The sequence below is a fragment of the Balaenoptera acutorostrata genome, chromosome 13, assembly GCF_949987535.1.
Source record: "Balaenoptera acutorostrata chromosome 13, mBalAcu1.1, whole genome shotgun sequence".
NCBI lineage: Eukaryota > Metazoa > Chordata > Mammalia > Artiodactyla > Balaenopteridae > Balaenoptera > Balaenoptera acutorostrata.
Window position 1 is genome coordinate 20981903 of NC_080076.1, and position 72089 is coordinate 21053991.

At 38.8% G+C, this 72089-nt stretch overlaps 1 protein-coding gene across 1 annotated transcript; it reads right to left on the bottom strand.

The window, feature by feature from the left end:
* Window positions 1-36633: 36633 nt before the first annotated feature.
* On the bottom strand, window positions 36634-55354 carry LOC130704658 (carbohydrate sulfotransferase 9-like). The gene is made up of 2 exons (XM_057527101.1): window positions 55232-55354; window positions 36634-36717 (listed from the first exon to the last, which is right to left on the bottom strand). Exons 1-2 carry the CDS (start codon window positions 55352-55354, stop codon window positions 36634-36636), a joined length of 207 nt encoding a protein of 68 aa, XP_057383084.1.
* Between the last annotated feature and the right edge of the window lie 16735 nt (window positions 55355-72089).

Below are 72089 nucleotides of genomic sequence, written 5' to 3' on the forward strand. Positions count from 1 at the left end.
GACTATAATCTCTTCAAATATTTTCTCTGGTCCTTTCTCTCTCTCTTCTCCTTCTGGGACCCCTATAATGCGAATGTTGTTGCGTTTAATGTTGTCCCAGAGGTCTCTTATGCTGTCTTCATTTCTTTTCATTCTTTTTTCTTTAGTCTGTTCCGCAGCAGTGAATTCCACCATTCTGTCTTCCAGGTCACTTATCCGTTCTTCTGCCTCAGTTATTCTGCTATTGATTCCTTCTAGTGTAGTTTTCATTTCAGTTATTGTATTGGTCATCTCTGTTTGTTTGTTCTTTAATTCTTCTAGGTCTTTGTTAATCATTTCTTGCATCTTCTCAATCTTTGCCTCCATTCTTATTCCGAGGTCCTGGATCATCTTCACTATCATTATTCTGAATTCTTTTTCTGGAAGGTTGCCTATCTCCACTTCATTTAGTTGTTTTTCTGGGGTTTTTTCTTGTTCCTTCATCTGGTACATAGCCCTCTGCCTTTTCATCTTCTCTTTCTTTCTGTAACTGTGGTTTTTGGTCCACAGGCTGCAGGATTGTAGTTTTTCTTGCTTCTGTTGTCTGCCCTCTGGTGGTTGAGGCTATCTAAGAGGCTTGATGGGAGGCTCTGGTGGTGGGTAGAGCTGACTCCCTATGACCATTTTCTTAATTGTTTTGGGTTTGTTTTTGTAGGTCCTTTTCTTCTCTTGTGTTTCCCACTTAGAGAAGTTCCTTTAGCATTTGTTGTAGAGCTGGTTTGGTGATGCTGAATTCTCTTAGCTTTTGCTTGTCTGTAAAGCTTTTGATTTCTCCATCAAATCTAAATGAGATCCTTGCTGGGTAGAGTAATCTTGGTTGTAGGTTCTTCCCTTTCATCACTTTAAGTATTTCATGCCACTCCCTTCTGGCTTGCAGAGTTTCTGCTGAGAAATCAGCTGTTAACCTTATGGGAGTTCCCTTGTATGTTATTTGTCATTTTTCCCTTGCTGCTTTCAGTAATTTTTCTTTGTCTTTAATTTTTGCCACTTTGATTACTATGTGTCTCGGCGTGTTTCTCCTTGGGTTTATTCTGTATGGGACTCTCTGCGCTTCCTGGACTTGGGTGGCTATTTCCTTTCCCATGTTAGGGAAGTTTTCGACTATAATCTCTTCAAATATTTTCTCTGGTCCTTTCTCTCTCTCTTCTCCTTCTGGGACCCCTATAATGCGAATGTTGTTGTGTTTAATGTTGTCCCAGAGGTCTCTTAGGCTGTCTTCATTTCTTTTTATTCTTTTATCTTTATTCTGTTCCATGGCAGTGAATTCCACCATTCTGTCTTCCAGATCACTTATCCGTTCTTCTGCCTCAGTTATTCTGCTATTGATTCCTTCTAGTGTAGTTTTCATTTCAGTTATTGTATTGGTCATCTCTGTTTGTTTGTTCTTTAATTCTTCTAGGTCTTTGTTAATCATGTCTTGCATCTTCTCAATCTTTGCCTCCATTCTTATTCCGAGGTCCTGGATCATCTTCACTATCATTATTCTGAATTCTTTTTCTGGAAGGTTGCCTATCTCCACTTCATTTAGTTGTTTTTCTGGGGTTTTTTCTTGTTCCTTCATCTGGTACATAGCCCTCTGCCTTTTCATCTTCTGTGTCTTTCTGTAACTGTGGTTTTTTTCCCCCCCAAATTATTTATCTAGAGCTGTCAGTAGATGGTCCTCTTGGGGAGTGTTGGCCAAATAGCTTAAGCCACTTCAGTACTGACCACTTTACCTACAGCTAGGCGCTCTCCTTGTTAGTAAAGATGGCGGGACTGAAGGCATCCCCTGGGCCTCCCTTTCCTGGCCCTTTTTCTGCTGAATGACTGGCCATATCTTTCCTGAACTCTCTACTGCTGACTCACCAGCTTCCAGATAACTACCAGCCCTAACTCAGTGGTGAGGGGTTTAGAAGGCCCCTCCCCCTACCCATATAAGAGGGGGTTGGGAGGCATTCAAAAGCCCACTCACCTTCTTAGGAGGGAGTTAATTGCCCTCGACAGTGTTGAAGTGCCCCCCAAGGCCATCTCCTCTCTCCAAGTCCTCTTTCCTTTCTCAATGACAGAAGCTGGGAAGCCCCGTTAGCCTTTTTGGATCCCGAGGGAACCCGGGACTCGCCTTAGTCTTGGGCCTTCTTTGAACTCCACATGGGAGAATTTTGAGGTTTTGTTCTCAGCAGTGCACTAACTCTGCTTTAATCCCTGTTCTTTTCAGTCACCAGCTGGGGGTAGAGAAACATCTCTCTCAGGGCCTCCCCTTTTTCTGTTAACAAGTGTTCACATGGGCCCTCAGCCTTAAATGAGTTCATGGTGTGTCCGAGTTGATAGGCTATTTCACTGAAATGATAGTCTCACGCAGCAACTTCATTTCAAAGCTGCGTACGTTCTTGTATTCAATTTCGCCCTTCTGGAACAGCTGGGAAACTGCCCCTCCCTTTGTAGTATTTGACTTACATTTTCTACACATTTTCTCTTAACATTGTGTGTATTGGAAACAGCCGTAATGCTTTATCTAAGACTTTCTAAGACTGTCACTAACACTGAAAACTAAGCCTTGGTTTTCTGGTGGGCAAGATGGAAAAAATAAAAAATTAGTCCCATTTACTTTAAATGGTATTTGTGAGAAACCAGTAGGATGATAGTTGTAAAACCTCTAAAATTTTTAACTGTTCCACAAGTTTGCGATATCCATAGTCTGAATCTAAGTAAAGACAAACCCTACACAGCCATGGCTTTCCCAGGGCAACACATATTTGATGCTGGGGGCAAACCAAACCAAACCCACAAAAGCCCTTTAGGCTCAAGATTATAAAGTGAAGTTTAATTAAAATGAGCCTTTCTTGGTGAAATGGTAGTCATCTGGATGGGATGCTTTGTAGCTGTGCATGAGGTAGGGATGATTTATCTTGAAGAGATGAGGCTGATTTATATCTCTGAGGTCTGAGGTAAATGTGTTTGAAGCAAGAGACTTGGGTGCTTTTATGTTCTGAGAACCTTGGTGTGATTTAAATTTGATACTTTTGAAGTCCACCTGGTGTTTCCGTTGGCAAATATTTTGCTGCTTTGATCCTCTCTCCAGATGCCTCTCGAAGGAGTTCATTCATACTCTTTTTTTCTCTAGTTATTCTTCTGTTTTATCTCCTCTACTTAAAAGAACAAACAAACAAACCTCCCCTGTCTCCAAACGTGTGCTTATATTCTCGTATGCCGGGTGTCCTGTGGATTGGACACTTGCCCAGCCGCCAGCTGTTGAGTCTGAACCGCAGACAATGGCAACATTGGGCTGACTTCTGGGGACTCAGCTCCTCTGCTGTTGTTTACCAGCTTCAAATTCCGTCTGGTTTTGCTAGTGGGAACCTTGACACCATCTGCAAAGATTGAAATAAAGCAATTTTGGTCTGAAGCAAAGGAAAGTAGCAAGTGGAAGCCCAACTGGGAAATGTCATGTTTGCTGCTTCAAAAGGAAAACTGGACGGGGATGTGTGTTGATATATGTTCCTGTGTTTGGTGGACTTCCTGAGAAGACACATGGAGAGGTGTAACCTTTGAGTGCACCGCCTTTTCCTTCTCCAGTAGGGGAAACCCAGACTGAAGGAAATCTACAGAATGCCTGATCCCCAAGATGGGTTTTGATGATTAATTGACAGTAGGTTGTGTTTCTACATATTAAGTCCACCTCCCCCCAGAGTACAGTGGGGGGCCAGTGTGTTTTGTTGGTGTCTGTGGCATATGAAAATCATGACCCTGTGCTTTTCTTAGTACCCAAAGGGTTCACTTATGTATGATGTAAACCTACACAAATACCCATAGTCCCACCCCAGGGTCAAGGGATAACAATAATATAGTAGTAACTAAAATTCATCCAGTGCTGACTAAGTGTCCTGGGCTGCTCTGAATACTTTAAATAGTAACTCACTTAATTCCTACAACCACCCTAGAGGGTATTACTATTATCCCAATTTTACAGATGAAGAGACTGTAGCACAGAGAAGATAAGTAATGACTAATAAATGATAGAGCTGGGATTTGAAAGTAGGCTGTCTCGCTTCAGTAGTAGGTTAGGACTGGCCTCTGTGCTCACGGGGGTCACTCTGTACTTGACTAGGTATATTTTAGGATTAGTCCTCATTTAGGACTACGTGCTGCCACTCTCCTTCTGCTGCGCTAGATCTCTACTCATCCATCCTCTATCCTGTGCCGGCTCGGAGAGGCTTGCCCTCTTTGGATTGCATCCTGGGCCTCCTGGACTTCAATTTCCATTCCGGTTTGGCTGTGGGCCCCTCTCTCTCCCCCAGTGGCTGCACCCTTGCTGGGGGTGGCCCCAATTCTCCTCAGATCTGGTAACACCACTGTCTCTACATTTACTCAGGCAGAGGGGGGACCAGAACTTTCAGCCTCTGTACTCCTGGTGCCTCACCATCACAGGGAGGTTCTCTGAGCCCTGCCCTCTGTTTTGTAAAAAGCCCTCCATTAAAATTTAACGCCGAGTCTGTTGGGTCTTTCTGCAGGAGTTCTAACACATACAGGCTTCCTCAGAGAGTTCATCTGTTGTCCCCTGCTTGAGTCTCCAGTACTCAAAAACACTTGATATTTTTAGAATAATTTTGCGAAAGATAAATGAAAAAAAGTTAAAATTTAGGGTAGGGCCAGGCAGGCCTATCATCTTGGCTTAGAATAGACAATAATAATAATCCCATACTTGTAAGAAGTCGTCTTCTTTTCCAAGTGCTTTTAGATGCATTTGTTAATAACAACCTCTACAAGTGCTGCGTTCCATGCACCCTACGAAGGAGTTCATCTAAATTATTTTATTTAATTCTCAGAACAGTCTTAGGAGGTAGGTTTCCTCATTCTTCTCATGTTGCGGATGAAGAAACTGAAGTTGAGAGAGATGAAGCAGCCGGATCAAGGCTGTGCAGTTAGTAAGTCGTGCGTGTGGGATTTACATCCAGGCAGCTGGCCCCGGGGTCCGTACTTTTAAGCAACATACTTATGCTTCCTGCATCGGACTGTGCTCTTGGAGCAACTTGGGAAGTAGGCCAGACTGGTGTAATTTTCTCACCTTTATTGCAGTTGAGTAGACTGGAGCAGAGTGGGCTGAAGTGACCTGTCTAAGCTTACAGAGCTACTTAGTGTATACGTATAAACGGCAGGACTGGTGGTTACTGGGAGACCTTGCTGCAGAAATCAAGCAGCCTTGGAGGCAGCTTTGTTTGTGCAAAGAGCCTTAGGCTTGAGGTTAAGAGACAGGGGTTGAAATCCTGACTGAGACTCCCTAGTTACTTCACCTCGAGTAATTCTTACTCTGAGGCTTTGTGTCTTCATTCATAAAATGGGAGAAATTAATTCCTCCTTCACAGGGTGTACGAGGATGATATAAAGTAATCAAATGAAAGTGTTGATCACAGTAGTTGTTTAATATGTGTTTTAAAAAATGTCCACCGACATCATCAAAGTGTAGATCCGTGAATTGAGGGATAGAAAGGGAAGCAAAGGATGTTTGGCTCCTGACACCCTAGCTGGTTCCTCATAAGTGTAATAACTTCCAGGGAAGCCTGCCTTGGGTGAGCAGGGCTTCATGCAGCCCTGAGCATAGACTGAACATCTGCTCTACGTTATTGAAGAATTCAGGTTGTATATCAATGTGAGGGCTTTATTTTTGTGGTAGGCTTTATAGTAAACACTAATTATAATTCTAACAATATGTGGCCAGGGAAAACCTTGAGGTAAAGCTTTCGTTGGTAGTACATTAGGTACACTCCTGTGAGGACGGTGATTTTACAAGCAGAATACCTCTATCTGTTACAGTGATGCCTTGATCTGAGTGGTTTTAGGGTCTGTTCTTAAGTGAATTTGGAATGTGAGGAGTCATCCTGGCAGAAAGTAATTTCTCACCCCTCTGAAATGTTGACCTCTGTACCATTTCTCTGAATGTACTATTTCTGGTTTGAAAATGGTTCTTTGTGTACTTTTTTCCTCTCCACACTGAGAGCTTATATATATACACACACACACACACACACACACACACACACACACACACACATACATATATATATATATATATATATATATTTTTTTTTTTTTTTACAAAGCACTGTATTCTCGACAACTGTGTATGAATGTCTTATGAATGAATTCAGTGAATTTCTTTCTGATCTCTGCCGTGGGGTGGGGAGCATCTACCATTCCTTCAAAACACTGAACATCTTCTGTGTGACAAGGACTCAGCTGGGCCTAGGGGTATAGAGATGTATCTTTGGGCTCTGGTACCTGACAAAGGTGCAAATAATCACAGCACATTAGATCAAGTCCTGTAAGAAGTTGTGTACAAGGTACAGTGATTTCCTTGGCAGTTACATTGGAAACAAATGTGTTCACAGAACATACTAGTAAATGATCCACATGGGCTATTTTCCTTGACAAGAGCCAGAGCCAGAGTAAATGAATACAGTAAAGCCTCCCACAGCCAGAATGCTTGGTGAACGGAGTGTTTTGGTTTCTGGGCTTTTCCAGTCAGCTGAGAGTTGTAAAAATGCAACGTGAAGCTTGTCATCACTGAAAATATCCTACAGGTCCGCTAGATGGCGCTCTGTCTCTAGGAAAGCAGAGCTTTCAAGTCAAATGACTCAAATTTGAATTCTTGGCATTCTGGCAGTCATCACACTTCCCTCATTTTTTAGGGAAGTTGAATGTTGAATGAAAAATTTAGTTGTTAAAGGTTCAGTTGAAAATGAAGGATCATCAGAAGTTCACTCAGAACACATGAACTGAAATTCCCAAAGGAGGTTTTAACACATTTTTTACAATGTTTAACTTATTTTCAGAAAAATAAGAAAATAAAAACCAAGAATACAGGAGCGTCAGTAACTAAGCAAATAGTTTCGCTATATGGACTTGCAAACATCAGATGAGGCAGTGTGGCTTGCAATTGCCTTTGCTTGATTTTACTCTTTGATTAAATTTTTCTAAATTAAAAGGAATACAAGCTTATTGTAAAAATATAGACAATGCATTCTACAAGTATAAAATAAAAGTGAGTCCTTCTTCACCTCCTACCTCCAGGTATAGCCCACCCACTTCTTTTGCTATACATTTACAATTCTCTTTATAGTGAGAGAATAAACATACAAATGGAGAACGGCCAGACTGTATATAAAAATAAAGCTCTGACCTACAATCCGCACTAATCAGCCAGGAAGCCAACCTGCTGTCTGCAAGTCACACTTGTAGGAAGTCAGACCATTACCTCTAGCAATCAGGCCAGAAAGTGAAACAATAACTTCTACACAATCAGCCCTAAACAGCCAGGACTTGATTAATTAGTGACAGAGCCCTTAATTTCTGTCCCAGATTACAATTTAGGACCAAACAGAGAAAGTCAAATAGGTACCTCCTAAACAATCACATGGGATTCCTTCCTCCTTATAAAATTTATTTATTTATTTATTTTTGGCTGCATCGGACTTCATTGCTACGCATGGGCTTTCTCTAGTTGCGGGGAGCGGGAGCTACTCTTCGTTGCGGTGCGCGGGCTTCTCATTGTAGTGGCTTCTCTTGTTGCAGAGCACGAGCTCTAGGCACACGGGCTTCAGTAGCTGTGACACGTGGGCTCAGTAGTTGTGGCGCATGGGCTTAGTTGCTCTGCAGCATGTGGGATCTTCCCGGACCAGGCCTTGAACCCGTGTCCCCTGTATTGGCAAGTGAATTATTAACCCCTGCGCCACCAGGGAAACCCCCTTCCTTCTTAGTTGACCTACCTACAGCTTCCCCATGCTAAGTGTCTGCAGTCAGGGTACACCTGTATCTTTCTCTTGTTTCTGCTGTAAAGCTTTCCCACCCCTCTGCCTGCCTGAGTTTCTGCCAAACACCTGGGATGGTGCCTGACTCTTTTGCAATGGCAAGTGCTGAAAAAACAGCCTTATCTTGTTCTCATTTGATTGGTCTTCATTTATTTTCACAACAGATACAGATTCATTCGTTTAACATCACTTATTTGAGGGCGTGCTGTTCGAGAGGCTGGGGATACAGGCAGGCACCGTTTCTCCCCACATGATGCTTACCTTTTAGTGGAGGGGGAAAAAAGTAAATGTGTTTATAAAAGACTGTTAGCGAGTGCTATGTGCTCTGAAGAAAAGTAGAACAGGGTCAAAGGATGGAGAGTGACGGAAGGTGCTGTCTAAGTGACGTGGAGGGGAAAGTCCTCCCTGGGGAGCTGACACTTCAGTGGAGTCCCGGATAAACAAAGGAAGTGATCACGTGGCTACACTGTGAGAGTGGCGGATGCAGAGGCCCTGCATTGACAGCATGCTTGTGTTGTTGTGCGAAAACCAAGAAGGGCTGGGGAGGGTCAAGGTTGAGTTTTCAAACCGTTTTGACTGTGACACACAGTAAGATGCACATTTTACTTCCTGACCCAATGTACAGCACACACTGTTATGGGTTGAATTGTGTCTCCTCACCCACAAAAGGTATGTTGAAATCTTAACCCCCAGTAACCTCAGAATATGACCTTATTTGGGAGTAGGGTCATTGCAGATGTAATAAGTTAAGATGAAGTTATGCTGGGTGGGCCCTGCATCACAATGACTGGTGTCCTTATGAGAAGGGAAGAGACACAGAGACATAGGTGCATATGGGGAGAGTGTCATGTTATGATGGAGCCCGAGATTGAAGTGCTGCAGCTACAAGCCAAGAAATTCCAGGGATTTCCAGCAACTACCAGCGGCTAGAAGAGGCAATGAAGGAGTCCCGATTCCCGTACAGGTTTCAGAGGAGCGTGGCCCTGATGACACCTTGGTCTTTTACTTTTGGATTCTAGAATAGTGACACAATACATGTTTGTTGCTTCACGTTACCCAATTTATGGTGTTTTGTCATGGCAGCCCTAGGACACTAATGCAGACACACACAGACGCAGCAGTGCAAGTGATATTAAACTCTCCTTGCCCTTACTCCCTATAGTTTGCTGACCATTCTGTTCTCTGCCATGATGTCACATGCTGGTGAGGACCCCGGGATGATTTCCTGGCAGCTCCCCGCACCCTAATACCCTGCATTCTGTGATTGAAAAACACTGAGCAAATGTGAGCGTTGGGATAAGAGGCCATGGAAAGAGCCAGGGGCCAGATCACAAAGGCCGTGGGAAAGGCTCTGCAGCTTTTTCCTTTGGGAGCTGGGAAAACCACTGGTAGGGATGTTTTCTTTTCTTCTTCCTTTTTTGAGGATGTGTGTGTGTGAGACACAATCTGATTGGTCTTTTAAGAGGACCTTGCTGACTGTGCCCTCTGGAGAAGAAAGCATGGGAGAGAAGAGTGGAAGCAGGGGGCGCAGTTAGGAGCAGGTCGCAGTAACCCAGCCCGGGGGGTAACGGGGGGTAAGACCAGGTTAGTAGACAAGGCACCGGGAATGCATGGTTCCATGTGAAACCTCCAGGGGCAATTAAGACGTTTGATTTCACTTATTTTACTGTATGTTCCATTGCCTACTATCCGTCCGAGCATGTTGAATCCCAGGAACGGAACAGACCAGGTCTTTCTTGACCACCTTGTACTGTCTGAGGCCTCTCTACACCAAGACTCTGGCGTATACTCTGGGTTGTTTCTTTACCCAAGGATCAGGCACGCTTGTAAGACTACTGTGGCATGAGAGGCTGAACCAATAGCTAAGGCCAGATTTCCCTGTGAGCCACACAAGGGAGGACTCTGCAGTGCTTGGATCTTCATTAGAAAAATGGCGCCCACGTGTGCTCTCTTCGGTCCTGGTCTCCCTCCTCGGGTTCATCCCGTCCTCATTTTCAAAATGCTCGTTCAGCCCTTCTAACCAGCAATCCAGCTCTCTTCTTAGGGGTATTCTCCTACATGGGAGTTGATTCTGAGGCTCCATTACTTTGATTTTCCAAGAAATTCTGGTGGCTTCCTCAGTGAGTGGCTCTCCTGGGCTCGATCTCAAAGCCTGTGGAGGGGGTGGACTCCAGTCTTGCAAGTGAGGGGGAATCGATTTATTCTCTAATTATATAGTTTAGTCTTTCTGTCAGTGGAGCTAGGAGGTTGTGGTTCTCTTAATCATGAGAAAGAGAAAAACAGACCATGACCTCTGGGAACTGGCCTTGGTGTTCTCCTGCTTAACATAAGCAATTCCGTGGAACATCAACATCAGACAGGACTACTCTGGGAGTGTGATGGGTCAATATGGAAATGGGACTATTGAGCACAGACAATAGGCATCACTGTGTAAGCCACAAAGATGACCCAACATCCCCCTGTCCTGGATAATATGAGTGAGTGCCACTTTTTTGTTTTCTTTTTCTTTTTCTTTATCATTTACAGCTTTAGCCTTCCTCTATTCCTCTTTCCTTCTAGGTAGGATTTATTAAACTACCAAAATATAGGATTACCTCTACCTTTTTTTTAAAAACCTTATTCTTCATTTTTTAAATTGAGGTATAGTTGCTGAACAATATTGTATAAGTTACAGGTGTACAATATAGAGATTCACAACTTTTAAATGTTATACTCCACTTATTGGCACTGTAAAATATCAGCTGTATTCCCCGTGTTGGACAATATATCCTTGTAGCTTATTTTGTATCTAATAGTTTGTGCCTCTTAATGCCCTACTCCTATATTTCCCTTTTCTTCTTCCCTCTCCCCACTGGTAACCACTAGTTCTCTATATCTGTGAGTCTGCTTCTTTTTGTTATAGTCACTAGTTTGTTGTATTTTTTAGATTCCGCATGTAAGCAGTATCATACAGTATTTGTCTTTCTCTGTCTTATTTCACTTAGCATAGTGCTCTCCAAGTTCATCCATGTTGCTGCAAATGGCAAAATTTCATCCTTTTTTATGGCTGAGTAGTATTCCGTTATATATATATATATATATATATATATATACATATTTTATATATGTATATATATATACACACACACACACACGCAAACACACACACACACACAACAATATATATATTTTATATATATATATACACACACACACACACACACACACACACACACACACAACATCTTCTTTATCCATTCATCTGTTGATGGGCACTTAGGTTGCTTCCATATCTTGGTGATTGTAAATAACGCTGCTGTGAACATTGGGATGCATGTATCTTTTCGAATTAGTGTTTTGTTTTTGTTTTTTTCGAATATATACCCAGGAGTGGAATTGCTGAGTCATAGGGTAGTTCTACCTTTAGTTTTTTGAGAAACCTCCATACTGTTTTTCCCAGGGGCTGCACCAATTTACATTCCCACCAACAGTTTTCTTTTCTCCACATCCTTGTCAGCATTTGTTGTTTGTGTTCATTTTGATCATAGCCGATCTGACAGATGTGATTACCTTTACTTTCTGACAGCATCCAGTCTGGAGTTAAGCTAGCTTCTCTGAATCCTCCAGTGAATCCTGAACATGAGCCCAAATTCTACATTAGGTCATTTCTAACAGCCTCTTATGCAGATGTCCCATGGTTCCCTGTGGTGTACTGTCTTCTTTGTTTCAACAAGAAATCACCCAGCTTGTTCAGCTATAGGTCTGTTCCAGAGGTCTTTCACTGGAGGACATTGACACTAAGCTACCTTTGAAAAAAGCCAACTCAGCAAAGACAACATATACATTTTCTTACCATAAATCTTCTAACCATTTCTCTTGAAGGGATTTAGTTTGCCTCCAGTGTTTTGCTATTAAAAATATTGTCGTAGTTCTGTTTCTGGTCAAAATGAAGTAATGGGGAGAATTGGATTCACCCTCCAACCTGTAACAACTGAAAAACTGGACAAAGTATATGTAACAATGGCTTTCAAGACATTGGGCGTCAGGCAACAAAAGACAGTGATCCCTGGAGGATGGGAAACAAATGAGGTGAACTTAACGATTGCAGCAGCTTATGCCTAAGGAAAGTTACCAGGTCTCAGTGCAGGAATGCGGAAGCCAGGGAAAACTTGAGTAACTTGAAAACTTGATTATCAAATTGGAAAGCCCTTTAGTAATCTCCCAGAGTAATTTTCCTGAGTCTGGGGAAAGCAATGTGGCCAGAGTTTGCAGAGCAGAATAAAGGAGAAGAGAGCTGCACAAAGAGCAATCCTGAGATGACAGGAGTGTGTCCTTTGAGTACTCGGTTGAGTACTGATCAGTGCATGCTTGTGGGGAAACCCACTGAGGCAGGGGAAAGAACCACTGCAAAGTGTTAGAGGGAACAGTGTCTAGAGTTCATGTTGGTTCCAGAATAGTGCTTGTTCCCAACTGCCAGAGTGGAGAATGTGATATTTCACAGGGCACTGGATAGAATTCTACGAAGGGTCTTACCTCAGTATTGGGAAAAAATTAGCCCTAGATTAAGTGCAGGTCTGATTCTCACAAATAAAACTTGAAAGTAAGATTCAACAGCATCAAATTCTTCCCAAGTAACTTAACCATGTGTGAGAGCAAATTTCAAGAATACATATAGGACTAGAAAAATATCTGGCATCAAATAAGGTAAAATGTACTATGTCTGGCACCCAAGCAAAAAGTTTTAGGCATACAAAGAAGTAGAAAAATATAGCCCATAATGAAGAGAAAAATCAGTCTAATGAAACTAACTCAGAAATGATACATGATAGAATCAGTAGGCAAGGGCATTAAAAGTTATTAAAACAGTATTCCAAATGTTCAGGAAACTAACATGTTAAGTAGAGACATGGAAGATATGAAAAAGACAAAAATAAAACTTCTAGAGATAAAAGCTACAGTGTTTGAGTTAAAAAAATTCACTCACATGTATGAAAAACCTATAGCTACTATCATATTTAATGGTGAAAGATGGAATGTCCAATCCCCTTCCGCCCCACATCAGAAACAAGGCAAAAATGGCCACTCTCATCACTTTTACTTATCTTTGTATTGGAGGTTCTAGCCAGTGCAGTAATGAAAAGAGAAGAAATGAAAGGGATTCTGTTTGGAAGGAAGGAAGTAAAACTCTTTATTTGCAGATGACAGTGATTATCAAACTGGAAAGCCCTTTAGAATCATCAAAAAAGTTTCTAGAACTAAGTGAGTTTAGCCAAATCTGTGGGATACATGACCAATATAAAAATTAATTGTACTTCTATATGTTAGCAACTAAGAATGAGAATCATTATGTTGTACACCTGAAACTAATAAAATGTTTTGTCAATTATAGCTCAACAAAAAATAGTGGTAGTAATGTAAAACATGGGAAATTGATCTTAAAAGAACAGTATTGTTTATAATATCAAAAATATGAAATACTTGGGGATAAATTTGGCAAAATTTGTTTAAGACTTGTGCACTGAAAACTACAAAACATTCCTGAGTGAAATTTAAAAAGACCTGAAATAAATGGGGAGATATACCATATTCATGGGTTGGAAAACTCAACTCAATTTTTAAGGTGCTGATTCTTTCCAAATTGATCACAGATTTAGTGCAGTCCCAATCTAAATATCAACAGACGCTTTAAAAACTAGACATGGTAACTCTAAAATTCATGTGGAAATCAGAGAACCTAGACTAGCCAAGACAACTTTGGGGGAAAAAAAAAGAACAAAGATTGAAGACTTATATTACCTAACTAAAGCAGTGTGGTATCAGTGTCAAGAATAAGGAGTAGAACAGTAGAACAGAAGAGTCTAGAAATAGACCCACACATATATGGTCAATTTTTAGCAACAATGCAAAAGCAATTCAGTGGAGAAAAGACATTTTCAACAAATTGGATATTTATAAGTAAAAGTTGAACTCACATCCTATACAGAAGTTAACTTTAAATGCATTACAGATTCAAAGTAAAACCTAAAACTATAAAACCTCTAGAAGAAATTTTAGGAGAAAAACCTTGGTAACTTCAAAGATAGGGAAAGATTTCCTAGATATGACACTGAAAGCACAATCCTTAAGAGAAAAAGATGGTGAATTAGATTTCATCAACATGTAGAACTTCTACTGTTTGAAAGACCTTTAAGAGAACAACAACAAAAATTTCATAAACTGATAGAAAATACATAACAAATCATGTCTGATAAAGGAATTATATCCTCAATAGATAAGGAACTTTTAAAACTTAAGAAAACAACTATCTAATTAAAGAAATGGATAAAAGATTTGAACAGATGCTTCACCAAGGAAGATATATGGATGGCAATAAAGGACAAGAAGATATAGTCAACACTATGTGTCATCAGAGAAATGAAATATAAAACCACATCGAACTACCACTAAACAACTATTAAAATGCTAAAACTTAAAAAGATTGATAATACCATGTATTTTTAAGGCAGCAGGCCAACTGGAAATCTTATACATTGCTGGTAGAAATAAAAAATGGTACAACCACTTTGGAAAAAGAGTTTTGGAATTTTAAAAAGTTAAACACGTATCTACCATATGACCCAGATATTTCATTCCTAGATATTTCCCCAAGAGTAATGAAAGAATGGGTCTCTACAGAGAATTGTAGATGGATATTCACAGCAGCTTAATTTGTAATATCCTCAAACTGGAAACAACCCAGGTGTCCATCAACAGGTAAGTAGATAAACAACTCATTGATACAAACAACAATATAGATGAATCTCAAAATAATTAGGCTGAGTGATGTAATATAGACCAAAAAAAGTACATATCATAGGACTCCACTGATAACTAAAGTGATAGAAAATAGGTCAGTGGTTGCCTGGTTGGGAGAGCAGGAGGGTTGAGAGGAAGAAATTACTGCTAGGCATAAGGGTACTTTTGGGCGTAATGGATGTGTTCGTTATCTTGATTGTGGTGATAATTCCAGGAGTGTATACCTATGTTAAAACTTACCAAACTGTGCATTTTAAACACATGCAGTTGATTTTATGTCAATTATGTTTCAGTAAATCTGTTAAAATAATGTGACAAAAATGATATGTCTGTCTGTGAGCTGCTCTAAAATATTTCTTATTGGAGAGAGCAAGTAGGTGGGACTTGAGAAAAATTAAGATTGGCCATTAGTTGATAATAGCTGAGGGATGGATACATGGGGATTCATTAGCCTATTCTGTCCACTTTAATATTTGAAATTTCCCATAATAAAATATGCAAAATATTGTGATTAATGCTTTGTACATAATACATTTGTGCCTTTTTTTGAAAACAAGTATTTTATCTAGAATAGGGACCAAAAGTGGAATGTTGGATGTGTGATTTTGCACACACGTTATTTTCACGAGAACGATCAACTTGTGTTTTTAAAAGTTTCTTTTGTATTTCTTTTGAGAAGAAGGGAACATGGTCTCTTGTGATTTTTTGCTTTTGAGTCTTTATTTGAAAGAGAGATAAAATTCAAGGAAACTTGATGCTGAAAAGCTATGGCATCTCAAGTTAATGACCCTAAATATCTGAAATTAACTAAAATGAGTCAGAAGAGCATTCTGAAGCTTTTTATTCTTGTTGTCAGAAGTCTTTATGCAGGCAGCTTTGGAAGCAGAATTTGTGTATTTTGTTCACTGTTACTTCCATTTCTGTTCTTAAAAATGCCACTTATTTGGAAAATTTGGTTATTCAAGTGTTGATAGTGTTTGATTGTGTGTCCAAATAGCATCTAACATTTATTGCATGCTTTGTGTTCTAAGCACTTGACATGGGTATATTTAATCTCTGAAAATTTGTGGCATATACTATTATTACTCTGTTTACAGCTAAATAAACTGAGGCCCCTAGAATTTAACTAACTCACCCAAAGTTATGCAGCTAGGAAGTCAGAGCTGGAATGCAACCCACGGAATCTGGCTCCAGGGTCCATTGTCTCTAATCACTGTATTTAACTTCCTCAGTACTTAATTCTCAATGAGCAAAAGCAAGGATACAGAACTTTGGAATCCCCTCTTGTTGCTTTGTTACTGTGTATGCACTGATAGTATATTTTCCCCAGTTAAACATTTTTTCCCCCTCAAAGTTTTACACACAACAAACATTGCTAAGGAAAGAGTTTTCTGTTGTTTGATGACGGTGAAATGAAATGGTAGTCACTTTGGGTCCAGATTTTTGTCTAGACAATGGGGTTTATCAGGGTAATGCCTTTGTATGGCTTAGGAAAAGATGAATTAGGGAAAGGCACCGTCTCGGGTTGGACAATCCCCCGATGAGCCCCATGGCTTTCAGTCTTTGTGAGTTTTTGTCCTGGGGAGGGTGGCAGAGAAGCAACCTTTTGCTGGGACACATCCCTTGGGCAGGACAACACATTGGCCAGCAGATTTCTGGCTGGAATTCAATCTTCAAAAACCTCCCAGCTGGGGGTTTTAGTGCAATGTACAAATTCCACAACCTTTAGACTCCTCTAAGGAGCTTATGGCAAGCTTTCTAGCTCAACAACCATTTTAATTATAACTTTTGGTGGCAGAAATGCCAATTGTTTTTCTTTTTGTTTTTTTAATACATGTTTATTGGAGTATAATTGCTTCACATTACTGTGTTAGTTTCTGGTGTACAACAAAGTGAATCAGCCACATGCATACACATATCCCCATATCCCCTCCCTCTTGAGCCTCCCTCCCACCCTCCCTATCTCACCACTCTAGGTCGTGGCAATGCACCGGGCTGACCTCCCTGTGCTATGCGGCTGCTTCCCACTAGCTAACTGCTTTACATTCAGTAGTGTATATATGTCGATGCTGCTCTCACTTTGCCCCAGCTTCCCCCTCCCCACCCCGGGTCCTCAAGTCCATTTTCTATGTCTGTGTCTTTATTCCTGCCCTGCCACTAGGTTCATCAGTACCTTTTTTTTTTTTGGATTACATACATATGTGTTAGCATATGGTATTTTTCTCTTTCTGACTTACTTCACTCTAGACTCTACAATCTTCCCTTCTTTTGTGTTGATAGAGGCTCTGATTTTGACCAGACACATAGGATGAAGATCTGAGCATCTCTTGTAGTTAGATGTGGCCATGCAACCAGTGGGGTCTCGTAGAACTGTTTTGTGATGGCGTTGAAGAAATTTCTTAAAAGACTGTTGGTGCATGTCCTTTGCCTTTCTTCCCCTTTTTTCTTGATCCCCCTGCTTGCAACATTGATATGATACTATGTTCACTATGTTGCACTCCGAGGATAAGAGTCATGTTCCAGAGATCAGCAGAAAACAAACATCCTGGTACCTGAGGATGTTAAGCCACCATACAAGCCCTGGGTTCCCTACATTTATGCAAGAGAAACAAGGTTCTTTTTAGTTTAACCCATTTTTTTCTGTACTAACTTCTACATACTACTTTATATTTTTGAAAGTAAATTTATACCAGTTATTTGCTCTTATCAGAATTGATCTCGCTTTTCTTTCTCCAGTCTCACCGTGTTTCTGTGACATGGCCAAGGTGATCATATTCTAAACTCTCAATTAAGCAATTACAAGGCTGAGGTTTGTTGCTGCACATTCATTCATATTGCTGGCTGCTCTGGTTATTTAAATCAACTCTGTAGCAATCTGTGACAACTGATTATTACAATTGCCGAGGTACAAAGTCAGCTTCTTCATGGTTGATCTGTGTTGCCATAGCATGCATGCATTCATCCAATAAACACTTCAATCACAACAATTAAGCTTAATTCTAAAAGTTTATCTATTGCATAGACAGTGTAACTTAAGTGTACTTTTATTTTACACAAATGCTTGTTCCTTTCCGTTCATATCTTTCTGCCAATTATCTTTTCACATGTGTTTATGAAGTCAGCTTATAAGCACCCACATTGTAATTAGTGATACATGGAAACAGTTGATGTATCTGTTTTCCCCTAGCTTTACTGAACTCTAAGGCCTCCAACCTCTATCTTGACTACTAAGGGAAATATTGTGGATTTGGGGGAATAGATACATTCAGAGTGAAAGCAAAAGTGCCGTGGAAGGCAGAAATACTGTGGGCAAAGAGACCCATTGGGCAAGACCAATTTCCTTATGGCCAAATCATTCACTCCTTCCCCAAAGCCATCAACATCTCTTAGCTGGTTTAATGCTACAGCCTCCTTACTGATTCCTCTTTTGCTCCTTTCCAGTCCAGTTTATACTGAACAATCAAGGAATCCATGTGTCCTATGCAATATTTATTGGTTGTTTCTTCAAGAGTCTGATGAAGAGATTAGCTAAAAACCCAAACTAAAAATGCTAGCTACTCTTATGACAACTCTTGGTGCAGGGACTTCTGTTGCTGACTGTGACATATGCTAGTGTTTCAGTTCTAGTTTCTCTCCCACAAATGACTGTGGCTTGTCCTGTGCAGTTTGTGCATCACAACGGCACCACCTCTAAGGAGGAGCCATGCGCACCCTAGACATTATGGATACATGACAAATTAAAACTGTGAGAAAAATATCTTGTTCTAACAGCATCAATTTGCTATAATTTCCCTACGGATAGACATAAAGTGTCTTGTGTCGCAAAAGTGTCACCTTTCTTAACGACACAAAGTCACCATACGGGCAAGTAGTGGCCTTGTGATCACTTGAGTATTGCATTCTAGGCATATGGATAGCATCTGGTAAAAATGTCTCCTCATTTAAAACAAAACCACCAGATTACAAATAAAATCTCAGGGCACTATGTACAATTGATATTACATCAACACAACTCAGTTTGTCTCTTAACCTCACTGTATTCATTCCAATACTATTTGTTACTATTATTTTTAATAAAAGAGGAATATCCACTTTAAATATCAAAACACATGTACATCAGATGTCAATTCCACAAGGAAGAAACACAGTTGTAGCTTTAAACTAATCAATATCTTGTCCCTGTGATTGTTCTGTAACATTTGTCAGCAGTGAAACTTGGGCGGCAGGGGGTAGATAAAGTTGGAATAAGAAATTTCTAAAATCTCTCTATTGGGAAGTAATATCATTGATGTAGGTTCTCATCTTTCTTAATCTAGAGCCTCTCTGGGTTTCTTTTTCTGGTCACAGCTTGGGAGGTGCAGGCTGACTTCTTACTGTATACTCAGCTGTAAAACCAACTGCCTTCACTTTACTTCTCTTCATCACTTATAGGCTGAAGCCTTTTGGGGGATAAATTCTTCCATTTACTGTTAACTTCACTTTGGAAATTTGAGGGGAGTTTCATACTTCTTGCTTGTGAGTAGAGAAGGGAGCAACATTTCCTAATTAAAACCTGAAATGCAAACCACTACTTTAAAATAAAATCCATTTTTGATAACATTTTATAATCCATATTGGAGTTGTACTCAGTTGTCTTGGAAGACACTGAACCAACACATGACCACAGAGTTGAAAGGAAAAAAAAAGTCCATCAGGGCTTCCCTGGTGGCGCAGTGGTTGAGAATCTGCCTGCCAAAGCAGGGGACACGGGTTCGAGTCCTGGTCTGGGAAGATCCCACATACCGCGGAGCAACTAGGCCCGTAAGCCACAATTACTGAGCCTGCGCGTCTGGAACTTGTGCTCCGCAACAAGAGAAGCAGCGATAGTGAGAGGCCTCCGCACCGCGATGAAGAGTGGCCGCCACTTGCCGCAGCTGGAGAAGGCCCTCGCACAGTAACGAAGACCCAACACAGCCATAAATAAATAAATAAATAAAAATTAAAAAAAAAATAATTAAAAAAAAAAAAAGTCCATCGATCTTATGTGGTTCTAAAGAAAATTCCCATCGAGTTAGCATAGGGTTAGGATTAGGGTTAGGGAGTTGTAACTACTAGTTTACATTTCTAATTGATTCAAAATATAAATTTACAATTTACCTTTTATTCATTCATTATTCATTACCTTTTATTCATTATAGCCTGAAACTTTTATCCATAAAATGCAGACATTAAGGAGTGCAATGTTTCCTTCACCCTTTCCCACCTTTTTTTTTTCTGGGGATTCCTCCACGTTTCAAAGAGCTATTTCACAATTGAGCTTTTAGGGTTGATGTGCTTTTTATGAGGTGGGATCTGTCTGTGTGCCTAATTTCCCCTGCCATGTTGCAAAATCCTCGAGGACATATTTTATGTAAAACCTCTTTATATATCCTAATGGCACCTAGCAGAGTGCCTTAAACGTAACATTCAGATAAGCGTCAAGTTATATTAAACTCTTCTCTTTCTCAGAATTTGAAAACTTATCAAGTAGGAGAGACTTTTTTTGCCCTTCTCTAGAAAAATGACTTATTCTAATTAAAATTAGAATTAGTTGCTTTTTCTAATTTCTAATTAGCGGCTTTCTAATTAGAATTAGAAATTTCTAATTAGTTGCTTTCTTTTTTTTTGCCCTATTTCACTGTTTCTTCTCTCTTGAGTGTTTATTTATAGACAGTGAGCTATCTTCGTATTTTCCATCGTCTCTTCCTTTTCCATATAAATATATATGCTATTTATCCCCCAGTTTCTATTTACAAGTTTGCCGCATTCAAAACTTTAATGTTAATATTGGAACAGGTCAGTCACTGATGCTGCCATTTTATGAGACTTTCACCTGCCCTGGGGAAGCCCACGGGGCCAGATGACAGCTCCCTCTGGCCATTTCACTTTCTTGGATTAATTTGGGATAATACAGGGTGACTTAGGAAAAGTCACCAAAGGTAAATAAAGTTATTTCTTACTCTCACTTTTAGGAAACAGTTTTTTGTCATCTTGCTATTACTTTTTTTTTTTTCCCCACTGTGGATTTAGTTTCAACATTTAGCTAGGTTACAATAAATTATCCAAATCTGAGGTTTCCCAAATATTAAGTAGAAAAGGATTTTTTTAAATTAATTTTTTTGATTATAGTATATACGTTGTGTTAGTTTCTGCTGTACAGCAAAGTGAATCAGTTATACATATATATATATATATCCACTCTTTCTGAGAAGGATTTTCTGATAGATTCCCAAGCGGTTTTCTGCCATAGTGCCTCCTCTTCCCCGATGCTCCATTTCAGCAAGGGGCCATTGTTCCTTTCTGAACAGGGCTTCTGTTTGTCTATGTGGCCTCTTACTCACTAGGATCACCTTTAGAGTCAGAATTTTCTACATTATGTTGTTCTTCTTTCTTCTTTCCACCCTTTCCCAGATGTATAAGTATGTTGATTTGTCTGCAGACAAGCACACAGGCACACCTATCAACCCCTCTCTGATAATTTTACGCCTTTGAGGAAATGCATTTTTATGTTTTTTCTGTTGACAATTTTACATGATTCTGTGTGGCAGGCAGTTAACTGGAGACCGTATAAAAAGAATGGTGAAAGGAGAAGAAAGCAGAGGTTAGCAAAATTTATTACACATGAAGGAAATGGATAGACAGAGAGCTACCCCTAGAGTTGGCGATTCTCATCCTCGTATGTACACAATTTATGTATATTTCCCCTTGGAAGTCCCCACCTCTGATATATGTGAAACAAATATCTAATTTTCCTTTGAGAACGAATCTGAAGTTTAGGGCTAGTGTTTGCGTAGGACTTAAAATGCGGGTCTAATCAATTTAATGTCTTGAATGGGTGCTTACTTAAAACATTTTCTCTTGGCTCATTAAGCAAGTTAAAGGCAACTCCCCCAAAGCTATTGCTGCAGAGACGGTTTTCTGTGTTTTTATTCTAGAAGGATTTGTGGCATTCATATTTTGTTACCTGGGTTTCTCCCCCAGTTTAAAGGTATCCATTGTGAATAATTTTATCCCTGTGCCTGAAATTATAAATTAATGTCAGCTAATAGACTGTGATTTATTGGCTTTTGCTCACTCCTTTTATTTTATTGAAGTCAATTTTGTTAAGCTCCACCAAGGCTCATAGAGTCCCTTTGGGGCAGAGCATTAGACTAATTGTAAATTCAGAAGTAAACCCCCGGAGCCATGGTGCATTGGTTTATCATTCAATTATAGGAACAATGGCGAAAATGAGCATTTCCTCAACCATCTGACATTTAACAGAGATTTTTACTGGGCCGAGGAGCAGAATACTATGTCTAAGTCTTGGGTAAGCCCTGTGTTTCCCCTGAGGCTTCTATACATTCATCCTATGTGCTCTTCTCACATCAAGTTAAGTCAATGAATATTTGTTCATCAACCACAAAACGTCCATCGGAGTTAAACACTTAGGAGGATGTTCTTATCCTAAGCAACTTGATGTCTATTAAGAAGAATGTAAGCTTCACCAAGATGGGGATTGTTGTCTTTTTTCCTCCAGTGTCCAGATCATGCTGGATGCATACTAGGCTCTCAGTAATAAATATTGTTAAATAAATAAAGAATATTGTTTTGCTTCAGCAAAGTTGTGGAGTGCCTTCAAACCTGAAAGTGTAAAGGTATTTTACCACCATTCAGCAGGATCTGAGATTAGAGCAGCGGTAGGGTTGGAGTGGAGAAAGCTGGGTAGATGTTGCCTCTGTTAATCACTGGCACATGGATTTGTGGATGTGGGTGCTTGTGTGTCCTGGAGGTTGGGAGTAGATTGAGAGTGAGGTTGAGAGTTTGGATGATGTATAGGATGTGAGCTTTATCCATGAATGTCAAAGTGAGCTTCAGAACGCAGATGCGTGGAACCTCAGAACTGAGAGAGCTGCCTTAGGTGCTCAACATCCTCTACAAACATTCCAGTGGGAGACAATCTACCTTCAGCTGGCACCTTGTGCAGTGGGGAATTTATTACTCATAGGCAGATAATTCCACTTTTCAACTGCTCTGGTTATAGAAGAGCCTTTCTTATATTCAGGTACAATGTCTGCTTATTAGTCCTAATTGTACTCCCTAAAAAGTACTTATCACTATTTCTTTCTCTGTTATGGAATGGTAGCATTTTAACACGACTGTCATATCTCATTCTAGCTCCCTTTTCCCGGACTTCTTGTTAGTAAAATGAACGTTTGCAAATAGCATTTCCTGGATTATACGTTTCACATAGGCCATGATTTCCAGTTCCTTTGCTGTCTGCTTGCTTATCTGTAGTCTCCAGTCTGTATGCATTTTTTTTTCTTTGAATAGAGGGATAATTTCCATACTATAAGATATACAAATCTTAAGTTTACAGTTTGGGTTCTGACAGTTGTATACACACCCCTGTAAACACTACCCCAATCAAGATATAAAGCATTTTCATCATCCCAGAAAATTCCCTTATGCTCCTTTCTAGAAAAACCCTCCCTGGAGCAACTGATCTTCGGATTTCTATCAACATAGGCCTTTTTTGAACTTCATATTAGTGGAATCAAACAGCATGCATTCTTTTTCGTTTGGCTTCTTTTATTCAATGTGATGTTTTTGAGATTCATCTATGTTGTTGCATGTGTCAATAGTTTGTTCCTTATTCATGCTGAGTAGTATTTCATTGTGTGAATGCACCCCTATTTGTTTCTCTCTTTTCCTGTTGATGACATTGGGTGTATGCATTACTCTATACCTTTGATTACCATCAAGAATCTGACCAGTGCCTCCTTTGTTCTGGCATTGTACTTTTATTAATCTAACACCAGATTGCATTAGTTATCAAAGTACCCTTACTGTGCTGTTTACATGATGATGGGTTGAAAAGAGCAGGGTTTTGCAGCAAGATTGCAAAAGATTCAAATCCCAGATCTGCTTCTTGTAATCTGTAGGACATAGGGGAATTATTTTCTTTCTCTGTACCTTTGTAAAATGGGAATAATAATAATGCCTATGTCTCTTTGATGCCCATGGTTAGGAGCTTTCGGTGCTCAATAGATGTTAGTTCCTATCCACATCTGCCCACATGCTTTTTTTTTTATAGGAATTGCAATCTGTGAAACCATATTATAGTTTTGTCACACCATCTCTCTTCTACACTCATGAATTTTCATAAACTCATGTGCCATATTTTCACATTTATCCTATTTATTTTCATGTAAATCCAATCCATCATTTTACTCCATTGAGACTAACTGACTGTGTATTCGATTAAGCAGCAGAGTTGCTATCTGCCTCAGCTCTGTGTCATCTCTGGATTTAATAAGCCGATCAACCATGAACTCTTTCCAGTCACTTAATATTTGGACAGAACAGAAATAAGGACTCAGCATAAAATTGACAACCACCCTTTAGTCTGAAAATGATCTACCAATCAATACTCTTTGGGTACTGTTGCGCAGACAGTTTCAAATCCATTGAACTATATTATTTTTCAGTTATCTTTTCACAAGATATCAAGAGATGTAATTCTGTAAACTATAGGATTCAAAGGCCTTGGAAATTTTACACATAAAATTATAACAGAATAAATTATAACAACCCTTTTGTAATATGCATTTAATTCATTAAAATTTCCCGGAAAAAATTTTTAATAGTTGACCTCATAATTTCAAGGTTTTACAAGGTTATCCCTGATCTACTGTAGAAAGAATGGTGCATATCTTGTTCCAAATGATTCTTCAGGGAAAAACCCAGAAATGTAATGGTGTTTAATATTCTATAATTTAACCATTTTGCCACTTCTGTGTGCTTTTTATGTCTTTAACTTGCAAAATGAATAGCTTTCTTGAGATTTTTAATGAATAAAATGGCATCAGATTCTTTCCTTGCATTATGACCTCTAGAATGATTTTAAAATAGCTTTAGATCCAATAAAGATCAAAGATTAAGCAGAATCATAATCTTTCTACATGTATTATCCTCTCTTGATTTTTAAAAGTATCATTTTGGTTGATAGAGACAACTCCACACATAGTATACATTTACTTAAAATATGTGGTTTGTTTTTAGTAGTTATTTTCTCATTCTTGAATGTGAGAACTGATCACTTAATCAAGCAGGGCCTTGATACATAAAGTACTGTTCAAAATTTCTTTCTACTTTGAAAATTTAAGACCATTTAGTTCACATAAAAGAAAAAAAAAGGTAAGTTGATTTGGAAGATCTTTGAAGGCAGGGGACATGCCAGATACTTTTACCTCATTACCTAGCGTTGTGCTTTGCACAGTATAGGCACCCAGTAAAACTGTACTAAATTGTGTTGAAGGGGAATTAAGTTAATTCTGATTGTCTTTTCACACATATAATATGAATTCCAATTCAATATATATCTAGCAGTATATTTTAGTAGTTCATAATCATTCTTATTAAACATCATCTGCCTAAGTATTTTACTATTTTGAAAATGTCGAAGGAGGGAAAGTATCTTCTGTAATTTTGTAGTTGGCAATATTATGGTATATAAGATTAAAAGGAGAACAGCTGGGAGGATGACATCTTCAAAAACCTTTGGAATAACACTCATGTAATCATATTCTCTCAAAAGATACCTGAATGATTATAAAAAAAATTTCTGTACAAATTCCCACCAGAAGAATTTTATGTAGCAGTTGGAAAAAAAATCATAATGTAAACTCATATGGAGAGCTCTTTGTAATTGCACTTCTTGGATAGGTGAGAACTTGTGAGAAGGAATGTCCTTGGGCTGAGTCTTTGATTTGCAGTCATTAGATGATGGTTATTTATTGCCTTGTTTATGGGACTTCATAGTCGCTTCATGTTAATTGATTCATTCCTTTATTTAAAAATTACTGTATTCACATAGAAATCCTACACCTGTCTTTGAAAGCTTCCAAAACCACAATTTTCTGGTCTCTATCTTTGTGTGTGTGTGTGTGTGTGTGTGTAAGGGAAGGTTAACAATATGAGGAAAGAACTAACTATAAAAACATTTTCTTCATCACCCACCATCATCATCATAATCATCATACTTACCTTTGTCAATATTGCAGTTGCAATGAACTTCAAGGTTAGAGCTTTAGAATAAATGAATTTTTTAGCTCTTGAATTTGAAGTAGACAGTTTTAAGAGAGATGTCTGTTTACATGTGAGTTAGCCTGGCAGATGAATCAGAGCACCTAACACCAAATTTAATATCCAGTAGTATAATAAGGATTTATGATGCTTCCTGGAGGACCCGAGGTCTATAAACCAATGAATAGTTTACAATGAGACATAGCATATAAAACATTCAGCCTTTTCATAGTGGAAAATCTTGATGTGTTTGAGGTTTGGCAGTGATGAAAGAAAAATACTGTTCTTATAAATTTTATATAAAAATGGCTTTTATGTTTCAAACATTAATATAAGGAAACTTTATAGACTTATTTGGGCTGGAGGTATTACTGGCCTAGAAAAGGGAGAGCAACTGAGGACCAGAGAGATTCCCTGGAAGGTGAAACCCCATGGATCCCTGATTAAGATGTGCCTCCTTCACTGAAAATTGTCTGCATTTGGAAATGATGGGACCAGGGAGAAATTCACTTAAGAAATGATCAGGAGGATGTTCTGAAATAAAATGAAAAAAAAGCCCTTAAATGAATAATTTATGACTGAATGTCATCCTAAATTCTCATTTTCTTAAGGAACACATGAACGATCTGTAAGAGATGAGCCCCTCTTCTTGAGGTGCCAGCCTCAGCTTATGTTGACACGACAGCAGAGCATTTGCAAGCTCAGTGCATTTTTCAAGTTCAACTTTATTCATTCATTTTCCTACAGATCTGCATAGTAAGTCATGGCCAAATTGCTCAGCAAGAGACATGCTTTACACGTGGCCCTCTCTCCCAGGAACCCTGACCTCAGCAGGGCTGCCTTAGTAATAGCCCCTGAACAAGGCCTCGGAATCTCAGTACAAGCTTGTAATCCCCACAGGCTGAAGTTCATTTCCTGTCAGCTCTCTCCCAAGTTCACCACTGGAGTCCAGATTAGTTGAAATGCCTGGCCATACCCATCCCTTCATGAGGTTCTAAAACTATGTCTAGTTAATTAAAAGTGGGTGTAGGGAAACAGAGGCCCTGCTATGCTTTTTGCTAGAATCAGGAAATTACTCTCTAGTTGAAAGAATCACCAGCTAGCAGCTGTCAGCTTAAGTTTGGCCTTTTGCACTAGCATTTCTGTGTTGCCTTAAAAATGCAAAAAGAAGTGATCAGAAAAAGAAAGTAAAAAAGAAAAAAATCTCATTTAAAATTGCATCAAAAAGAATAAAATACCTAGGAATAACCTTAACCAACAAAGTGAAAGACCTACACTCAGAAACAGAAAGATATCCTGTGCTCTTGGATTGGAGGAATTAATGTTGTTAACATGGCCATACTACTCAAAGTAATCTATAGATTTAATGCAATACTTGTGACATTTTAAAGACCCCCAATTGACAAAGCAATCTTGAGAATGAAGAACAAAGCTGGAGATATCATGATCCCAGGCTTCAAACTATCTACTACAAAGCTACAGGAATCATAACAGTGTAGTAATGACACAAAAACAGACACAGATATCAGTGGAACAGAATAGAGAGCTCAGAAATAAACCCATGCACCTATGGCCAATTAACCTACGACAAAGGAGGCAAGAATATACAATGGAGAAAAGACAGTCTCTTCTACAAGTGGTGCTGGGAAAACAGGACAGCTACATGTAAAAGAATGAGATTAGGGGCTTCCCTGGTGGCACAGTGGTTGAGAATCTGCCTGCCAATGCAGGGGACATGGGTTTGAGCCCTGGTCTGGGAAGATCCCACATGCTGCGGAGCAACTAGGCCTGTGGGCCACAACTACTGAGCCTGCGCATCTGGAGCTTGTGCTCCGCTACAAGAGAGGCCACGACAGTGAGAGGCTCACGCACCATGATGAAGAGTGGCCCCCGCTCGCCGCAACTAGAGAAAGCCCTCGCACAGAAACGAAGACCCAACACAGCCAAAAATAAATAATTAAATAAATAATTAATTAATTAAAAAAAGAATGACATTAGAACATTTCCTCATACCATACACAAAAATAAACTCAAAATGGATTAAAGACCTAGATAGAAGACCTGAAACCATAAAACTCTTAAAAGAGAACATAGGCAGAGCACTCTGACATAAATCATAAAGATATTTTTTAAAGATCTGTCTCTTAAAGCAAAAGAAATAAAAGCAAAAATAAACAAATGGGACCTCATTAAACTTAATAGCTTTTTCACAGCAAAGGAAACTATCAACAAAACAGAAAGACAACCTATGGAATGGGTTTGTAAATGAGATAACTGACAAGAGGTTAATATCCAAAATATACAAACAGCTCATACAACTCAATAAAAAAAAACCCAAAAAACCCAAACAACCCAAATCACAAAATGGGCAGAAGACCTGAATAGACATTTCTCCAGAGAAGACATACAGATGGCTAACAGGCACATGAAAAGATGCTCAGCATGGCTAATTATTAGAGAAATGCAAATCAAACCCACAGTGAGGTATTACCTCACATCCATCAGAATGGCTGTTATCAAAAAGTCTACAAATAACAAATGTTAGAGAGGAAGTGGAGAAAAGTGAACCCTCCTACACTGTTGGTGGGAATGTAAATTGGTGCAGCCACTATGGAAAACAGTATGGAGGTTCCTCAAGAACTAAAAATGGAACTAAAATATGATCCAGCAATTCCACTCCTGGGTATATATATATATCTGGAAAAAATGAAAACACTAATTCAAAAAAATACATGCACCCCAGTGTTCGTAGCAACATTACTTACAATAGCCAAGATAGGAAGCAATCCAAGTGCCCATCAACAGACAAATGGATAAAGAAGATGTGGTATGTATGTATATATGTATGTATGTATATAATGGAATATTACTTAGCCATACAAAAGAATGAAATCCTGCCATTTACAGCAATGTGGATGGACCTAAAGAATATTATGCTTAGTGAAATGAGTCAAAGACAAATATTGTGTATCACTTATGTGGAAACAAAAATAATACAGATGAATGAATATGCAAAACAGAAACAGAATCACACTTATGGAAAACAAACTAGTGGTTACTAAAGGGGAGAGGGAGGTGGGCAGGGATAAATTAAGGGTATGGGATTAAGAGATACAAACTACTATACGTAAAATAGATAAGCAACAAGGATGTATTGTACAGCACAGGGAATCATAGCCAGTATTTTGTAATAACTTTGAATGGAGTATAATCTGTAAAAATACTGAATCACTGTGCTGTACATCTGAAATTAATGTAATATTGTACATCAACTATACTTCAATAAAAAAAGTGATCAAATGATCCTGGGGGATACCAATGGTTTTTATGGGACTCATCCCATTAAAAGTAGAAAAAGGGATATGTGAAGGGGCTCTGCTGAGAACATAGTGGTCATGATTTATATTTATTGACCTCTATCTAAGGGTCTAGTCAGAATCTGTGACTATAGCTGTTCTCCAGTATAGCTTTTTGTTCCCAACATTTATATATATGTGCAGTAGTTAACTGAGAATTTTGTGATAAGTTGGGAGAAAAAACATGAAAGAATAGGAAATGCACATGCTCTTTGAGAAATACCAAATTTAAAAGTCTGTGCTTTCCAACTGAAAACACATAAATATATATGTTCAAGGATGTTTACTGTAGCATCGTTTGTAATGGTGTATAACCTGAAATAACCTAATTGTTAACCAGTAGGAGAAGGATACGTATATAAGGTTGAATACTATGCAGCAATTAAAAAGAATGAATGAGAGCTATATATATTGATCTGGAAGGACACTATGATGGTCTATTGCTAGTTACAATAAAAAGATATGTTTCAGAGTGCTGTATCATATAATTCCATTCAAAATAAAAAAATAAAGATGGTGCATGTGTGTGAGAGAGAGAGAGCAAGAGAGAGAATGTATGAGTGGGAAAAAGATGCACCCCAAAATGCTAGCATCAGTTACCTGAAAGGCAGGAGATTTCAGAGACAAGAGGGTGAGTGTTAACTTTTTCTGTATAAACATCTGCATGGTTTATAGGTGTATTAGTATCCTGGTGCTGCTATAAAGTACTACAGACTGGGTGACTTACACTGTAGAAATCTATTCTCTCACCGTTCTGGAGGCCAGAAGTCCAAAATCAAGGTGTCATCAGGGCTGGTTCCTTCTGAGAGCTGTGAGGGAAGGACATGCTCCAGGCTGCTTTCCTTGTCTTGTAGGTGGCTGACTCCCTATATCTCTTCACATCATCTTCTCTCTATGCATGTCTGTCTCTGTGTCCCAATGTTCCCTTTTTATAAGGACACCAGTCATATTGGATAAGGGGCCCACCCTGCACCAGTATGACCTCATCTAAACTAAGTACACCTGTAACAACCCTGTTTCCAAATAAGGTCATATTCTGAGGTACTTGGGGTTAGGACTTCAGCATATAAATTTGGGAGAGGGGTGCAATTCAACATATAACAGAAGGTATGACTTTTGTAATTTTTTTAAAAGAAAAAAGTGAGGCAAGTACCAAGAAAAGGACATGGGGCTTGGCGTCAGGGAGGCACAAATGTTCCAGACTTGCTTCTGCCATTCTCCAGCTACGCTTGAGCAGGTCACCTCTCATCGCCTGGGTGCATTTTCACTTGTAAAATGAAACTTGGACTTAGCTGATCCCTGAAGCCTATCATACCTTGAAGCAATCTGCATCTCTACACAACCTGACCAGTTTTCCTGGGCCTAGGGAATCCTCATTCTTTGCTGCTGGCAAACCACGTGGGTCCTAAGGCAGTGCATCTTCTCCCCATCATTGTGTCCTGTGTTTAGCATGGCTCAGGTCTTGTATCTTTTTTTCACAATGAGTCAAACCACTTGCCTTTATCTGGGGAAACGGCCCTGCTATTCCCTAGGTGGCTCAGTGGCCACCAGCCTGGGATAATAATTTGCTGTAATTCCATGTATCTGTTAGTCCCCTAACTACATATAACACTGCTTTTTATGTCCTCAGATGTTGGGGTGCTTATTTAGCACTTGGGATTTTCTAGCAAAGGATTTCTTGACCCCAGGCCAGGACCTCATATGGCCCCTCAAATTCCACTGCGTGATCGTCCTCCTATGTGTAACTGGCCCAATTTATAATGTAGACGTTCTGGAAAAGCTAGAGCCCCTATCCCAGTGATTTTGGAGGGAAGTGAATACATTTTCCACAGAATAACTGTTGGACCAGATTCATCTTAGGAGAGGAACAGAGTCCACCATGGCCTTCCCCTAGCTCTCATGTGGCTTCGCAGCTCCTTTCTGGAGAAGTGCCTCATGTCACATTTCACCAAACTCTCTTGCTTGTGGTCTAGTAAAGTGGCTCAGAGGTCATTTAAACTGATGGGCCAACATCTCCCTTTTAGGCTCTGCTAGTCACTCCTGCTGATGCCTGGTAACAGCCGTGTCTGAGAGGTGACAGGGATGTTTTTTTCACCCAACAATTCAAGCCCTTGTACGTCTTTAGATGAAGAGGGTCCTTTCAAACAAGACAAAGAAACAGAGCCTGCACAGGCTTATCCTATCTGTTCGTTCTAATTGGTGTTGATCACAACAGTTCAGACATGTAGGTGATCCATGATCGGATCTACGGCAGAGACAGGGCTACAGATAGTTTTAACAGAGGGCTACTAAAGTAGATCAAATACATTTGAGGGGCTTTACTTTTTTTTTTTTTGAATTTTATTTTATTTTTTTATACAGCAGCTTCTTATTAGTCATCAATTTTATACACATCAGTGTATACATGTCAACCCCAATCGCCCAATTCAGCACACCACCATCCCCAGGGCTTTACTTTTTATACTTTAACCAGGGAACAGTGAACTGGATGCTGTAGTTTGAAAAGTGTGTTAAAATGCATGGGGGGGGGGTGTATTGTCAAAATGTGGACAACTCAATATATTTTGCACATGTCATACTAGTATATGTTTATGATGTTTTTTCAGTACAACTTTTATTTGGTGTCATTATTTTTACTTCCAGGCATTTCTAAACTATCTGAATTTAGTGGGAATTCAAAATACCAAGTTAAGTTTTCTCTTAAATTCTGGAGTTAAGGCATTTATGATTCCCATTGATCAATCTGCAGCTTTAGTTTTATGGGTGATTAATTCCAAATGGGTGAAGTATTAGAGCCAATATGGACACCTGGGGTGGATGTGGGTAACTCTGAAGGATCCTCACTGCAGAAGGGCAAAGATGAGGACCACCTACTTGGTATTAAGGTTGATTAGTGGATAGTGGGGTAGCTAAGCTGAGGTTAGGATCACTGTCTTGCTTGTTAGCTTGTTACCGGTTACTGTGAGGAGTCAGGTCCTGACATTGGGTTTGGATATTCGGTTACAGTGCTCTTGTGTCTCATGTGAAAGGTTTTAGCTGGATAAGCAATCTCTTTAGGGCTACAGTGTGGAAATAGAAAAAGTTTAAGTGTTTATTCTGTTTATGTTCTCTCTCTACACAGTGATAATATCTGTAAAGTCTCCAGTTGGTATTTGAATGGTAATGGCACGTGCACTTGTATTGTTCTTATCTAGGACATGCATAAAATGGCAAGCTACATGTAAATATATGCCAGAAAGAAGCTGCTGTTTTAAAACTATGTGGAAAGTTCACTGTGGCTGAATACTTGTGACTTCTCTGACTTCCATATTCTGTGATTTTTCATATTTTCCTCTGGTTTTCTGTCACAGGACTATATTAGATGCCGTGACTGGTTCCATTTAGGACAAGTAACCAGACTTTGTAGGGGAGGACAATTCCATTTGGCTCCTTACGAGCCATCTTTTCATGTTCTATGTGAAAAGATGTTCTATGCATGTATACTCTGCTCCAATCAGTTAACTTTGTTAAGACAATGAACTTGTTGAGGAAAGAGACCGTAATAGAATCATCTTGGCAGTCTTCATAGTGCTTGTGGTAGGTTTTTGATGAGTATTTGTAAAATGAATGAACTCAGTCAAATAACTGATTATTTTAAAGACAAACTCAGTTCTTTTAGAAATAATAAACTTTTCCTTCAAAAGGCCTTAGTGTTTTGATGCAAACTTTATCCCGATGACACACAAAATGATGCTTTAGATGGATCACTGGAAGGTCTGAAATCATCAATCTTAGTAAGAACAGACCCAGGTTTACTTTTGGTTTCTCTCCATTGAATTATGTCCCACACATTGGCCATAGATATTAACAAACAGTCTGAGAACTGATCCTACTCTAAACATTTTCAGCTTAGGGAGGTTTTCCAGTAAAATCCCAATTGCCTCTCAAAGTGTCACACTCTTTTAGTTTCCTACCTTATGCTTTTTGGGGGAACAATTTCTAGTTCTGTTAAAGATGACTAATACAGAGAAAGAAGTACTTCAGCCTAACAAAGTCTTGTGCAGGGAACACAAGAATCTTTCAATATGATTGATTTATAAGTGACCAAGGCCTGAGAGAAACAGTTACTCTGATTGCAAAGAGGAAAAGGACTTTGTTGACTAGTGTGAATAACAGATAGAGTACTTCTTTCACAAAAGTTCAGCTCCAGAGAGCAGACATTCAGTCTGTTTCCTTCATTACTTTATTCCTGTAACTTAGAATAGGGCACATAGTAGGCTCTCAACAGCCGCTTGCTGAATGATTGGGTGAGTGAATGAATAATCTTGTGATAGAATTTTGATATCCAAGTTATAGATCAAGTGAAGAAAAAAATTTTTGTCTAACCTCCCAAAATTGCCATAACTGCCCTTACCGTCCTGGTTTGGAAGTAAACCTACAATTTTACATTGGAATGCAAATGACAATTATATTTAGTCTGTTGATTATAGGACAGATCCCTTTAAAAGGATGGGTCTCAAGTCTTGATTAAATCTCTTTTTAATTAAGCTTTATACTTGAGATAACTGCAGATTCCTGTTATAAGAAAGAATGCAGAGAGAGACCAAGTAACATTTACCCAATTTCCTCCAATTGTAACTTCTTACAAACATATAGCACAGTATCACCGTTGATATAGGACATTGATACAGTCAGGCCAGAGAACATTTCCTCCACAAGGATCCCTCACGTTGCTTTTTTATAGCCATAGCTACCTCCTACTCTCCCAGCCTCCCTCCCCAGTCCCTGACCTCTGGCTGATCTGTTCTCCATTTCTACAGTTTTGTCATTTTAAGAATGTTATGTAAGTGGAGTCGCATAGCTCGTAACCTTGTGGGATGGGCTTATTTTACTCTGCATCATTTCCTGAAGAGTCACTGAGGTGGTGCTGCCAGGAGGAGGTTCAGCTCTGGTGGGGGATACGAGGAGACCACTTGTCTCCATCAGGCAGGGAATGGAAGATCAGTGCCCTGCTCAGCCCAATCAACACTACCCTGGCAGGGGAATCGGAATGCCGCCTGGTTTTGCTGGATCGGGGATGGATGACTAGCTTTCTGCTTGACCATGTCAAGACCATCCAGTGGGGGAGTTGGATCATCTCTGCCTGCTTCCGTGAGGGGAGGCTGAGCTGGGGTGGGTCCTTTGAAGGTTAACTTCCTGCTTGGTCCTTCTCAAACCATAGCCTTCCTGTCTGGCTATATGGGGTGCAATAAAGAAACCCAGGGCACTTACCGCCCCAAGTTTGTAGGATGTCTGCTTTCTTCTTTCTAGCTTTCAGAGCCTTCCTATGCGTGTTGGGTTATGTCCAGGGTTTTTTGGTTGCAAGAGGGAAGACCTGGGAGGAATGGGGCTATTCTGTCTTGGTAGAACCACAAGTCTCTGCATCTTCCTTTTCAAGAGAATTCTCTACTGTTTTTTTCAGGGCACTTTATGAATTGTTAACTTTGACAGAGGATATTAATTTTCATACTCTGTCTTAGAGTGTGTAATTTGTCTTGCTGTTCATATCCTGTGCTTGAGACAAGTATTTGCATCAAATTCTTTAAAATAAGACTTTCATCAGGGTAAGTGTTCAAGGATGACTTGATAGGTCAGCTTAGGGAGAGAAAAAGACAAGGATGTAATTCTTTCTGAAATTGTCTCACAACTTACAAGTGTTACTTTACATATTTATTTTTCAAAACATCACTCTCAGACAGTTTGGCTGATAGAAACTATCCATCATTTTGGCATTCTGAAGACTTGAAAGAGAATTCCTTATGATTGTAGAGCAATTTTGTCATACTTCTAAGTGGAAGGGGCTAAGAAATTTTATGATTATCTAAAATAATTCATCTAAGCATGTTTTCAATATTCAGACTGTATATTATTGATCATGTTATTTTACTCCTTGTTTTTATTATGTCCTTATTCACTGACTCTCTTCTTTCTCCTTGTAGCTCTTCTTACCACAAAGGCACAAGAACTCTCCTATTTATTTGTGGAATTGGAGTAATTTCCAGTGTATTTGCCTATTAGAGACAGAGATTAGGGAAGGAGCCAATAAAATTACACTAAGGAAATTAATTAGCTTCAGCCATAAAACTTTTCAGCTGGAGCTGTAGGTCACATGACCTCTCCCAAGACAAATCTTTCTAAAGACAACCTCTAAAAGTCCAAATCCCTAGAGGCAACTAAACTATGTCCTTATTAATTCAAAGTAAAGAATTCTAAGTAAGCATCTATTCAGGTAAAGGGACTGTAGAAGAAATTAAATTGCCCAGTGGTTTTGATATGTATTGGGTAGTCAGTCTGAACCCAATTTAAAGTTTTAGTCTCTGACATTCACATGTTATGAGCAGTTATTTGCACACATGAACATTCATACTTATTATAAATATTAGACCCAGACACTAAAGAATGTATTTTATGCATTAAAAAATCCCTTATATAACCTTGTATTTATTTAGTAACTACTTGATAGACATTTGCTGGACAGGGGAATGATTTAGGTCATTCAGCTTTCCTCTCATTAACAAATTCTTGGGCATGATCTATGTAAATGGTTCTGCCACTGCTGCCTTGAGTCATCTTTCTAAATACTTTGTCATCACACTGCCCTGATCATATTCACAGGCCTGGCATTTACAGCTCACAATGAACTGACCCCATTTGATTGATTCCACCTGCTTTTCCAATGGGGGCCCTCAGAATGCTCCCCAAATCAAATTTAGGTATGCTGTTTTCCCCACTGTTTTGCATCCATGCCATAGGCTCTCCTGCCTGTGTTTATGTGAAATCTCTCCTCCACCCACCGCCCAGCATCAGACTCCAGCCTGCAGTGTCCTCCTGCATTCTCTTGCTTTCTTGTTCTCATCTACAGCTAAAATTCCAGCTCGTTTCTCATCTCTTCCATGATGCCTTCTGTAAATACTTTAATACATGCTGTTATATTCTCGTATAACCATTAAAACACACCATTGCACCTCACATTTACCCTGTTGTACATAATATCACATCTTTTTTCCCCCCTAATTTTATTTTTGCTTCTTTCCAGACAACGTTTTTTTCTTACACAGTTGCTTACTCTGATGAGGTCAGATCCTCACATCATAGGTTCTCACGACACCTTCCTCGCACAGGTCAGAGTTGTGATTTGCAGAGCCTTGCGTGACAGTGCCTCCTGGATCTTTTATTCTCATCACCTGACTCACTCCTATTCATTTTTCAGGACTCAGCTTAAAAGTCAATTCATCAGAGAAGACTTTTCTAACTCACTAACTAGGTCACTCTGCTAATGCTCTTCAGTAATTCTCTTTCATAGCACTTGTGCTTTTTATAATTTTACACTAATTTGTTCTGTTCATTCAGTAAATATCTGTTGATCACCTATTATGTGCCAAGTAATGTTTCAGGGGCTAGAGATATATTAGTGACAAAACAGATACAACTTCCTGTCATAATGCCCTTACATTCTTATGGGAGGGGATGGACAATAAAAAGCAAAATAATTAAGTGATATTAGAAGACTTACTAGTCAGGATAGATTAAGTTATGCTGTGGTAACAAGAAAGCCCACAAGTGCCCTTAACATACAAAATTTCTTACTCATGAAAAATATGTTATGGGTCTTGATAACTCTCCGGCAAAACTTTCCTCTGTGGTGGTTCTGCAATCTGGGATGCTTTGGTCTTCAGCACCTCAGTCTGAAAATGAAAGCAGCTTCATGATTACCACAGCTGTGGAAGAGATCACTGGAAGGTCTTGCACTGGCAGTTAAATAACTTAGCACAGAAATGCCACATGTCAATTCTGCTGACAGTCCATTGGCCAGATTTAATCACATGACTTGATTTATATAGGGGCAGCCAGGGAAGATTAATTCTTCTGCATGCTTGAAAGGAGAGGAGAATCAGGTATGAGTGAGCATCTAAAGTCTTTACTGCAGAAAGGTAATGCTCTGGGGAAAAAAGTGGAACAGCATAAGGGAATATGTTGTGCTTACATGGTATTGAAATTTAAACAGAATGATCAATTCATGCCTCATTCACAAGTTGATATTTGAGCAGAGGTTTGAAGGAGTTAAAGGAGTGAACATGCCAGTCTGTTGGAGGAAGGGCATTCTAGAGATTGAGAAATGCCAGTGCAAAGGTTCTGAGGCCAAAACATGCCTGATTCATCTGGCGAACAAGAAGACATGTGTGGCTACTTCTGAGTGAACAGGAGAAGGAGAATGTAAGATAAATTAGATAACTGGTGGTAGAGGTGGCGATCAGACGCCGTAGGGCCTCAGGAGCCATTTTAAGGGCTGGACACAAACACATACACATACACATTTCGCTACTTTATTGAGGTGTAGTTCACCTACCATAAAATTAACCCTCTTTAAGTGTACAATTCAGTGGTTTTTAGTATATTCACAGAGTTGTGCAATCATTACCATAATCAATTTAGAACACTGCCGTCATCTCAAAAAGAAACCCCACCCCATTAGAAACTGCTTCCCGTTCCCCACAAATATCACCAGCTCTGTTTCTATAGATTTCTCTGTTCTGGATGTTTCATATCAATAGTCTCATATAATATGCGTGCTTTTGTGACTGGCTTCTTTCACTTAGTGTAATGTTTTTAAGGTTTATTCATGTGGTAGCATGGATTAGTGCTTTATTTCTTTTCATGGCCGAATAATATTCCATTGTATAGCTATACTGTGTTTTATTTATCCATTCATCAGTTAATGGACCTTTGGGGTTTTTCCACATTTTGACGATTATGAAAAATGCTGCAATGAATATTCATGTTCAAGCTTTTATGTGGACTCATGTTTTAATTTCTCTTGCATATATACCTAGGAGTGAAATTGCTGGGTCATATGGCAACTCCATGTTTAAACTTTTGAGGAACTGCTAAACTATTTTTCAAAACATATATACATACAGAGAGAGAAAGTGAGGAAGAGAGAAATCATTCCCGTCCACAGTGTAGGAGGTCTCCAATTTGCCACATCCTAACTAACAGTCGTTATTATCTTTTTTCTTTCTAGCCATCCTAGTGGATGTGAGTGGTATCTCACTGTGGTTTTGATTTGCATTTTCCTGATGGCTGATGATGCTGAACATCTTTTCGTAGGCTTTTTAACCATTTGTATATTTTCTTTAGAGAAATGTCTATTCAGATCCTTTGTCTATATTTTAATTGGGTTGAGACTTTGGCTTTTACCCAGAGAGAAATTGTGAACCACTAAAGTTTTGAGCAGTTGAATGGAATAATCTTACTTATGGTTTTAACATATCACTCTGCTGAGAATGGGCTGTAAGGAGGTAAGGGTGGAACTAGTGAAGAGCATTTGCAGTAAACCAGTTGAAAGATTATTGTGATTTGGACTGGGGTAGTAGCAGTGGAATCAGGGAAAAATGTTTGGATGCTGGATTTATTTTGAAGGTAGAGTTAGCACGGTTTGTTGACAAATTGGATGTAGGGCAAAGAAAAAGAAATGAGTCAAGGATGACTCCATAAATGTGGTCAGAGCATCTGGAAATATAGAGTTGCCAACACTTGAGATGAAAAAGACTATATATAGAACAGCTCTGGAGATTAATTTATTTTACTTTATTTTACTTTTCTTATTGCTAGCATTCTCCAGTGCACTTCAAGCTCCTTGAGCTCAGGGACCATGCCAGTCATATTCATCATAGCATCTCCAGCTTGGAGCAATCTCCTGACATAAACAAACAAATGAATGAGCGACTGTATAAGGACAAACACCATGCATCTTTGAAAAACTGAATTTAACAGGTTTTGGAGGAGCAGTCTAATACCCACTTTTTTTTTTAGCTTTGGTTTTAAATTATTCCAATCATTATAATATCATGCTCAAGAGCATGGGCTTTATAGCCAGACAGTCCTGGGTTTTGCCTGTATATTATCACTGTGACATTGGGCACATTACCTAACTGCCTGGAGTCTCAGTTTTCTTTGTACATGAAGGGTACTGATACTCACCTCACAAGAGTTCTCTGAGTATCAAATAAGAATGTTTGCAGAGCGCCAAGCACACAACTTGACACATGGAAAGAACTCTCCAAACGATTTCTCTCTTCCTCATTTTCTCTGTATGTATATATGTGCTCATATATACAGCCACATACACAGACAAAATGCATATTGAATGCAGTATATAGTTAATATTTTGAGTTAATGTGTTAAAACTATATATTTCACATAGTGGTGAAATATTTGTTGCCCCAAACACTACTTATGTTATTCTTACATTAAATGCAGAGGGAAAACTATGTGGGATTTGGAGCCAGAAGTCTGATGTTTGAACACCAGATCTACCATTTGCTACCTGTGAGGCTTGTTCTCTCTGAGATTCCATTTTATCGTCTGCAAACTATGATGAAAATAACCACACTCACATTATATACCTAACAGGGTTAAAGGGAGGATGAAAATGGAATGTATGTAATAGTGCTACTAATACTGTATGTCTTTGTCTACTTAATGTTATATGTTAAAGTATTTAAGTGGTTCTTATTACTCTTCACAACCTATTTTATTTTGGGGAGATGATATCATTAAAGAAGATATCTTTTCAGTGACTTCTGAGAAAATACCAAAAGCACAAAGAGAACTTTTATTGGAAGCACAGTGTCCAATAATCTGTTAAAATGTCTGTGGCAACAAAATAATAAAAATCCAAGACATGACTTTAAGGGAGGCATTGGTGTGGAACCCACAGCATTTTTCCTGGGTTTTATTCAATGACATGTCAGTCTCATTATGTTTGATTCATTGGGTTTCAGTGTCTGAAGCTGAAGACTGCACTTTCTACAACCAATTGTGAAAGAACAAATGATGCTACAAATGGATAGCTCAGCATCTTCACTGCTCTGAAGTACAGGTCACTGAGAACACTTTAGTGTTGGGAAATGGAGACCAGGCTGTTCTGGCCCTCAGGCTCACTTATTTGTATCTGAAGGCATACAGCACATAGTAGGTACTCAATAATAGATATTTGTTGATAAACTTCTCTCATTGCTTCCTAGATATTTGATGTGGGGTTATTGTTTATCACGTGGGAAGTGTGAGAATTGGGAAAGTAATAACGAAGACCTAACACACTGATACTGCAACTTACTTTGAAATGTATCAAAAAGTGAAAGATAGTTTGATGGAGGGAGAGAGGAGGGATGGATAGATGAATAGGGATGTGATAAAGCGAATATCGCAAAATGTTAATCATGGAATCTGGGTGGTGGGTATATGTGTGTTAGCTGGATACTTCTGTGAGCTTTTCTTGTTTGAATATCTTTGTAATAAGAATATTTATGAAGGTAAAATGAAACTAGAACTAAACTGTAGAGAAAGAGATTAGCTAGATCTGCTGCCGTGTTAAGAATTGTGGTACAGCGAAGCCATGCCAAGAAAATAATGAGAGTGTTTTGATATTGTTGTTATTATTAGTGTACCAGCAAGAAGAGGCAAGGTATACTGCTGTAGCAAATTAATTCCTAAATCTTAGTGGCTCAGTACCACGCACACTCTCATGTTAAATGCAAGTTGGCTTGGGGCTCTAATCTAGGTCCCATACTAACAGAGGCTCCATCATTTCCAGTGTCACCAATCATGGCAGAAAGGGAAGAAAGCATGGAGGGTTACAAAGTGACTTTCAAGTACAGGGAGGTCTAGTCTTCCATGTACTCAAGGAGTAGAGGAGAATTTGGTACTGGTTAACATGAGCTAAATCTTTTATAATTAGACTGAGCAGGAAATAGTTCAATTTCCATGACTTCTTTACTCTTCTTACTTCTCAGTGACGTACGAATTGTCATACCTATAAATCCAAAATCCTTATGAAACTCCCAAACACGAGACCTTGAGGAATAAATGATACACACTGACACATTGTAGGGATTCAGGTATGTTCCTTATTTGCATGCCTTGATTAGGTGGTGTCATTCCAGTGTTCTCTGAATTTATCATTAGGTCAAAAAGATTCAGCATTTACTCTGTGTCTGAAATTCTCTACCACTTTAAAGGCTATCATAGACATGGATCCTGTCCTCAAGTCATAATAATCCAGAAGCTAATCGACATACAAGAGAGAAAAGTTGTTACGTATGCAGTTGAAGGCTTGATTGTAGTAAACATTATGAATGAAATAGGCTCAAAAAAAGACAAATATCACAGCAATAGGTATAGTAGGAGTAATAGCAATAATAGTGACAGCAGCTAATGCTTAACATTGGGCTTTCTGTGAGTCATGTGACATTCTGAGTCCTTTATACATATTGCTTCCTTGAATGTCCCTATCAGCCTTGTGAGGTTGGTGGCACAGACACTTCGTGGAGAAGCAGTGATTTGAGTTCTGTCACTGAAGTAGTTTGGTATTGAACAGGAGAAGGAGATGGAAGCAGGACCTTGGGGAAAGGGAGTTGTGTGCATAAAGTCAACAGACAGCTAAACAAGCAGAAGATGTGGAAGGGCAGGAAGGAGACTGGCCTAAATACAGCTCAAGGTCTGGAAGGAGAAGGAGTTTGATAGTTGGGTATGACCAGACAGTGGGGACTTTGAGAACCATAGAAAGTCTGTTTTCTGTTTTCTTTCTTTTTATGTTTGTCCATGAAGATGATAGGGGTCCAAAGTGAAATAGAATATACAATTTAATGGTAATGTTGTAAATCATGTCTGCAACAAGAGAAAAACTATCAAAGGACAGTTGAGTAGCAAAGAAACAGTGGTATGAAAGAACTCATTTTTCCCTGACTTTTATTAAAAATGGGAGGTACAACAGTAGCGAACTCAGTCAAAATGTACCCTTGTATGGAAGTTTAGGCCAACTACAAAGATTAGAGAGCACAGTCCCCCAAGACTGCTTTCATTTCTGGCACCAAGTGCAAGTTTCAGGGGGTTCTCCAAACCCTCCTTCAGTTCAATTATTTGCTAGAAATACCCACAGAACTCACTGAAAGCTATTATACTCTTGGTTACAGTTTAATACTGGGAAAGGATAGAGATTAAGGTCAGCCAAAGGAAGAACATAGGGCAGAGTCTGGGAGAGTTACAGATTTGGAGCTTCTGTTGTCTTCTACCCATGGAGTCTGGATGCACTACTTTCCCAGAACTGCTGTGTGGCAATATGTATGGAGTATTATCAGTCAGGGAAACTCACCCAAACCTCAGTATTCAGACTTTTTATTGGTACTCCATTATGTAGGTGTGATTGATTAATTGACAGCCCATGTTTAACATCTTTATTGGAGTATAATTGCTTTACAATGGTGTGTTAGTTTCTGCTTTATAACAAAGTGAATCAGCTATACATATACATATATGCCCATATCCCCTCCCTCTTGCGTCTCCCTCCCACCCTCCCTATCCCACCCCTCTAGCTGGTCACAAAGCATCGAGTTGATCTCCCTGTGCTATGCGGCTGAAATTTATCAGAGTACAGTTGTTTTACAATATAGTGTTTCAGGTATACAGCAAAGTGGTTCAGTTATGCATATACATATATTCACTGTTTCAGATTCTTTTCTCATATAGATTATCACAGAATATTGAGTAGAGTTCCCTGTGCTGTGCAGTAGGTCCTTGTTGGTTATCTATCTTATATATAGTAGTGTGTGTATGTTCATCCCAAGCTCCTGATTTATCCCCGCCTCCCCGCCCCTCACGTTTCTCCTTTGGTAACCATAAATTTGTTTTCGGTATCTGTAAGTCTGTTTCTGTTTTTGTAAATCTCAGTCTCTAGGTTGACTGATAGTGTGTGACCCAAAGCTGTCACCCTCAGTTACACTTTTGGTCTTTCTGGCATGGCCAGTCTCCACCCTAAGACTGTATGAGTGTGGCCAGTCTCCTTTCCACCTCCCCTGGCCCACCTCCCACACCCCCAAATCATGCTGTTGGACTATCTGGCATGACCCAGTGCTCTCAGGCAAACAAAGGCACACCTGTCAGACATAACATTCCAAGGGCAAAGACCAGATCTTCTCTTTAGTTAAAGCCAAATTCTTTACTGTACACCCTGATTCCAACATGTTGTTGGTTAATGTTTACTGTATTTCAAACAACTGTGCAATGCAAAACAGTCCCTCCAAAACCAACTCTCTAATTTATTGGATAGTTTGCAACAAGTTACCTTCTTCATGTATATTTCATAGAAAGAACAAAAGCCATTGAACAGCTTTTAAAAACCTTTCCCATCCAAGTATATTTGTAATTTCTTTGTGACAGCTCAGTAGAAAGCCTTCGTTGTTTTACCTTTTAGATTTGTGGCTACGGTGGGAGATGGCTGGGTCTAACTCCACAGTGGCATTTCTGTGGCTGCAGTGGTCCAGGCAGTGGGAGATGGAGGATGGCGTTGGCAGGGCTTTTGAGGTGAGGATGCGGCCAGGGTGATGGATTTCAGGCATGATGTGAACAGGGGCAGGGCTGCAACTGGCTGGACTGCAGCAGGGATCAGGACAGAGTACTTGGAATATGGGTTTGAGTGGCGGTTGTAGGTTGGGCTTAGGTCTGGAGCAGTTAGAGAAGAGCTCGGCACCTGGTGAGTGAGTCATCAGGGGTCAGTGCCAGAGCAGCAATGGAGGCAGAATTTCACACTGAGTTGGAGAGAGCATTGGTGGCTTCAGTGGCGTACGGGGGAGTGTTGCTGCTTACCTGCCGTGCTCAGAATCTGTGAGTCTGTTTAGATAACCATTAAAGGTAAGGATTTCGGCATCAGACTATCTGGATTCAAGTCATGGCTCTGCATGTTGGTAACTATGTGATTTGGGTAAGTTACTTAACCTTTCTGTGCCTCAGTTTCCACAACTGTTAAATAAAGATAATACTCATTTTCTGTATCATTAATTTTTGCTTCTACGTTTATAGTTCCCTTCTTTCTTCTTTGGGTTTAATTTGATTTTTCTTTTGATTTTTCTTGAGATGGAAGCTTAGACTTTGATTTTCCATCTTTATTTTAATATTTGCCTTTAGAGGTATAAATTTCCCTATAATCAGAACTTTAGTTATATCCCACAAGTTTTGGTGTGCTAAATCTTCTTAAAAGTTCAGTTCAACATATTTTAAAATTTCCTTTTAGAGACATGAATTATGTAATAGTGTGTTTATTTCTAGTTATAGTTTTTGGTAACTTCTCCCTAGTTTAAGTCCACTGTGATCAGAGAGCAGACCTTGTGTGATTTCAGTCTTTTGAAATTTGTTGAGGCTTGCTTTATGGACGGGTATATTGATCGTTTTGGTAATTGTTCTGTAGGAACTCTAGGGAAATGTTATTCCTCAGCTGTTGGATATTGTCTTTCATAATTGTCAGTTAGGTCAAGGTGGTTTATAGGTTGTTCAGGTCTTCCATATCCTCACTGATCTTGTTGTCCGTTCTTTTGGTTACTGAGCAAGGTGTGTGAAATTCTCCAACTACGACTGAAGATTTGTCAATTTCTTCTGAAGTTCTTTTAGAACTTTAGAATTTCTTTAAGAACTTCAGAAACCTTTTTGCTTTATATATTCTGTGGCTATGTTATTAGCTGTAAGTTTAGGATCGTTCTTTCTTCCTGTTGGAATGACCTCATCTATAGTAATATTCTTGCCTTAAAGTTTACTGTATTTGATACTAGTATCAGCCTTCTGGTTTGTACCTTCATGGTATGTTTTTCTCCATCCTTTCAAACTGTTTTCTTATAGTCAGTGGAAGGCTTTTTGTCCCATTTTTGTTTTTAATCCAGCCTGAAAATCTTTGTCTTTTAATTGAAGTATTTAGCCCATTATTAAGTTAGGTGAAGTCTCTCATTTTACCATTTGTTTTATTTTTAATTTCATCTTTGCCTCTTTATTCTTTCTTTCCTGCCTTTTTGATCTTACCCAAATATTTTTGTTCCACTTTATATTCTCTATTAGCTTTTGAGTTGTTTTTTTTTTTGTTTTTTGTTTTAATAATTGTTACTTTATGTAGGGGTATGCAAACTCTCTGGAAAGGGTCATATAGTAAACATTTTTGGCTTTGAGGGCCATATAGTCTCTGTAGAAACCATTCACCCCTGCACTTTTAATGTGAAAGTTGCCACAGATAGAACATAAACATATAGATATAGCTGTGTGCCAATAAATCCTTATTTAAAAAAACAAGTTGCTGGCAGATTTGGCCCATGGGCCATGATTCGCAGACTCCTGCTTTAAAGATTAATGTATGTTTGACTAACGACAGGTCTACCTTATTGGTAGTTTTATCACTTCCTCCTCTAAATGCAAGAACTTTATAACTGTTTAAATAGTTTACTCTTTTCCATTCTTTGTACTGTTGTTGTCATGTATTTTATGTATTTCAAAAACTATCATAAAAATTCCACAGGACATTATTAATATTGCTGATTTAAAGAGCAATATTCTTTATATTTACCCACATATTTATCTTTTCTAGTGTTCTTAGTGCCTTCCTCTATTATTGTACTTCTACTTGGGTTAATTTTAACTTCATTTTGAAGAATTTCTTTGTATGTTTATTATAGTGGCAGTCTGATAAGTATGACTTCTCTTACATTTTTGTCTGTCTGGAAATATCTTTACTTCATCTCCACTTTTGAAGACTATTTTCACTGGTGAAGTTGGCAGGGTTTTTCTTTTTCTTTTCCTAGCATCTTAAAGATATCATTTCATTGTCTTCTTCTTTCCATGTTTTTGTTGAAAAATCAGTTGCAAAATTATTTTAAGTGAGTGTATTGCATTGTTTTTTCTGACTGCTTTAAAATTTACCTTCTCCCCCCACACCCGCACCGAGTTATACTAGAATGTGCTTTAGTGTGGTTTTCTTTATGTTTATCCCACTTAGGGTTCCTGACACATCTGAAATCTGTTGATTTGAAATTTTTTACAAGTTTTGGAAAATTTTAGCTATCATCTGTGTAATATTATTTAAGCTCATTTTCTTTCTCTTTTCCTTCTGGAACTCCAATTATATACATGTCAGACCATTTTACTGTGTTCTTCATGTCTCTGACTTTCTGTTCTATTTTTTTCATTTTTTTCTATCTGTGCTTTAATTTGAATACTTTTTCATTGACTTGTCTTTGAGTTCACTAATCCTTTCTGCTTTGTCAAATCTGTTGTTAACATGTCTAATGAATTTTTAATTTTATAAATTGTATTTCTCAGCTCTAGAATATGTATTTGATTCTTTTTTTTACAGATTCCAATCATCTGTTGAAAGTGTCTGTTTTTCATTCATTTTGTTTATCTTTTCTGTTTTCTTTACCATATTTATAATATGTATTTAAAAATCTTTTTCTAATAACTCTGATATGTGTATCAACTGTGAGTCTGCTTCTTATTCTATGTTTGTTTTTTCTCTTAACTATTGGTCACATTCCTTACCTTTTTCCTGTGTCTCATGAATTTTTAAATAGTATACAGGACATTGTATATAAAAGAAGAATAAATGCTAAAGTTGATTTTATTTTTCCCCAGGGAGAGTAATGGGTGAATAAGTTCAATCCAATCAGGTCTGTGTTAAGGCTGTCTGGAAACTTCGGTTATAATCTATTTTCCTTTTGTACCAAATGTCTGAAGGACAAGACCTGTTAAATGTTTGTTGTAGTTCCTCTTTCTAGTAGAACTTTGTTGCTTAAGCACCAGATGTTGGGGGTGATTTTACTTTGCCTTTTTATCCCAGCCTTCCTGCCTCCCATGTTATCCCAAGACTCATCAACTTTCTCACTGGGAAAACTGAGACATAGGCCTTGGGGATTCTCTGGATTCCAATTCAACATGCCAGCCCATATAATGTCATCAAAAACTGTGCTTGTTTCTTTCTTCCCCAAAGTCTCTCTCTCATAGCAAGCCCACTTTATAATAAATATGTACTTTCAGCAAGTGTCTTCAAGAAAGAAAATAGACATCAATATCAGTTCATCTAAGAAAAGCTCTATCCTTTGTCATATTAAATTCATTTAGTCCTCTTTGCTTTAACAGGTATCCAGTGTCTTTTAACAATATGATTTTTGCCCGGTTGTTGCAGTGGGTCTGATTCTACCTACTACAGCCTACTCAGATACAGAATTTGGAAAAAACATGTAAAGATAAAACAAGAGACTTACAGGGTAATTTTTTCCTTGCTAGATTGCTTGGGGTTACATCACCAGACTCTGAGGGTTAATCTTATCCTTTAGGAATGTTTCAGTCATAAAACTTTGAAAACTACCTCATTTAATCACTCAGCCTCAATTTTTAATATGTATTTTGTGGATAATAAGGCATGTCTTGGTATGTTATTGTTGTACACAACTAGGAAATAAAAATATAGCACAAGTTAAGAAATTGTAAAAGAACGCAATTTATAATTTATAAAGCATTATAAAGATGTTAAATATAATTATGTTTGAATATATAAATCACATACTATGATTTCTTTGCATTTTCTTTTTTTTTTTTAAACTACTAATACAAATATTGTTCACTGGGTGAAGGCCGAGATTAGATATAATTTGACTGAGGCTTGTAGAAGCTTAGGAAAAACATCAGAGTCCTAAATATGTGTCAAATACGTCTCACAGCCTCCCTCAAGCCTGTCATAGGTTTTATAAATGATCAAAGTAGAATCTATTTTAATGTATCTTAGGCAACAACTTTACATTTCTGAGAGTGATAAAACTCTTCTAACTTTGCTAGAACATTGATTGCCTGGGGAGAGCAAATTGACTCTGACCAAGTGTTGATTGCAATACAAATACACAAATACATCCTGAGGACATGTTATGATCCTACCACTGTGTTGGGTCTGTTAGGCTCCTAGACACTAAGTAAATCCTGGACCATCATTTTAGCTTCTTTCTACTTCTTCAATTATTCTTCTAACATTTCTTTTTCATTTATTCTTTATCAGTGTCTTATAGACGATATGCTTAACTTTATCAAGTTGGGCTATTCCTTTTATTCAAATTATTTTTGGTTTTTAGGTCAAATAAAATGGGTTGAATAATTTTAGCAACTTGTCTATAATGTTCATTTCTAAGGCTTTTTTAAAAAACATCTTTATTGGAGTATAATTGCTTTACAATGGTGTGTTAGTTTCAACTTTATAACAAAGTAAATCAGTTATACATATACATATATCTCTTCCCTCTGGCGTCTCCCTCCCTCCCACCCTCCCTATCCCACCCCTCTACGTGGTCACAAAGCACCGAGCTGATCTCCCTGTGCTATGTGGCTGCTTCCCACTAGCTATCTATTTTACATTTGGTAGTGTATATATGTCCATGCCACTCTCATGCTTTGTCCCAGCTTACCCTCCCCCCTCCCCATATCCTCAAGTCCATTCTCTAGTAGGTCTGTGTCTTTATTCCTGTCTTGCCCCTAGTTCTTCATGACCATTTTTTTTTTTAGGTGCCATGTATATGTGTTAGCATATGGTATTTGTTTTTCTCTTTCTGACTTACTTCACTCTTTATGACAGACTCTAGGTCCATCCACCTCACTACAAATAACTCAATTTTGTTTTTTTTTATGGCTGAGTAATATTCCATTGTATATATGTGTCACATCTTCTTTATCCATTCATCTGTTGATGGAGACTTAGATTGCTTCCATGTCCTGGCTATTGTAAGTAGAGCTGCAATGAACATGGTGGTACATGACTTTTTGAAGTATGGTTTTCTCAGGGTATATGCCCAGTACTGGGATTGCTGGGTCGTATGGTAGTTCTAGTTTTTTTTTTTTTAAAACATCTTTATTGAAGTATAATTGCTTCACAATGGTGTGTTAGTTTCTGCTTTATAACAAAGTGAATCAGCTACACATATACACACGTTCCCATACCTCCTCCCTCCTGCATCTCCCTCCCTCCCACCCTCCCCATCCCACCCCCCCAGGCGGTCACAAAGGACCGAGCTGATCTCCCTGTGCTATGCGGCTGCTTCCCACTAGCTATCTATTTTACATTTGGTAGTGTACATATGTCCGTGACACTCTCTCACCCTGTCACATCTCACCCCTCCCCCTCCCCATATCCTCAAGTCCATTCTTTAGTAGGTCTGTGTCTTTATTCCCATCTTGCCACTAGGTTCTTCATGACCTTTTTCCCCCCCCCCCTTAGATTCCATATATAGGTGTTAACATACTGTATTTGTTTTTCTCTTTCTGACTTACTTCACTCTCTATGACAGACTCTAACTCCATCCACCTCATTACAAATACCTCCATTTCATTTCTTTTTATGGCTGAGTAATATTCCATTGTATATATGTGCCACATCTTTTTTTTTTGTCATTTTAAACATCTTTATTGAAGTATAATTGCCTTACAATAGTGTGTTAGTTTCTGCTTTATAACAAAGTGAATCAGTTATACATATACAATATGTTCCCATTTCTCTTCCCTCTTGCCTCTCCCTCCCTCCCACCCTCCCCATCCCACCCCTCTAGGTGGTCACAAAGCACCGAGCTGATCTCCCTGTGCTGTGCGGCTGCTTCCCACTAGTTATCTATTTTACATTTGGTAGTGTATATATGTCCATGACACTCTCTTACCCTGTCACATCTCACCCCACCCCCTCCCCATATCCTCAAGTCCATTCTCTAGTAGGTCTGTGTCTTTATTCCCGTCTTGCCACTAGGTTCTTCATGGCCTTTTTTTTTTTTTTCCCCTTAGATTCCGTATATATGTGTTAGCATACTGTATTTGTTTTTCTCTTTCTGACTTACTTCACTCTGTATGACAGACTCTAACTCCATCCACCTCATTACAAATACCTCCATTTCATTTCTTTTTATGGCTGAGTAATATTCCATTGTATATATGTGCCACATCTTCTTCATCCATTCATCTGTCGATGGACATTTAGGTTGCTTCCATGTCCTGGCTATTGTAAATAGAGCTGCAATGAACATTTTGGTACATGACTCTTTTTGACCTATGGTTTTCTCAGGGTATATGCCCAGTAGTGGGATTGCTGGGTCATATGGTAGTTCTATTTGTAGTTTTTTAAGGAACCTCCATACTGTTCTCCATAGTGGCTGTATCAATTTACATTCCCACCAACAGTGCAAGAGTGTTCCCTTTCCTCCACACCCTCTCCAGCATTTATTGTTTCTAGATTTTTTGATGATGGCCATTCTGACCGGTGTGAGATGATACCTCATTGTAGTTTTGATTTGCATTTCTCTAATGATTAATGATGTTGAGCATTCTTTCATGTGTCTGTTGGCCATCTGTATATCTTCTTTAGAGAAATGTCTATTTAGGTCTTCTGCTCATTTTTGGATTGGGTTGTTTGTTTTTTTGTTATTGAGCTGCATGAGCTGCATGTGCTGCTTGTAAATCTTGGCGATTAATCCTTTGTCAGTTGCTTCATTTGCAAATATTTTCTCCCGTTCTGAGGGTTGTCTTTTGGTCTTGTTTATGGTTTCCTTTGCTGTGCAAAAGCTTTTAAGTTTCATTAGGTCCCATTTGTTTATTTTTGTTTTTATTTCCATTTCTCTAGGAGCTGGGTCAAAAAGGATCTTGCTGTGATTTATGTCATAGAGTGTTCTGCCTATGTTTTCCTCTAAGAGTTTAATAGTGGCTGGCCTTACATTTAGGACTTTAATCCATTTTGAGTTTATTTTTGTGTATGGTGTTAGGGAGTGTTCTAATTTCATTTTTTTACATGTAGCTGTCCAATTTTCCCAGCACCACTTATTGAAGAGGCTGTCTTTTCTCCACTGTATATGCTTGCCTCCTTTATCAAAGATAAGGTGACCATATGTGCGTGGGTTTATCTCTGGGCTTTCTATCCTGTTCCATTGATCTATATTACTGTTTTTGTGCCAGTACCATACTGTCTTGATTACTGTAGCTTTGTAGTATAGTCTGAGGTCAGGGAGTCTGATTCCTCCAGGTCTGCTTTTCTTTCTCAAGATTGCTTTGGCTATTTGGGGTCTTTTGTGTTTCCATACAAATTGTGAGATTTTTTGTTCTAGTTCTGTGAAAAATGACATTGGTAATTTGATAGGGATTGCACTGAATCTGTAGATTGCTTTGGGTAGTATAGTCATTTTCACAGTGTTATTTCTTCCAATCCAAGAACATGGTATATCTCTCCATCTATTTGTATCATCTTTAATTTCTTTCATCAGTGTCTTATAATTTTCTGCATACAGGTCTTTTGTCTCCTTAGGTAGGTTTATTCCTAGATATTTTATTCTTTTTGTTGTAATGGTAAATGGGGGGTGTTTTCTTAATTTCACTTTCAGATTTTTCATTATTAGTGTATAGGAATGCAAGAGATTTCTGTGCATTAATTTTGTATCCTGCTACTTTACCAAATTCATTGATTAGCTCTAGTAGTTTTCTGGTAGCATTTTTAGGATTCTCTTAGTATCATGTCACCTGCAAACAGTGACAGCTTTTCTTCTTCTTTTCCAATTTGAATTCCTTTTATTTATTTTTCTTCTCTGATTGCTGTGGGTAAAACGTCCAAAACTATGTTGAATAATAGTGGTGAGAGTGGGCACCCTTGTCTTGTTCCTGATCTTAGAGCAAATGGTTTCATTTATTCACCGTTGAGAACAATGTTGGCTGTGGGTTTGTCATATATGGCCTTTATTATGTTGAGGAAAGTTCCTTCTATGCCTACTTTCTGAAGGGTTTTTATCATAAATGGGTGGTGAATTTTGTCGAAAGCTTTCTCTGCATCTATTGAGATGATCATATGGTTTTTCTCCTTCAATTTGTTAATATGGTGTATCACATTGATTGATTTGCGTATATTGAAGAATCCTTGCATTCCTGGAATAAACCCCACTTGATCATGGTGTATGATCCTTTTAATGTGCTGTTGGATTCTGTTTGCTAGTATTTTGTTGAGGAATTTTGCATCAATGTTCATCAGTGATATTGGCCTGTAGTTTTCTTTCTTTGTGACATCTTTGTCTGGTTTTGGTATGAGAGTGATGGTGGCCTCGTAGAACGAGTTTGGGAGTTTTCCTCCCTCTGCTATATTTTGGAAGAGTTTGAGAAGGATAGGTGTTAGCTCTTCTCTAAATGTTTGATAGAATTCACCTGTGAAGCCATCTGGTCCTGGGCTTTTGTTTGTTGGAAGATTTTTCATCACAGTTTCAATTGCAGTGCTTGTGATTGGTCTGTTTTTATTTTCTATTTCTTCCTGGTTCCGTCTCGGAAGGTTGTGCATTTCTAAGAATTTGTCCACTTCCTCCAGGTTGTCCATTTTATTGGCATAGAGTTGCTTGTAGTAATCTCTCATGATCCTTTGTATTTCTGCAGTGTCAGTTGTTACTTCTCTTTTTTCATTTCTAATTCTACTGATTTGAGTCTTCTCCCTTTTTTTCTTGATGAGTCTGGCTAATGGTTTATCAATTTTGTTTATCTTCTCAAAGAACCAGCTTTTAGTTTTATTGATCTTTGCTATCATTTCCTTCATTTCTTTTTCATTTATTTCTGATCTGATCTTTCTGATATCTTTCCTTCTGCTAACTTTGGGATTTTTCTTTTCTTCTTTCTCTAATTGCTTTAGGTGTAAGGTTAGGTTGTTTATTTGAGATGTTTCTTGTTTCTTAAGGTAGGATAGTATTGCTCTAAACTTCCCTCTTAGAACTGCTTTTGCTGCATCCCATAGGTTTTGGGTCGTTGTGTTTTCATTGTCATTTGTTTCTAGGTAGTTTTTGATTTCCTCTTTGATTTCTTCAGTCATCTCTTGGTTATTAAGTATTGTATTGTTTAGCCTCCATGTGTTTGTATTTTGTACAAATTTTTTCCCTGTAATTGATATCTAGTCTCATAGCGTTGTCATCAGAAAAGATACTTGATACGATTTCAATTTTCTTAAATTTACCAAGGCTTGATTTGTAACCCAAGATATGATCTATCCTGGAGAATGTTCCATGAGCACTTGAGAAGAAAGTGTATTCTGTTGTTTTTGGATGGAATGTCCTATAAATATCAGTTAAGTCCATCTTGTTTAATGTATCATTTAAAGCTTGTGTTTCCTTATTTATTTTTATTTTGGATGATCTGTCCATTGTTGAAAGTGGGGTGTTAAAGTCCCCTACTATGATTGTGTTAGTGTAGAGTTCCTCTTTTATGGCTGTTAGTATTTGCTTTATGTATTGAGATGCTCCTATGTTGTGTGCATAAATATTTACAATTGTTATATCTTCTTCTTGGATGGATCCCTTGATCTTTGTGTAGTGTCCTTCTTTGTCTCTTGTAATAGTCTTTGTTTTAAAGTCTATTTTGTGTGATATGAGAATTGCTAGTCCAGCTTTCTTTTTTTTTTAAATTTTATTTATTTATTTATTTATTTATTTTTGACTGTGTTGGGTCTTCGTTTCTGTGCGAGGGCTTTCTCTAGCTGCAGCAAGCAGGGGCCACTCTTCATCGCGGTGCATGGGCCTCTCACTATCGCGGCCTCTCTTGTTGCGAAGAACAGGCTCCAGATGCGCAGGCTCAGTAATTGTGGCTCACAGGCCCAGTCACTCCGTGGCACGTGGGATCCTCCCAGATCAAGGCTCGAACCCGTGTCCCCTGCATTAGCAGGCAGACTCTCAACCACTGCGCCACCAGGGAAGCCCCAGCTTTCTTTTGATTTCCATTTGCATGGAATATCTTTTTCCATCCCCTCACTTTCTGTCTGTATGTGTCCCTAGGTCTGAAGTGGGTCTCTTGTAGACAGCATATATACGGGTCTTGTATTTGTATCCATTCAGCCAGTCTATGTCTTTTGGTTGGAGCATTTAATATATTTACATTGAAGGTAATTATTGATATGTATTTTCCTATTACCATTTTCTTAATTGTTTTGGGTTTGTTATTGTAGGTCTTTTCCTTCTTTTGTGTTTCCTGCCTAGAGAAGTTCCTTTAGCATTTGTTCTAAAGCTGGTTTGGTGGTGCTGAATTCTCTTAGCTTTTGCTTATCTGTAAAGGTTTTAATTTCTTCGTCAAATCTGAATGAGATTCTTGCTGGGTAGAGTAATCGTGGTTGTAGGTTTTTCCGCTTCACCACTTTAAATATGTCCTGCCCCTCCATTCTGGCTTGCAGAGTTTCTGCTGAAAGATCATCTGTTAACCTTATGGGGATTCCCTTGTATGTTATTTGTTGTTTTTCCCTTGCTGCTTTTAATATTTTTTCTTTGTATTTAATTTTTGATGTTTTGATTAATATGTGTCTTGGCGTGTTTCTCCTTGGATTTATCCTGTATGGGACTCTCTGTGCTTCCTGGACTTGATTGACTATTTCCCTTCCCATATTATGGAAGTGTTCAACTATAATCTCTTCAAATATTTTCTCAGTCCCTTTCTTTTTCTCTTCTTCTGGGACACCTATAATTCAAATGTTGGTGCCTTTAATATTGTCCCAGAGGTCTCTGAGACTGTCCTCAGTTCTTTTCATTCTTTTTTCTTTATTCTGCTTTGCAGTAGTTATTTCCACTATTTTATCTTCCAGGTCACTTATCTGTTCTTCTGCCTCAGTTATTCTGCTATTGATCCCTTCTAGAGAATTTTAAATTTCATTTATTGTGTTGTTCATCACTGTTTGTTTGCTCTTTATTTCTTCTAGGTCCTTGTTAAATGTTTCTTGTATTTTCTCCATTCTATTTCCAAGATTTTGGATCACGTTTACTATCATTATTCTGAATTCTTTTTCAGGTAGACTGCCTATTTCCTCTTCATTTGTTTGGTCTGGTGTGTTTTTGCCTTGCTCCTTCATCTGCTGTGTGTTTCTCTGTCTTCTCATTTTCCTTAACTTACTGTGTTTGGGGGGTCTCCTTTTCGCAGGCCGCAGGTTTGTAGTTCCTGTTGTTTTTGGTGTCTGCCCCCAGTGGCTAAGGTTGGTTCAGTGGGTTGTGTAGGGTTCCTGGTGGAGGGGACTAGTGCCTGTGTTCTGGTGGATGAGGCTGGATCTTGTATTTCTGGTGGGCAGTTCCACGTCTGGTGGTGTGTTTTGGGGTGTCTGTGGCCTTATTATGATTTTAGGCAGCCTCTCTGCTCATGGGTGGGGTTGTGTTCCTGTCTTGCTAGTTGTTTGTCATAGGGTGTCCAGCACTGGAGCTTGCTGGTCATTGATTGGAGCTGGGTCTTGACGTTGAGCTGGAGATCTCTGGGAGATTTTCGCCGCTTGATATTACATGGAGCTGGGAGGTCTCTTGTGGACCAGTGTCCTGAACTTACTCTCCCACCTCAGAGGAACAGCCCTGACGCCTGTCTGGAGCACCTAGAGCCTGTCATCCACACGGCTGTGTGTTGTTCTTTAATCCAGGCTTGCAAATATATGAAGAGGTGTAGCCCTGCTACTCCAAATATTAGCACTGAGAGGAAGACTTGTTTGGGATTCATGACCGTTTCAGATGGCTGCATCTCTCATTTCTGAAGACCACATAGCTTGGTTTTCCACAGAGTTTTGATCCTTTCTTTTCCTCTTAAGTGCTTGTTCCGTGAAGTAACCTCGTGAGTGGCTAGGGGAGCGGAGGGCGCCGGCTGGTACTGCTTTCACGGGAGCGGAGCTTCAGCAGGAAACCTCCCCGAGCTCCGGGGCAAACTCTCGCGGACTCCACCTGCCACAGGCCGCGGGGTGGCCAGGACGGCGGTGCGGGAGCTGGAGCAGCGCTGAGCCCGGCGCTCGCCCTCGCCTGTCCGCCCAACTGGGGCTGCATCGCTGCCACTTCTAGGGCTTCTTGATGTCATCCCTTTAACCTTTATTCTACTCAGTCGTTTACATTTTCTACTTTTGTGTACTTCTCCACAATACACTTTGTGTGTGTGTGTGTGTGTGCATGCATGTGTGTGTTTGTGTGTTGACTACAGGTGCTGATAAAATAGATTCTCAATAAGTCGGCTGAATAAATAATAATCCCTTGCATTTTGCATAGAGTATTATAGGGTGCACAGTTCTGTCTCTTATTATCTCATTCAGTCCTCAGAACAGTTCTCTGTAGGAATATTGTACTTTCAGATAGTGATTAATAAGATAGCTTATTAAAGATTAAAACTGAAAAACCTCAGGAAAGAACTTTTCCTACTCATTGTCCAAGCTAACTAGGTCTAGACCCTGACAATATTTTCTTTTGTAGATTCTAAAATGCGAAAAACCTGTGGTGTAAAGGCTATTTGACTTTTTATACTCAGTTCAACAAATGGTAGTAGCTAAGTAGATGTGAACTGGTGAAAATGAAAATGGTAATTAATCTCAGGTATTATCTTATTGTTCCATGCCTGCCAATGGAAGTAGGGAAAACAGCATCTGTAAAATGGCCCATCGTTTTCATCAGTAGTTCCATTCCCCAACCACTCCCAAGAAACTTACACTCCAAGTTAAACAGTGTTGGGCTATGCAAATATCAGCATTAAAACAAATGCCCTAAAACAAATGCCCTAGTATAGCCTTTCAACCAGTTGTGGTCCATAAGCTATTCTTATTGAGATATTCTCAATCCTTTATTACATTGGTAACTAACATTTGTATGGTGCTTTTCATTTTAACATGGTATTTTAGTTTATATTTTGCTGTTAATATCCCCAGCAGTTTTGTATAACAGGTACTATTTTTTACATTTCTTATTTGAGAAAACTGAAGCTTATGGAAGCAAAGTGATGTACCAAAGATTATATGTTAGGATGGTATCTAGAATTAAAGGTTGGGTAAATGATCCATAGGAACACAAAAGAATTGTGTGTTCTGCGGTCGTTGGATGTGGTCTTTCACAATTGTCAATTAGGTCTAGATGTCTTGTAGATTGTTCAAGTCTTTAATAGCCTTAGTGATTTGTTGTCTGCTTATTTATGTTACTGAGCAAAGTGTGTTAAATTCTCCAACTATGACTGAAGATTTGTCTCTTTCTTCTTTTAGTTCTGAGGACGTTTTTGCTTTACATATTTTGAGGTTATACTATTAGATGTAAATTTAGGATTGTTACATCTTCCTGTTGAAATGACTCTCTTTAGTAATACTTTTGTCTTGAAGTCTAGTATGTCTAATACAGTATCTGATTCTGTATCTATGCAATTTACATTATACCATTGTTCTCCAGAGACCATTGGAATGATACAGATCTTCTCTAAATGTCAGAACATATCAGCTTGTGATAAAATATGGATGCATCATGTACAGAAAATTATAAATTCCAGGTCAAATTTCTCCTGGTTTCTAGCACACCACTAGCTGGCTTTCAACAGAAGCCAGTTGAGAATACAAACTCATTCTGAAAAGCCAAGCCATAATTAGAAAGTTAATTTGCTCACCTTTAAAATCTCATAATGAATACTGAAGCCAAATATAAATTACTTTGTATTATCCTTTATTTTGGACTATTCATCCCTTGATTCCTTCATTAATGTGGATAATTAAGAGTTGAGTACAGAAGAAAGGTAAAGGAATCTTAATTTTCACCTTATTTAAATAGAGCCATTTATTGTTACCCATCTTTGAGACAGCATCCATCATATATTTGGAGTTAGACATCTCTGCCTTGGATGCACTAAGGAGCGTGCTGAGCATTTGCAATAGAATTGGACCACTTTGAGGATCAAGTTGTTTGGGAGAAGTAGTTGCAAAGAGTACTGTCTGGGTGCTGAGTTGGCAGTCTACTTCCATTGCAATCAATTCTCATCACAAAGATTTCAGGCTCTTCCCAACCTGCCTAAAGGTCAAGCTACTGCCCAGAAAGAGAACAAGGAAACTTAGCACAGGAAATCTCCAACTAGTAGGTCAGTGGACATCACAGCTTTACTTAATACAATTTCAAAGTCAATTGCTTTAGTTAAGCCGTCAGTGGTCAGGGAGGATGGCAGAAAAAAATGACAGTGTCTTCTCTTTTCTGGATTTGTATTCAGACTAATGCCTTACAATCATCTTTAATCAGGAATTTCAATTTCTATATTCCTTCTCCAGCCACATAGTTACCAAGTCACACCCCAAAGGCATGAGACCTTGGAGGAAATTAAAAACAGCACCTATTCACAGAAATGTTGGATAACCCTAGCCTAGATGATGATGGGGAAAAACTGGTTGCATTTTATTTCTTGTCCTATTATAAGAGATGCCACCTCTCTGTTGAACTGTTCAGTGAATGCTGAATCCCCCATTCCACTAGTGTTTCCACTTCTGAAAAGTTCTGAGGCTTTTTACTACCTCTAGCTTTATTGAGGGACTGTCTTTAAGCCTGTAATCTTCATTAAACAGTAGCTTCAGACGTGGAGCTCTATTGGGAGAATGAAGTCTCCATATAATCCATCCCCTTTCTAAAAATTTCAAAGGTTGGTTTCAAAATATACAGTTAATATGGTCATTAATTTAACTTTCCATCTAAGAGCAAAAGTCAAAGGTAATAAAGATCCAAACCATTCAACGCATGTAGATTCTAGCAGTGAGAATGAATCTCCCTTATGTGTGCATTCATTTGCCTTCTTATTAGTTGATCAAAATCTTATGGGAATTTTTATGCATAGTTAGGTTGGGGGAACAGAAACATAGAGCTTGTCCTGTTTCATCACATGCATTCTGTTTCGGTGGAATCAAGGTGAAATCAAGGTGGAATCAAGGTGAATGATTTGGGTTGTTAAAGGGCCAGTATCCACAGTGATTTATTAAGAATCTCCCAGGTTGGACTCCAGTGGCCATGGCTGCATCAAAGACATGAAATTCCAGAGCCTTATTTCTACATCAGTTGTTAGTTTTCTAAAATATCTTGAGTGTGGACATTTCCACACAGCAACCTAATTTTCTGGTTTTTGAAATGAAAGAATGTACCAATTTAAGTGGTTTCGGGACTGTTGTGCACAGGGCTGGTTATTAATACTGGGTTTATATTCTAGTAAAATTTCCTCCCAAATCATTATTGTTCTGCCACATTCTAAAGAAGTTACAAATTCACAGACTGTTCATATTAAGCAAAAGTTAATTTCTCTCCTTGTTCTTCTCTCAGCCTTTTGCTCCCAGTCATTTCCTCACTCGTTTTCAATTTATAGAACCTGTAAAAGTCAAAATCGGCCCTTCAGCATCACCCTCCCCCCATTCAGGGTCAAACCAACTCAAATTTTTCATCCACATACTATGTTTTTACTTATTTACCTCTACCTGAGCAACTTTTGTACCCCATGTTCTTTCAGCAGTTACAATTATATAAAAATCTTTGACCTATTTATACTTTTATGTTTATCCATTATTTGTCACCTCGTTCATTCATTTATTCATTTGTTCAATGGATACTTGCTGAGCACCTACTATGTGGCAGGCACTGGTCAATGTATTGGTCAATGTATTGGCGCATGATGAAAAACCAATATTTCACAGCATCTTGTTAGTTATCCCAACTCAGTTTCTCTTGAATCCAACCACACTCAACTCCTCAGTCACTACCCTTGTCTAGTTATTGTTCTTACTAGACTGCTGCCGTGACATTTAATCTGATCTTTCAGTATCCATTTTGGCCCTCTGCCCATCTGTTCTCCTCACTACATGCAAAATGAATTTATCAGATTCAAATCTGATTATGTTGCCTATCTCCCAGCTTAAAACTGTTCAATGACTTCCTATTGCTCCAAAATAAAGTAAAAAAAAAAAAAAAAAAAAAAAAGTCTTAAAGCGTGGCTGTAAAGACCTGCATAATTTATCCTTGCCTATCCCTTCAGCCTAGCTTGTGCCTCTCTCTCTCCCTCTCTGTACTTAACCACTCTTTCTTATATACCATGTTCCCTCTAAGTACAGAGCCTTTGAACCTGCTGTTCCTACCCCTTCAAATGTTCTTTCCATCCCTCCACCTGTTACCTCAGCTCCATTGTCACAACTTCAGGGAAGTCTTCTAAAACCTTCCTGATTGGGCCAAATCCCCATTTCTTGGCTCTCAGAGCACTCAGCCTTCATTCTCTTTGTACTTCTGACAGCATTCCTCTTCTGCACTGTTGGCATGGTCTTTTAGGTACTGTCTGCTTCCTCCATCAGATTGTGACCATCATGAGGGCAGGGGCCAGGTCTGACTGTGCTTTTAGTGTCTAGCACAGTATTTGAGGCCCGGTAGGTATTCCACACATACTTATTGATTAATGAATATTTTATCTCACAAGAGTTAGAATCCGAACCTTATGGTGGTTCTTAAGGTTGAGTGGGTGGATTCAAGGAGGGCAGATGGGTGTGACCATCAGGAGCTACACCAGCCCTCTGAATTTGTATGCAGACATTTTTGTGCTTTTGGATTTTTAAATCTTTTTTGTGATTATGGGAAAGAGTGCATAGATTTTTATCAGATTCTAAGAGGAGAAAGTGCCTTCAAAAGGTTAATCAGTACTTGAGGGAGACTTGGAGATTTTATTTTTGTTCATTTTCTCACCCTTTAAGATTGAGCTACTCACACAACCTTTATTTCATGGGCAACGTGGCATGATATTTATGAAGGCCCAGAAGGACTGTGCTTAGTGATAACATAAGCAAATTCAGAAACACTAGGAGTTGCAATGAATTTGAATGAGAATTCAACTTGAATTTGTTGCCCTGATTTTTTTTTTTCCCATTAAAGAGCAGAGACCTGGCCACAGCAGGTGAGGATTAAATTGCAGAGAGAGGATGATAGGTACAGACTTATTGCTAAGATTCAGTGGTCCAGTGGGAATCGGTGACTGTTGGAAGTTAATGCAGAATGAAAGATGGATGCTTCGAGTGGATTTTTTTTCCTTTCACACAAACAAGCCTCTAATTAAAACATTTTATGTTTATATAGTTGTCACATCCAATAATTTAAAATTATCCTAATTTAAACAGCATTTAAGAAACTCTAATTAAACTTAATATTATGAATTTTCAAGTACTCATGTTCTCTTTCCCTGATTAAAATGAAGAGGAAAAAATTCCCCCACATCATCCAGCCAGCACCTGATTCTAGAGGCAATAGTTAACTTAAGGTGAGCATGTGGTTTAGACACTGAAAATGGGGAGAAAAATTTGACATTCCGTACTCATTTTCTCATTCAAGTCAGGGAGCAGGTTATTAATTTTCTCAAGTAGTTTTGCTCATGTCATAAAATATGAGAAGAGTGTAGCTTTAAGGAATTTACAAATCTCAGTAGCTCCCGAAGTGTCACTGATTTAAAAATCTTGTCCATCTCAAAAAAAGTGGGGGAACAATAAACACAACATAAAAAAATTTAGGATGAATTTGTTTCAATACTCTGTTTTAAAATGAAAGTTGGAATAGATTTGATGTATATGGAGAGAAAGGTCATATATATATATATTTTGTGATTACAACCCCCAAAAGAAATGCAGGTAGCTAGCAGTCAAATCTCCACCACTTTGACTGCAAAAGTTGTGCCAATTAAAGATGCTTGGAGCTTTCCAAACTCAGAATGATTCTGTCAGTACTTTTTCTTCAATTATTCTGAAGCACTAAATGTGAAAACAAATCTCTTAGATTACCACAGGGCTGGAAAAAGAAGAGCTGGAAGAAAGAGCCAGTGACAAATCACAACAAAGCATAGAAATGTCACCCTCCTGGTACAAGCATGGGGCAGGGTTCCTGAAGAAAGATTTTTCAGATGGAAAGTAAGGGGATCCATTTCCATTTCCTGTCACCCAGCAGTTTTATTCTTCAGCATATACTCAAGAGAAACTCTCAAGCTTGTACAACTGGAGATGTGTAGAGGATGGTTCATAACATCTTTGATAACAGTGAAAGTCCAGAAACAATCCAAATGCCCATCGGAGACTGGATGAATCAATGGAGAGTATTCATACAGTGACATTATATGATAAATTAAGTAAACTACAGAGTGATCCCACAATAATGGATGGATCTTGGTGATATATGATTAAGTGAAAAAAGTAGGTTCCAACATATTATGGCATGATAACCTTTTTATTAAGTTGGAGAGAACTAAGATGGCACAAGTGAACTGAATAAAAAGAAAAGTAAGGGAATTATGGGTATGGAATTTAGGGTGGTGGTTACTTTGGGCAGATGTCGGGGAGGCAGAAATTTGAGATAAGGAGACACCACTGGTGGTGGCTTATCTTCAAGGTCCTGGCTTGTTTTGGGTGATGGGTTTGGAGGTGCTTATTACATTATTAAAAATAACTAAAGAAAATGGGCCGTGCATGAACCAATGATGAATGTGTGTATTGAACTAAAAGAACCAGTTCAAGGGGAAGAAAACCCCCAAAGGATACTTTGTGAACTTCCTTATTCTGAGGCTGTGAGTAGGTTGGGAAAAGAACTAGGAAGATTCTGTCAAGTTGCTATTGGTTTTCTTTCATGGAAAAAACAAGTTGATCAATTGAAATAAAGAAAGTGAAACCACAAAATTCAGAGACTTGGGATAAAAATAATGAGACAAGTTAAAATATAAGATTTATTTTTCCCAGAAGAATTACAGAGAATGAAAACTGGGGATTTGTGTATCCTGTTCTTTAGGGCCAACTCAAACTCTCACTTCTTCTATGCAGACTTAATATTTTTGAATTATTATAGAGAATAAAGAATTTTAAACATACACAAAATTAGAACAGTATAATAAACTCCCATATGTACACATCTCCCAGATTCAACAGTTATTTTATGAGCACACTGTAATTTTACTCACTATTTCATACATTTTCCCTGGTGTTTTGGAAGCAAATTCCAAATATTATATTATTTTACATGTAAATATTACAGGATGTGTCCCTAAGAACTAGTTTGTGTGTCTAGAAACAAATTTCCATAGGAATAGTTTATAATTTTATAACCTATCCCAAGATCATATTATTATCACATTTTAAAGTTTTAGATATTTAACCATATATAATTCATTTTTATGTTAGGTATAGAAAAGGGACCCAGTATAGATTTTTTAAATAGAAAATTGTGTCATCTGCAAATTAAGTTTTATCTCTTCCTTTTAAATATTCACATCTCTTATTTTCTTTCCATGTCTTATAGCATTGGCTGGGTCTTTCAGAACAATGCTGAGTAATTCTGGTGATTCTGATCATTATTGTTCTGTCTTTAATGCAAATGCTTCAGAATTTCAGTATATGAAATTTACTGTAGGTTGATACTGTTTATCAAGGAGTTTCCTTCTCTTTTATACCTCATTAAACTTTTTTAAAAATAAGAGATAAATATTGAATTTTATCAAATGCTTTTCTAGCATCTATTTAGAGGATGATATAGGTTTTCTTCTTTATTCTGTATTAGAAATAACATTAATGAATCCCCTAATGTTGAACTATTCTTGCATTCCTGGAATAAAATCTACTTGCTTGGGCTTTATTATTCTTTTAATACAATATTATTGAGGTTTGGTCATCCATATTATTAAGTAAGATGGCTCTGTACTATTCCTTGATTTTGGTTTCAGGAAAAGGTTAGCCTTGAGGATTCTTTGGAAAGATTTCTATTTTTTTCATGCTCTAGGAAGATAAAGTAGCATATAACTCATTTTAAAGATCATTTAGGCTTGATGTCATTTTGGAGGTCAAGTCATGTCCCAGATATGTGAGTGAACTTACTGTTCAAACATGCTGCTCTTTTCATACTTGCAATCTCTCACCCAATATTTACTCTTTCTCCAAGTATTTCCCATCTAATATTTACTATTTCTCTAAGTTGCATTGAGAATGAAGTTTGCATTTAGCAAATCCTCCAGGTATCAGGACCCACCTGCCTTAGAAGACAGCAGGGAGTGATAAATAACAAAAAAAAGTTTTTGTTTTTTTTTTTTTCCTGTAGCATGCTGAAATTTAAACCAAGGCATTTATTTATGTATGGAACAAGAGTGAGCATGTGTTTTAGTGCCATTTACCTTTAGCTTATACAGAGTCACATCTGGAACCTGGAGTTGAACAGCACCATTTTTACAGCCTATTATAGTGAGGCGGGAGCCTCCACTTATAGATTAATGCTCTAGCCAGCTTCCCAGCTAAAACACACATTAATTTGTCTCCATTGAGAGTAGATCTTTGTCTCTATTTATTTATCTAGTTTCTTACCTCTTCTGAGAGGTATAAGAGGTCATTAATTTTTTTTCTGTTTGGTTGGAGAATGTTGCTATATGTTTTTTTCCCCCCATTTTGGACTAATCTGTACACTACTTTTATTATTATTCCATAGGTATTTAAAAAAAAGAAATATTTATATTAGCCTGCTGTATATATGACCTAACCATCAAAGTTCCAGCAACTTTAAGGGGAGAGTCTGGTGACCAAAGAAGCAAAGTCTTATTCCAAAATGACATTTGTTTGGGGAGCTACACCCCTCAGTAGGATTGTCCTATTCTTTCTTACCGAGTCTGTTACCCGCTGCCCACTGGACCTTGCTTCCCTCTACAAATCCCCCCACCCCTATCCTGTGCTTCACACTGTATTACTCTGCGTTCTTTGGAATTTTTATCACTTGTTGAACTCTCAAATTTATTTGTTTGTGTACCTATTAATTATCTGTCTCTCCACTGAAATATAAGCACTAAGAGACCAGGGTCTTTGTCCATCTTATACTCCATTGCATTCCCAGTGCCCAAATTAACTGAGTACTCGATAAATGAATATAGGGCTAGTGGCGAGGATCTGGAGGCCCAGCACCAGCTGTCACCAGAGGGGGTCCCTGAGATCTCTCACCAGGCAAGGCAGGTCGTTGACTCCCCAAAGACTTGCATGCTGAAGATGGCATGGGTCTTCCCAGGCAGGATTTGGGGGATGTTACATGTCAAAGTTGTTGAGGGTGAGTAAGAGCTTCCTAATTACTTTAAAGAGGAAGAATGACACCTGCAGTCAGCCCATGAGTCCTTGCAAAGCAACCTGCCTGTCATCTTTACCTGTCTCTTCATTCACTGTGCTAAGCTTTTCAGGTGTGAAAGTGCGGCTTCTGAGCGCAGGGATAGTTGCTGGTATCATATAATCAGAGGCACGGTTATGACAGGGAACATTCTGTACCTGTCTTTGATTACTTGGGTTAGCTTAACCTCAATTAAAGAAATGGGGCATTCACCTGATGAATTCACGGTGGGCAGATGGAGCTGACACAGCTGTCTGGGACGCCAGGTGGAGAGAGGGAATTGAGACCCAAGCGAGAGCACCGTCTTCTCTGGAAGCCACTGTGCCATCTGCTACTCTGATTGTGTTTAAAAGGAAGCGCTTTCACTCTTTCAGGGAACAGCTTTCCAGGACAGACGTTGCTATGCAAATCACCTGAAGGGGTGTGAACGTTTTTAAAGGAAGGGGAGCAGTTTACTCCCTGCCCCTGACAAGAGCAGGAAAAGAACATGGAGCAGTGTGTGCACGTGGGACGTTGTCAAGACTCACTTGACGCCTGTGAAGAGGCTGGAAAGAGTTGTCTCGTTTTCAGATGGGAAGCTGGGGGAGCTGAGCCAGAGACGTGGTTGGTGTGTGATATAAAATGGAACACAGGGGAGCGGAGGAAAAAAATAACCAGGTGGTTTTAGTTAACTCTGGAGCGTCATAATGAACCAATGGCAGTACACTTCTCATTTTGCTCCATGGATATGTATGGCTGCTCAGCCATACAGAGTGGAATTTCCCACCTGAACCAGTAGATTAACTCATGTTTATTTTCCTAATCCATTTTGCTTTTGGGTGTCACCTGCTCTTCCATTCAGCAAACTGAGTATTTAGATAAAGCTTCGTGCTGGGTATTATCAAGGATACAAGGACAAATAAGATAAAGTTCCTGCTTGTTTAGGCTGCTGGAGGAGTTAGAGACATGCATCAACAATTCTAATACACAGTCAGATTTTGGTAAATTCTATGAGAGGTCCTTCTTTTTGCGTGCTTTGAGGTTGTCTGAATCTGGGCTAAAGAGTGAAGTGTGAATTCTATTCTTTTCTGATTGAATTTACCCCTGCCATCCCAAATTAAATTCTCTAAGAAACTTCAACTTGTCTAACTCCCAAGTTCCCTTTTTAATAGCTAGAATAGGAAATAGGTAAGTTCTGGGGGAAAAGAACATGGCTGGCTTTGTTGGTGGGGAAGAAGGGAGGGCCAATTGTGAAGAGAGACATGGAGGGATGTTTATATAGAAAGACTAGCTAATATAAATTAAGAAGAGGAATCTTAAAGCCATTTAGTCCTCAGGGTGATTCTGGGGAAACAAAGATGGTTGTGCTGTGGAGGGGACTTATGGGGTGAGCCAGAAGATGTGTAGTCCAGGGAGATTGTGAATTACAGGGAGGAGGAGCAGGTCTCTGATCAATTCTCTGTCTTGCGACAGGGGCTTGGCTCATATGAATCCGTCTTTCTGTCTACTGGCTCACAAAGTAGTGTGGAACTGACCAATATAGGCACTCAAGTCCGATGAGCCCTGTTCTGAAATTTTGGACTCTCATGCCAAGCTGGTGAAGGGAGGGTGGGCATGGTGGGTCCTGTCCTTGGGGACCATTGCTTGCAGGAAGCCCAATAACACAATATACCATAAAGATTTCTGTCACCAGCCTTCCTTCCCTGCGAATGATTTTCTGTTCTGTTTGTACGAACCTCACATCCTCCCTTTGTTTCCTGTGTTTGTTTTCTTCTCCCATGTGTGGTATTTCCCATGCTTTGGTCATGGAGATGGTTTTTAAAAATTTGTTCCTGTTGTCAGACCAAAGCCTGAGCAAAAACTGAATCTCCCTTTAGGCAGAAATATGGATGCCACGTTGCCTTCTATGTAGCACTTTTAAATCATCCTCTTGTCAACAACTCTTTATCCGATTTTCTTCACTTTCATTTGAGCCACATTTGAAAAGTCAAAACGTTTATAGATACAGGAGAAAGGCAGTAATAGAAAGGCCTGCACTTACATTTCCCAACTGTTACCCTATGATTTGTACTCCATTTTCAGATATGGAAAGCTCCAGAGAACAGTGACAACATAGACCTGGCCCATGTGATTGGTTAGGCTGCAACTTACTAGGGTATATTAGCATCCTAGGATTGTGTCTCTTAAAACATGGGGTTCGGTCTCTATTCGCCCTTACCTTGCCCAGCAGAATGTGGTTGATTGATTGTTCTGAGCTGGATATCTGGCCAAAGTTAAGGAAATATGAATCTTTCTCTTGGAAACTAAAGTTCATAACAATAATCCTCTATTAGATTAACAGATGAGTCATCTTTATAGTTCTCGGGAAGGTCTAGGAACTTCTGCCCCTGAGGTCCCATAAGGAAAAGTTGACTGAGGAGATGAATGATGGAGAAAGGAAGAGAAGGAAGAGAGGCAAGTAGAAAAGGAAAAAGAGGTCTGAGCTTCTGTTGTGTTTTCCTGCTCTCCCTCCTTCTTCTTCTGCCCTCCTTTGCAGTCCCCTTTCCCCTCCCATCTATTTCCTTCTAGCTGACCTCCTCATCTGTTATTATATACATAAATCTGACCTCTCTTGGCTTCTCTAGTTTTCCAGTTCTGTCCATTATCACCAGTCAGCCCAACTGAAGCAGACTGTTCTCTCAGTATGGTTTCCTAGTCTTTTTTGTCTGTCCTTTGGTGGAAGGGCCCCTTCTGCACTCCTTGTAGTGTTGGAGGGCTGTAAATCATTGGAACCTCCTGTCCCAGGCTGATCAGTTAGACTTACCCATCCCCCTGGCCAGAGATTTTGGCTCAGAGTGGATGTATGATCATTTTGACCCAAGCAGAGCTGTCAAGTCTTCCCTGGGAGTGACTGTAGAGAGAGAAGAGATAAGGGTTTTTGTTTTTTTGTTTTTTTTTTGAGGTGCCTAAAACTGGGACAGGTGAGAGCCTGTCATGGCCATTTTGCCTGGCACATAGGAGGTTGCTCTGGAATGTAAAGTCAAGATTTAAGAATAGAGCTATGAGATGGAAAAAGAGAAATAGGTCTGACACCATGACATCACCGTCTGAATTCCTGGATCTCCGACCATGACTAAAGCCTGTTCAACACCTGAATTCCCCAGATACAGGATCCAAGAAATGTCCTTTTTCTTGCATGACATTTGGTCCTGTCCAACACATCCATAAGACATTTGGTCTATACCAAAAGGTTCAGTCCAAAACCACTCGGCATGGACCAAATGTCTTACGGATGTGTTGGACAGGACCAAACGTCTATGAACCATCCTTTTTGTTTAAGCTGATCTGAGCTGTGTTTCTATTGATATTATGAACTGATTAGCACAAGAAGGAGCAAATGGCCAAGGAGTACAGAAGGCTTTCTACATGTTTCCTCAGGTTAACCAGAGTTGGTTCTGGTTAGTTACTACCAGTAAAATCCTAACAAATACTTTAGGAAAGTAATATATTTGGAGACAACCACCTAAACTACCACAGCCAGTGCTCTGCTTTGCCAGCTGTCCAAGATTTGAATACAGTCCCACGGAGTTGTTTATAGAGATTGTTTAACTGGCCTCGTGTCCCCTCTGGTTTTCATTTACATAACTCATTATTTGTGTCAGACTTGGTCTGTTGATCTCAGCACTGTCCCTGCTCTTCTTCCTTTCCTTTTGTATTCCAGGTGCTAAAATCCTGGAAATTAAATTTCTCGAATTCCTAACCAAAAGTGTTCCCATTAGATTCTGCAAATAAGAGTCACTTTGGTGAGGTCTGGAAGGCACATCGAAGGGACAGCCATTCTTCTCCAGCATCCGCTGTGGAAAGGTGTGTAGGTGTCAGCAGATGGCAGATGTGGGGGTTTGTGGGTAGTTTCTGGGGTCTTCCTGAAAGTCACTTCATTACTTCAGGTAACCGACATGATTGGCAGTAGCTTTGAGCTGCTTCTAGGCATCTTTCCAAGGACTACCTGTTGGAGCTACAGGCAGCTGAAATCATTGGCAGCAGCCACCCTCTGATTCTTGACTTTTCTGATTTCCTGAGAGCCAGAAGCCCTCCGGACCATCACTCCTACAGCCCTCCCAATGTCTATGTAAGCCGCCAATTTCCTGTATTTAATCTCTTCTTCCCTGAGATATCTAGGGTGGCTTCTGTTTGTCTAAAAAACCCTGACTGAATCATTTTCTCTCATATCGTGGTATGGAGAAGGATCAAGAAAGATCATGCAGTGATGGTCAAAATGATCATTCTTCAACTCTGAAAACTGGGAAACCACTACTGTCTCTCCTCCTGCTAGAGTGAAAGTATTTTTCAAATCCAGTCCACTCTGAGAGGGCTCAAGGGGAATGATCTGTTCCATTGTACACTCAGAAGGCTAAGTCTATTTTTTTTTATTTTTAACATCTTTATTAGAGTATATTTGCTTTACAATGATGTGTCAGTTTCCGCTTTATAACAAAGTGAATCAGTTATACATGTGTCCCCATATTTCTACCCTCTTGCATCTCCCTCCCTCCCAACCTCCCTATCCCACCCCTCTAGGTGGTCACAGAGCACCGAGCTGATCTCCCTGTGCTATGCAACTGCTTCCCACTAGCTATCTATTTTACATTTGGTAGTGTATATGTCCATGCCACTCTCTCACTTTGTCCCAGCTTACCCTTCCCCCTCCCCATATCCTCAAGTCCATTCTCTAGTAGGTCTGCATCTTTATTCCCATCTTGCCCCTAGGTTCTTCTGACCTTTTTTTTTTTTTTAGATTCCATATATATGTGTTAACATACGGTATTTGTTTTTCTCTTTCTGACTTACTTCACTCTGTATGACAGTCTCTAGGTCCATCCATCTCACTACAAATAACTCAGTTTCGTTCCTTTTTATGGCTGAGTAATACTCCATTGTATATATGTGCCACATCTTCTTTATCCATTCATCTGTTGATGGACACTTAGGTTGCTTCCATGTCCTGGCTATTGTAAATAGAGCTGCAATGAACATTTTGGTACATGACTCTTTTTGAATTATGGTTTTCTCAGGGTATATGCCCAGTAGTGGGATTGCTGGGTCATATGGTAGTTCTATTTTTAGTTTTTTTAAGGAACCTCCGTACTGTTCTCCATAGTGGCTGTATCAATTTATATTCCCACCAACAGTGCAAGAGTGTTCCCTTTTCTCCAAACCCTCTCCAGCATTTATTGTTTGTAGATTTTCTGATGATGGCCATTCTGACTGGTGTGAGATGATATATCATTGTAGTTTTGATTTGCATTTCTCTAAGATTAATGATGTTGAGCATTCTTTCATGTGTTTGTTGGCAATCTGTATATCTTCTTTGGAGAAATGTCTATTTAGGTCTTCTGCCTATTTTTGGATTGGGTTGTTTGTTTTTTTGATATTGAGCTGCATGTGTTGCTTTTATGTTTTGGAGATTAATCCTTTGTCAGTTGTTTCATTTGCAAATATTTTCTCCCATTCTGAGGGTTGTCTTTTCGTCTTGTTTATGGTTTCCTTTGCTGTGCAAAAGCTTTTAAGTTTCATTAGGTCCCATTTATTTATTTTTGTTTTTATTTCCATTTCTGTAGGAGGTGGGTCAAAAAGGATCTTGCTGTGATTTATGTCATAAAGTGTTCTGCCTATGTTTTCCTCTAAGAGTTTGATGGTGTCTGGCCTTACATTTAGGTCTTTAATCCATTTTGAGTTTATTTTTGTGTATGGTGTTAGGGAGTGTTCTAATTTCATACTTTTACATGTAGCTGTCCAGTTTTCCCCGCACCACTTATTGAAGAGGCTGTCTTTTCGCCACTGTATATTCTTGCCTCCTTTATCAAAGATAAGGTGACCATATGTGTGTGGGTTTATCTCTGGGCGTTCTATCCTGTTCCATTGATCTATATTTCTGTTTTTCTGCCAGTACCATACTGTCTTGATTACTGTAGCTTTGTAGTATAGTCTGAAGTCAGGGAACCTGATTCCTCCAGCTCCGTTTTTCTTTCTCAAGATTGCTTTGGCTATTTGGGGTCTTTTGTGCTTCCATGCAAATTGTGAAATTTTTTGTTCTAGTTCTGTGAAAAATGCCAGTGGTAGTTTGAAGGGATTGCATTGAATCTGTAGATTGCTTTGGGTAGTAGAGTCATTTTCACAATGTTGATTCTTCCAATTGAAGAACATGGTATATCTCTCCATCTGTTTGTATCATCTTTAATTTCTTTCATCAGTGTCTTATAATTTTCTGCATACAGGTCTTTTGTCTCCTTAGGTAGGTTTATTCCTAGATGTTTTAATCTTTTTGTTGCAATGGTAATTGGGAGTGTTTTCTTAATTTCACTTTCAGATTTTTCATCATTAGTGTATAGGAATACAAGAGATTTATGTGCATTAATTTTGTATCATGCTACTTTACCAAATTCATTGATTAGATCTAGTAGTTTTCTGGTAGCATCTTTAGGATTCTCTATATATAGTATCATGTCATCTGCAAACAGTGACAGCTTTACTTCTTCTTTTCCGATTTGGATTCCTTTTATTTCTTTTTCTAATCTGATTGCTGTGGCTCAAACTTCCAAAACTATGTTGAATAATACTGGTGAGAGTGGACAACCTTGTCTTGTTCATGATCTCAGTGGAAATGGTTTTAGTTTTTCACCATTGAGGACGATGTTGGCTGTGGGTTTGTCATATATGGCCTTTATTATGTTGAGGAAAGTTCCTTCTATGCCTACTTTCTGAAGGGTTTTTATCATAAATGGGTGGTGAATTTTGTCGAAAGCTTTCTCTGCATCTATTGAGATGATCATATGGTTTTTCTCCTTCAATTTGTTAATATGGTGTATCACATTGATTGATTTGCGTATATTGAAGAATCCTTGCATTCCTGGAATAAACCCCACTTGATCATGGTGTATGATCCTTTTAATGTGCTGTTGGATTCTGTTTGCTAGTATTTTGTTGAGGAATTTTGCATCAATGTTCATCAGTGATATTGGCCTGTAGTTTTCTTTCTTTGTGACATCTTTGTCTGGTTTTGGTATGAGAGTGATGGTGGCCTCGTAGAACGAGTTTGGGAGTTTTCCTCCCTCTGCTATATTTTGGAAGAGTTTGAGAAGGATAGGTGTTAGCTCTTCTCTAAATGTTTGATAGAATTCACCTGTGAAGCCATCTGGTCCTGGGCTTTTGTTTGTTGGAAGATTTTTCATCACAGTTTCAATTGCAGTGCTTGTGATTGGTCTGTTTTTATTTTCTATTTCTTCCTGGTTCCGTCTCGGAAGGTTGTGCATTTCTAAGAATTTGTCCACTTCCTCCAGGTTGTCCATTTTATTGGCATAGAGTTGCTTGTAGTAATCTCTCATGATCCTTTGTATTTC

Bases quoted from the DNA above. Each gene is read 5' to 3' on its own strand.
- LOC130704658 (XM_057527101.1), bottom strand. From the start codon at position 55,354: ATGCAGCCATCTGAAACGGTCATGAATCCCAAACAAGTCTTCCTCTCA. The intron at 36,718-55,231 runs GTGTGGATGACA...TTTCATTTTCAG, and splicing joins TTAAAGAACAACACACAGCC to ACTGAGGTGCTGAAGACCAA.